Below are 72,089 nucleotides of genomic sequence, written 5' to 3' on the forward strand. Positions count from 1 at the left end.
TCATGGAAATAAATAGGAGCCATTACTTTTGGAGTCACCTATATAAGTTACACACTCTAAAAAGTAAATGTCTAGACGACTTGGAAGGTCAGGGGGATAGGGATGGACTATGATGCCCTCCATTCACCCATGCCAGTTAGATCCTATCCCTCCTGCAAACAGCTCAGAGCTCTTAACTCAGTGATGAATGACTTTTCAGCCATTGATGTAAAATATGTGGGATGAGCTCAGGGTAACTCCCATGAGAAGTACACCTATTGGAGGAATACATGCTCCTCTTCACTGCCTCCCTCAACACAGATGGGCAACTCCCTTGGGCAGGGAATCCCTACTGTAATATTCTTCTTCCAGCTGTGATCTCTGTACAGGGATTTGATGGCTGGGTGATCACATTCTCAGGCTGCATGGGTGATGACTGCTCACACAGAGACACGGAGAGGAGCAGGAAAGAGAGGAGAGCAGCCTCAGGAAAGAGGCTGATGCACAGAGCAGAATGCAGAAATACTGATAGCACAGCATGAATGAATTTTTATTGTTTTCTTTCAAATATCTTCTAGTGTTCTAGGTAGGGAACAAAACCTGTTTTTCCATAATCATTAAAGCCACATTATTCATTTAAGTATGGAAACTCTGTCACGAATGTTAATGCTAGTAGCACAGGCTCAATAGACTCATGCAACGTATGCAGACAGTTTCATATCATTTGCAAGAAATACTGTATTCCCCGAGTTCCAGCTTAACTGTCACAGTTGCTATTAGATGGTTGGATAAAATGCCAATGCTGACAGTGCTGGAAGGGTTTGTACCTGTTAAAATGTCACTCAGTACATGATTTTTCTGACAATCTTGGTGCTGCTGAAAAGAGCCAGGTTGATAAGCCTACTCTGTTTCAGCTTTCTTTTTCCTATTGTGTACTTTCAGCTCTTTTATGGATTTTATAATAAATACAATCTCAAACTTGTCCACCTAAAAGGCTTTCTTGCAATAAGGCAGTCCCAGCTCAAATAATCATTTCCAATTTCATTGCGCTGAAAGAGCAGAATGCGTGTGCTCACACATGTATGTGGATGACTAAAATCTCATCCATAACACTATGTGCTTCCTATTGCTGTGAAGGGAATAGTAAGAACCTTTGAATTCCCACCAGATCACTAAATAAATGCAGCCATGTGGTGTTTTTCTTCAGTATCTCCACCCTTGCCTGCAAATGTGGTTTGTCCTGAGTGCTGAAATACTTATTCCCCTCTACCAGTGTAGAAGAAATATAAATCTCTGGAAGTTTTGGAGCTGTTTTTTGTCAGGAAGTTGAATACCATCAAAAGAAAGTACCTGCCCAAACTATGCTTGGCTACAATTACCTCTGCCAACTCAGCTGCTTAGAATTTCATCCTTCTCCACCACCAACATTGAGAATTTTAGCTTGAGCTGTTGTTATTGAATGATATCTACTACATTTCATATTTATTTTTAATGTTTCTATATATGCAGGTTTGTGATTCTCTTCAACATCTCTGTATGCTCAGCTGCCATCTGCAGTTCAGGAGAACAGAGCTTTGATCTACGAGTGCTTATTTAAGAGTAACTTTACCCTTCTCTATTTCCATAAAAAAAAAAAAACAAAGGGGGTGGAGGGAGAGAAGTGATGGGACAAAGACAATAAAACAAACAAATAACAACAACCCCCCCCCAAAAACCTTAATAGTTTGCCTCAACCTTCTTCATTTTCACACAGTTTGAAAGGCCAAAGTAAGTAAAACTTGATAGTTACTGAAATCTTTGAAATGTTGCTTTGATGTCTATTCAGAGTTGTAGGGATGTGGAACATCTCCTGTCACCTACATGTAGACAGCTTTTATGTGGGGAAAAAAGAAAAGAAGTGATAAAAATAAATCCTCTGTTGGAACGTGCCTACAACAAGGTTTGTGATTATAGTTTAAACGTTCGTTTCTGCTTACACAAATAAAAGGGGAATAGCAACAAACTCTTTAAAGTGTGAAGACTGTGCATTATAGGGGTGTTTCTAAGGAACTATTGAAGCTGTCAGCTTTTTTCAAAACTTGGTGTTATTCTACAAATACTGAGGACAGTCTCCTAGGGGGAAAACTGCAGTAATCAATTATATGTTTCTTGAAAACAAAATAATGAATCAATTTCTTGGACTTTTTGGTCAGTTTGACAGTCAGTCAATGGTAATGATTCAGTTTCCTTGCAGCTATGTGGCCTGGCACATTTTAATTACAAATAATGTCACTGGATTTTCAAGTTGTTTTTTTTTTTTTTTCTAAATTTTAATCAGCATAAGAAACTAATTAGGCTCATACATTTTACTACTGATTTACCTGTAAGTCCTCATTCAGTATCACATGAACAAAGGTTGCTCTGAAAGTAACGCCTCCTATTTATTTCCATGGAAACTATGACAAAATGTAACGTAACATTGGTGGGAAGGTTTTCAGCATTTACTGCCATACCACCACCATGTCTCTGATGTCATGGGCCAGCATGAAAACAAGAGGTATTATTTTTGGAGCAGCCTTCATACATTCTTTTTTTATGCCTAAAGATCTTTATGAATAATTTGATCACCCCTTCAGCAACTGTGAGGAATGAAAGCCTTTTTATGTAGGCGTTAAATAACCAGGCTTCTTATTGTGTATGTCTAACTACTGCACTTCTCATTTGCAGATGAGACAATTTCAATTCATGTGGCTGAGTGCATAGATGAACTTTAGCAGCTTGCTTGTTACTGAATGCATAAAGGAAGCTTGGATTCCAGTTTTATTCCAAGAAGTGATTGGGTACTTTGTGTAAAGTAGACTTATGTCAAAAGGAGAGAATGAATGTACTACACTTCCAGCAAGAGAGCTAACTTCAGTCTGCGTTGTGCCCAACTTAAAGGCATTAAACATTTAAATAATGGCAGGATGAATGCAAAATGTCATTGATTTCTCACCACTTTGTGTGTGAGTAACTTTGAATATACCCCAATAGGGTAATGGCTCACTAAAATGCAGGCGTACAGTGAACATTAAGGTGCTCCACACAACTGAATGCTAGGCTGTTTTGCCTCCAGCAGAATGGGAACCACCAGGATATTTCATTGAAAAAATGTAGGAATTAAGAGAGTTAAACCAATGATATCTATATGAGAAGAACTATGGGGATTTTTGCAATGCTTACATGTAGAGTTAGAAAGGAGATGGTAACACCCATTTCTAATGCTATGGCACAGATTAGTTCCAGAGCTTATAGTGCTCATTTCCCAAGCCAAGGCAATGATCAGGTAGACAAAGTTATCTGTAGATAACAGATAACTTATCTGTAGCAGCAGATTTGATGAGTTGATTGTGATAGGACAAGGGGGAATGGTTTTAAAATAAGACAAGGGAGGTTTAGGTTGGATATAGGACATAGGATATAGATATAGGAGGAAGTTCTTCACACAGAGCGTGGTGACGCACTGGAACAGGTTGCCCAAGGAGGTTGTGGATGCCCCATCCCTGGAGGCATTCATGGCCAGGCTGGATGTGGCTCTGGGCAGCCTGGTCTGGTGGTTGGTGATCCTGCACATAGCAGGGAGGTTGAAACTAGATGATCATTGTGGTCCTTCTATGATTCTGTGATTCACTGAAACAAACAAAACAAATGAACATCTTTAGCATTCTACAAAAATTCTGCAATTTAGTATCCCTTGGGAAGAGACTTCTGAATCAATTTGAAAATGATTTTTAATAACATCAACTTGTAAGATTTTAGATATGACTTGTTTTCAAAGAGCTATCATGCTATCATTTGATTTTTTATTAGCTCATTGTTTTCTGGAATTCTGGGCATTTTTAATTAATGGAAAACATGTTCCTGGGCTTTTCCCATGTGTTCTCTCACACACACTGATGTGAGAGAGAACTTGTTTACTACTGCCCTATTATTTCAAGTGACAGAAACAGATCATGAACAGAAAGTTAAAGCTTTTTCGAATAACAGGGACATAAAGCTGGGACACATTATGAAACAACTGGGACATAATGTTTGTGTGACTTCTCCACAAATAATGTTACTGAGCTATCTGCAAGTCATATGTAGGACAACTCTATACCAGGAAAGATTCAGCAAGCCATTGATCAGGTTGGAAAGCACAGACTCAGGCACGGCACAATGCACTTATTAGCTTCTGCAGGAGTCAGCTGCAGACTGAAAGATTCGGTACTTCCATGAAATCTCAAAAAAACAGGTGAGATTGTTACACTCATGGGCACCACAGAGTAACACCAAGCATCATGTCTGCCTCTTAGCCTGCTGCAGCGGCATAAAACCTTTTAAGACTCAGCGAAGAGATGTGTGTCTTGCTGATGAGGGACATCTGCATCATGACCTTTATCCAACATGCTGTGTGGGTGGCTGTCCACCATGGGCAGGACTGCACCACTATGCATTTAGGGGTTAAATACTCAGGACAGGATGCTATAGCACATTTTTCATTTGATCTTAGCTATGCATGAAGACTACTGCGATTATAGCTATTTTCACTTCTCCTGACGTTTGTTTGAATATATCTTGCTTGCTCCTCTCCTAGAAGCTGTTAAAATATTTTCCTTTCTTGGTAGGCCTGTGCTCTGCTTTTATTTTCACTAAGAACAGATGTTCTGCTCATACTATTTTGGATACTTGTATTACTGCAGCATCCAATACTCTCATTGTCTTTTACTCTGCCATCCCCAAAAGTCAGCATGGTTCCTAAAGTACAAATCTATTACACTCTTGTGAAGAGCATAATAATCAACTAAACATGTCTTCTGTGCTCACTCTTTTCCAGACAGGCTTTTTAATGTTCAAGAGAAGAATAATGTTTATATTGAGCTTCTTCCCCTTTCTTTTGCTAAAAAGGAGCATGATCTACTTTAGCATTGTAAAGCTCAAAGTCTCACTGCACCTGAAAATATTAAATCTATCCAATAAATTATCCTTACAATAAATGAACACATTTTAGCCAGATCCTGGAGGACTACTCAAGTTTCTCCCATGAAACTTATTTCAAGTGAATTTTGCTCTTCCATGAGATCATCATCTTTTTCAGCTGCTCGTACAACAGTAAAACTACATGTGTATCCATACAAGCATTCCTTTCCTTATTCAAGGAAAGATCCTACTGCAGAAATGGGTACAGATTTTCAGCTGCATTACATAGTGCGTGTTGAGTGTTATTCATTCATGTACCTGCCTTACACATGGGAGGTGGGCCAGTTAGACAGTGGCTTCATGTTGCTGTATGCAGTCAATGATAAACAGCAACCTGAAACACAGAAGAGGTTGCGCAAATATTTCCATACCCATATGCTCATACCTTGCATATAATACTCCATTGTATTTACCCTTACAAAGATACCCACATAGCTGATGTTGTGCAGAGACCTGTCCTAACCTTAGTTAAGAGAAAAGAACCAGGAGTGACTCCAGATTTGGAGGAAAGAGATGACAAGCCTACAGCAGGATTGGCACCGGAGCTTTGCTGAAAATCATTGGGTTTCTTTTGTCATTCATTACTCAAAGTGGATATATAAATACATATATTTGTGTATGTGCTTGTGTGTAGCCAACCTTAAAAATAGACAGATAAAATTGCTTTTTGTTGACAATAGGAAATTATACAGGCAATACATTCCACTAAGTCAGATTTACTTTTGAATTCAAACCTCATTTAAAAGTAATAAGATTACTGTGAAAGAAGAGGCTTCAAAATAAGAGGCTTCAAAATAAAAGTACAACATATTTTTAACGAAGTATTTGACTACTCAGCACAGTTTTAACTTTTTGGAAGTGCACAAAATGGTTTCAGTCAATTTTAAGTGACACACTTGGGGAACAAGATCTGAAAAATTTCATCTTACTGTAGCTCTGAATGACCTACTTTTCAAGTGGAATAATAAAAAAAATAAATCTAGAAACAGCTGACGTGACTAAGAGCTTAACTGAGGACTGTGAGACTGGATAAGCCTATCAGGTAACGATATCTGCAATGAAAAAAAGGGAGTAGCTTTGTTGTGTACAGAGGTCTGAAATGTGTAAGCTGATGCATGTCTAACTGATCCCCTTGAAATGGCAAGCTGAAGGTTTGCAGGGATTGTGGAAAAAACTGATAATAATTGGCTTCAAATCAGGAAAGGACTGTGAAATATTTCTGAAAGTATGAAGAAAAATGGATGAGATCAAAAATTCAAAATCAATAAAATTCTAGATTCTGCTACTTGAATTGAGAATATAAACATGGACGTCAATGTTGCATTTTAAGCTATGATGTGCTCTGCAAATAGGTCAAATATCAAGCAGAAAACAGCCAATACAGGTTATATTTCAGTATGTTGGTCAGCTTCACAGCACTAATATTTGTATTTTCAAGAAGAAGCACAACAGAACAATACAAAATTGTAGAAATGTTCAATTATCCCAAAAAGGAAAGTCGTCATATCTTTCATAGAATCAAACTTCATCCTGCAAATACACAATCATACATATGGAACAGTGTAACTTCTCCATGAACTCTTTAGTATCAAGCTCAGTGAATAAACTTGATTGAGGATGTGCTTCTTCTGTAATGCTACAGCATGATTATCAGGATCTGGAGATGTATATATGAAGTTACAGAAAACCCAGGTCTTCCAAAAACATAAAAATCCTGATTTCCCATGCTGCAGAAAGTAATATACAGCACGCACTACGTCAGCAGGCTATCAAGCAGGATGCTGTGTTTTCTTTGGCAGAGAAAACAGAGAGGATCAGATAGATTGGCAAAGCCCTGAATGCCAAAGATTTAAGGAATTACAACCACCAACCAACCAAAAAAAAAAAAAAAAAAAAAAAGCAGACAAGGAAAGTGATATTTTTAGGGATTCTGCCAAGACTAAGATTTAGTAATGTAAATGGGTTTTGGAGGAAAAATCACATTTTGCATATGCATAAGACAGCTAGAGGCTTTGACATTTGCAGAGCTCCTGATTTACTTGCAAAGTCCTCGTGTGAGAAAGGAATGCACTAGCACTGATGATGGAAGGAATGATGGTGTCTGCAGGTAAGTGGATTACAAGTGTTAATTATTGTCCTGACAAGCAAATATAGGTCACTCTTCCTCAAAACAGACAGCATACCTTCTATACAGACTGATGAGTATTTATTCAGAACCTGCATAGCTCAAACTCACATAGTAAGTGAACTGAAGGTAACCATGAGGTACCCTGCATGAGCAACACACATAAGCACACTCATGGCCTTATTTTAGTGTGACAGGAAAATGTTATCTGTACATCCAACCCATTCCAGGTTCTGGGTGTTTCTTCAACAGAACATCAGTTCTACAAAGGCTGAAACATTCTGAAAGAATATATTGAAAATATCTCAAGTTATCTGCAGTCAATTATGATAACATATGAAGTATCCAAAAGCGAAAAACTACCAAACAAAAACAAGCAAACAGAAGAAGTCATACAAAAGAGGAAAAAGATAATGTCTTCCATCTAGACCTTAACAACCCTTACCTACAATGGTATTTCAATGAAACAGCACAAACAATCATACTGGATTCAAAATCTAGTGAGCTGAAATAGACACATCTATATACTTTACACATGTAAGAAAATGTCTCCATACAATAACAGTGACTGTATACAGGAGACAAAACTGATACCAGAACTAAATGCCTTTGCTGACAGATGGAAAGCGTAATGTATCGAGAGTGGGGCGGGGGGTGGGAATAAAAAAATGTTTGACCCAGCCTTGAAGCATATGGCAGAACACTCTCTTCCCATTGAAAACCTTGGATACAGCTTTGCTGTCTTCTATGGAGAAGAATGCATCCAGACTCTGCTATCAAACTATTGTATACTTGAAATTAGCTTGTAAATAACAATACAGCAAGCAAATGTCTCAATATGCTTTCCCCTCTTGTGAATGCTGTATAGTAATAACAAGATTCAGTAGGACTGACAGCAGCATAGCTGGGTTTTTATATAAATGTAAGCTGCTATATACCTATGTCAGCTTAGAATTTTCCCCAGTGACTTTTGCTCAGTGTACTTTTACCACTACTTCCTGAATGAGGCACTTCCTCCTCATCTCTGCTTGACTTTTTGAAAGATGTTTCACTGTAGTTACTGTATTACTCAGCTTTTTAGTTTGGAATTTTAATTATTTTTTAAGATTAATAATTTCCCAGAACCAGTGTGAGCAGTTAATGTAGAATATCCTCTATAATGTAATAACGCTTTTCCTTCAACATGATAATTCCTAGGATAAGAGAAGAAGGATTACAGACTATCAGCAGAAGTATTGCAGTGATTTTTAGAAAGAAACATTTTCAGAAATCTGTTTGTGTCAATTAATCAGCTAAGACCTATGTTTCTGATACAAAACATGAACTGAATAATCAGGTGTACAATGGAATGCCAATAGATATGCACAGCTACAGAACAACATGGAGACAGAATTTTTACAACTAATTAGCCATTTTTACATTGTTCCACAGTGAACAAATCCTCTCCTTCAGCAGAACTTAACAGAATAACATCCACTGTGCAGCAATGTCCTTGTCCTCACTCCTGGATGCAATGCTTACATGCTGTACACTTAGAGACCCTTGAACAATGTCCATGTTTCCAGTCCTACTGTTTTTAAAAAGACAAAAAGATTTATACTTTTAAAGGCAGGACAGCCAGTACGTTCACTTCATCAGTGATGCCTGAAGATACTGGACAACTCTGTGAGGTCTTGTCCATGTTCTGCATTGCCAATATACCACCACCACAAGAGCTGCATTTAGGAAGCTCTAAGTTGAGAGTTCTGGCAGATGCACTGTGGAGGGAAATTGTAGTAATAAACACAAATATATCAAATAAGATGCTTTGTAATAAGCTTTGTTGCTATTCTATGCACAGAGGAATAAAAATCATACATAGGAATCTAAGCATCCTATGATCTTCAAAATCTATGCTAATATATGATCTAATCTTACAAACCCCAAAGCGCAGAGGTAGGGTGGATTTCAGAATTCAGATTTGTGGAGAACATTGTGAGTTGTGGAGAACAGAAGGTGAACACCTAAGAGCTGGTCAGATGTTCTCTGCTTGTCTTCTAGGAGAGTCTTTAGCCTTATGTATCCCGTATGAACATCTACATTTCTCCTTTTATTGGTCAGTCAGTTCTGCAGTTCACACAGGACACAAGAAACTATATGTTCTTCCTGGGAGAATTCAAACCCACAGTTTCTGTTATACAAAACACCTATCTATAGCCTCATAGAAAACATTTAATTAGGACTTTGAAGCAAAAGCAGTTTGCACAAGAAGCAGAAACAGCCTTTAACTAGCTGCAGTTTGCAAAAAGGGAAGAAAAGTAAACTTTTATTTTTTAAAATTCAAGATTTGAGTACCTACTTTCAGCAGGTTCAGAGCAGTGAAACAAGACAAGTCTCAGAATGCATCTGCCAAAAGATGTTTGAGAAGCCTTTTAAAACACAGACCAGCTTTTATTATGGCCTACTTTAAGTAGTTATATGTTCAGTAGATTGCCAGTATAATCGCTTCTTACAAGATTTAGGAACAACACTAAAGATCAAAATTTAGGTACAGTAATGCTAAAAGCATCAATGAATGTTAATGGATGCCATTTTTTTTCCACATGGAGGAATTCAATGACACACCTTTGCTTCCATGTCACACCTCACTGTCAGATGCCCTGTGACAGATGGCAGCAGAGGGGCAGTCTGACAGCATGGCAATAACACGTAACTGAAATATTGGTGAGAAAGTTCAACTTCTACTGTCACAACACCAACATCTGCCTCTGATCATGGGCCAACATCATAAACTAGTAAGCATTACTTTCAGAGCAGCCATTATACGCCCACATTATTTGGCCTGGTATTTGATTAGAATTTTTTCCAGAAGGCTTGTTATCTTACAGACCTGAGGGAAATGGTTTAGCTTGTCTACACCAATCCTTTTAAAATCCCCACAATGCATTCCTAGCCCTGCATGTAACAAGGGCTTTTTCTTTCATTTCAGGACAGTGACACTGTGCTATAAGGGCTATATTTGTGCTGTGATGGTAGAGTTAATAAAAAATGATTTATTTCTCAATATGCAGCTTTCAAGTAGCACAGAGCCTTCTGGCATTAAAGGACAAAGGTGAACATGGATATATGAGTTGCTAATATTTTACCCCGTGCTTTTTTGCATGCTCTTTCAATACTTGGCATTTGTCATGCTGACAACTGTTTTCATTAGGATCTTTATCCATTGTCTGCTTCAGACATAGAAAGGAAAACTAGTGATGGTATGAAAGCTTAAAGAGATAGGAGAGGGAATCGCCATCAATAAAATACTATTTTTAATTTACACTTGGTTAGAATTAATAATTGCTGCCTCCCTGTTCCTATCAATAAAAGGAGGAAGTTGAACTTACTTAGTCCACAAGAAATCTGTAAAAAGTAGGTGAAGGCCATCCTATCAAGATTTATAAAGCAGTAACTTGTCTAAGAAGGGAGTTCCTATTGGTAAGTGAATAATTCTGCATTGTTTTCATGGCTGTCAGATTGTGATTCCACAATGAATCAGAAAACAAAAACAAACAAACAAACAAAAAAAACCCCAGTAAATAGTGAAAGTAGGAGTAGGAAAAAAAAAAAAATCATAAAGCAAGAAGGTTGAGACAATAGAATGTTTGAAGGCCATGTCCAAATATTTCTGGCAGAAAAACAACAGCCCCCACCCCCCTACAGATCTCACCAAGGAATTTACAAACAAACTGTCCATAACAAAACTAGGAAAAGAAGTGAAACAATAAATAGGAATAGGCACATTAACAGGACCACAACAGTGGTTTGTAGCAGCTTTTCATACGCCGAAGGAAAACAGTCTGTGAAGCCCTTTTCTCTCATCTCTGGTAGCTACGCTGATCAGTCTCTGCTTCCTCCTACCTACTGTCATTGCAGCACAGTGCCAGCTTAAGAGGGCAAGAAATTGCAACACCTTTCTGCTCAGTTACTCCAAGTCCCAGATCACTTAAGCTGGTTATGCCACCTTTTGACTGGGTTACTGGCATGAAGGAGGAGGTGTGAGGGCTAGAAAAAACAAATGGTGAGTGCAGAAAACAACACTTGAGCTATTGGCAACAAAACTCTTCCAGTGCTCTCAGCCTCTGGAACTGGTGTTAGTTAGCTAACTAGGGGTGGGTAACGTATGCTGTGAACACATATTGGAAATACAGCTCCAATTCTTTCAACAGGACAACTATGGCTTTAGTGACCACACAGGAATTAAGGGAAAAAGGTTGCATGAGTTCCATGGGTATTTTCTGAGCTTCTTTTCAAAATCAGGAGCATGTAAGTTAAGTGCTTGCTAATGAGATTTTCAGCTCTCTGCTGCTTTGCTGAACAGATTCCAGAAGGCCTTGCACATCTTTTGTATTAGCTATGTTTAGTTTACCGAGAATCATCACGTACAGGCAGTCCATGTTTACAGTATTGCATTGCATGAGAGAACAGTTGGGTGAGGTCAGGACTCTTCTGTTTGTCCTGGAGTCAGTGTCCATGACGGAGTAAAACTCCATGTAACTCCCAGCCCAGGGAGAGGGGAAGAGGCGGAGCACAGATCCCCCTTTGCTGGCTTCCACTGCACCCTAAGCAGTAATGAGGCCCCTTTCACATAATCAACTACAAGCTGGTGAGGCTGATTTTGCCCCACAGCCAGCAAGGAAGGCAAGCAGAACTAAGCCAACTGTTCCAGGAAACCATAGAAACTGTAAGAAAGGGAATAGAGAGGCACATCCCAACAAACAGTGCAGCATGTGAAGCTCTGTAAACACCATGCCTAAAGCCCCTTCTTGCAGCATTCAGTACTCCTAGTAGTTCCCGTATCACCTCACTGGAGATTGCAAAAGGCAGGACCTGTTTGTTTTTAAACAAACATAGATGAATATTGTTGGAAGGAGGTGGCTCTGGAGTAGCATGATCCACAGTGAGAGTCCAGTGCACCCTCTAACACAAACAGCAGAAAATAAGTTTGTTGTATTCAACTCTAATCCCCCACGTACCTTAGTTTCAATCCCAAAGCTCGAGTTCAGCTCCTGGCTGTTGGATGCTTTCAGCCAGCATCTGAAAACAACATTGTTTTAATTATGAATAACCTCAGCCTACCCAAGATCTAGTTTTTTTTTTAATTTTTATTTATTTATTTTTCAACTCTATCTTGGCCAGGCTATCACTAGAAGGTAAGCAAGGTCATTTCAAGTTCATTCATTACAAGAGACACACCTTAGGTGTGGTCTATCTCAGCACTTCTCCCTGCAGGAGCTCCCCTAACTCTTTGTTCAGGTTGGTATCACTTGGGATAATAAAGCCAAATTAGCCACCGTAACACGCTCTGCTGCTCTTTGGTAGCCTGCTCTGGTAATACAAGGGACATGCCCATGTTACTGCACTCTCAGACAGGAGACAACAAAAGCCATAACACTCATGCTAAACTGGGTTTGTAGAAGTATTAGAAATATTTTAAATATTAAAAGTACAAGCATGTAAATAATTTTCTCTATGTCTTCCTGCAGCACAAAGACCTCAAAAGAGGCATCGTATACAATAAATCACATCTGCTGTCACACGAGGGTTGAACTCATGTCCCAAAATTTCAGTTCCTTGTTTCTAAAACCAGAAGATGCTCACGCTCTCTGGAGTCCAAGCACTTTTCCTCTGGAGGTGCTGATCTTCAGAACTGCAGTTTATCTGCCTCTGAACATCAAATCCCAAAGGGGTCTTTCTGATTAGCCACTCAAATTAGTTCACTGAAATGTAACCCATCATTTTAAGACTTGTGACATCATTCATCTGGGAATAGGAAACATCTGGTAAAGGAAACAACAGAAAATGCCTTTCAAACTTTACAGTAATCATCAACTGAACGTTTTTCCCATCCAAGCTTACTCCACAGTTACATTTGCTCTTCCTTTCGCTCTAGTAGACAGAGGTTTAAACATGGGATGTTCCCGTATGTAAGGAATGAAGGGAGCTTCCAAACAATAATCAGTCTAAGTGCTTACAGAAGTCTTAGAACTGTTCCCTACATGCAAGCCAGGCCTCACCCATAGGTGGAAGAAGTATATAAAATTCTTCAGAGCAATTCTAGCCACACCACACTTCATTATTTATTCTTGTTACTTTTTTTTTTTTTTTTTTTTTTTAAAGGAGAGCATCTAGATTCTTGATGTTGAGGCATTTTATCAGACATCTGCTGTATAGTTACAGCAGCACTGTCCATTCAAGGATTCACTGTCTAGTTCCAAAGATTGTTACCGCTCACTATGGAATGAAAAAACATTGCCAAAAAATACAGTGAAAGGGAAATAATCAAAAAACAGATCAAAAAAACATCACCAGCAGTGATGCAATTAGGGAAGTATGCCCCATTCACCCACATCATGAAAAAGCTGAAGATTTAACACAAAAAAAATTCCATTTACAAAGTCATAGCAAAGTCTCTTTCTTCCAGTTTGAGTCGTCAGAAATTTTCCTTATAATTTTGGTCTCCACAGAAAAGTACTAAATAGAAACTTTAAAAGAATGTTGCAATTGTATTTAAAAACCTTCTGGATCAAACAGGGTGGTAGTCAGCCACACAACAGTGTGGCATTCTGACTCATAACTCCTCACTCTGATCTTCACTTCCTCGGTTTTCAATTGCTTGCTAGCCCGAAAAAAGAAACAAACAAAACCAACTCAAAAGAACCCCCACCCACCTCTCCCAAAAAAGACAGAAGAGACTTTCACAATATTGACTCAATTTTGTGCTAGGCTTAACTTGATATAATCTGCAGTGATACAGAATTTTTGCTTCTACCAGCTAAATCTCTAGAGCACTTCATTGAAACAAATAGTGTTAAAAGCAGCATCACAAAGGAAGTTTTAAAAATAGACTGTAAGAACAGAGAATCATTCAATGTATGCATTATCCATGTGGAGCCTGTTTGGCAACTGCTGCATGGAATTACTCAAAGTTTACCCGCAACCTTCCCCCCCCCCCCTCCCCCCTTTTTCTTCTGGCAGCAGTCATGGAAAACACTAAGCCAAGTTCCTAACCTAGGAAGTTGTTCTTTAATTCTGCCTTCTGTTATCCAGCTTTGACATCTAGTTTTGCCAAGTCATCCATCTACAAATAAATGCCATTTCAAAAAGATACTGTCTTCTCTGAGGTAGACTGAAATGTATTAAACACTAAATTGAGCTGCTGGCTATAATCACTATTAAATAAGAGGATATAATTATCTGTGCCAGTCACAGACTGTCACAGAGATGAGAGAATACTACAACAGGTAACTACTACAAATTACGAGAATTAAAAAAAGCAGTAACTATTAAAAAGTACTGTTTTTGTTGCTGTGTTCTGAGTAGTATCTGATTATATGTGTTCATACACGTGTCTACGTATAATGCAGTTCCTTTTACAGATTTAAATCCCACTGGAAATTTGGCTAAAAAGGAGTTGCCTCAGAATACTAGCATGCATGCAAACAGTTGTCAGTTCTAGGCTCAGAGCAACAAAAATTCTGAATTCTCATTCAGATTTGTTTTAAGCCCAAGCACAAATTAATTCTCAGAATGTTACTTAAAGGATGGAAAGATGCAAATACATAAAATGTATTTTCAGTGGGGCTTCCAAATATATAAATGCAAAATTGTGAGAAAGGCAATGTTTTCATTTAAAAGTCCTACAAAACAACAATAAGTGGAAATAATGCAGTTCAGTCCTATTGATATTCATTCACATTTATATTGCTGTACTGCTTATTTCCTCATCCAACAGCAATCTCTTTTTAGACTGTACACAGACCTACAAGCATTTCAAAGAACAATTTGAATAGCTCCTATTTTCACTCAACTAGAAAGCAGTTGCTTATGTTAAAATAAAAAAAGACCAAGATGCCTGAGTTCTGGAAATTCTCTCAAGTATTCTGAACTCTTGCTAAGATGACTCCTTATGAAGTAAAAACAATATCAAATGCTTTGCAAGATCCTTTGTAAAATGAAGAGAGCAGTAATACAATAAATACTAGGAAAAAAAGTAATGCCTTCAGAACTAATAACCAGCATGAATATCAAAATAGATCTATTCTTATTCTTCCAGAGTTTTAGACATTGCATGGTGAATGTCACCATCTGGAATAAGCAGAAATGATTTATTGAATGTGTAAAGCTAAAAGCAAGTTACACTTGAATTATATGTCAGTCCTTTAAGGACAAAGGAAAAAAGCAAAAGTTTTCTCCTCTAGACTTAAATACTGAGCATAATATAACTGGTTATGTTACATTATGGCACAAGAGACATTCATTTTGCAGAGCAAATCTGCACAATTTATAGAAGGGTTACCAACAGCTTCTTTCCAGAAGGGAAAAACAAATTAATTAAAATGCTTATGTTTGGAGAATTCACACAGTTAATTCAAGGTATGTTCTTTAAGTAGAGAGGCTTCATAAAGACAAAGGTATATACTTTAGTATTACACCTGCCTTTAACAGGAAGAGATACTTATCAGGACTCAGAAGGATACAGTAGCATCCAGCATTCCTATTAGCACTGTAAATTCTCATAAACAATGCAGGATGAGACAATTTTTTTTTTTTTTTTAATTTGAGTTACTTGAGGGTTGCAATCACAAGTATTCTTGGGTTTCATTCATAACATCATTAGATTTCATTGCTTTGTATTGAAGTGATCCAAAGTTAGAAATTTGGCCTTTTCAACACCATTATCTGAGAAATAGTTTTTTGTTATACTTGTAACAATGGCAGAGACTACAGGTCACTTGAACTGACACCCTGTAACAGTTACAAAAAAAGTTTATATCGACTTAAGAAAAATAAACAAAACCACCACCTTAAGACATATATATATATATATATAAAATACAAATATATCTGTCACTTTCAGCCCTGTGAAAACTTCTCTAACAGAATTTAGAGTGCTGAACTCCTTGCAAATATCAGTGGGCACTTAGAGGCATGCTTATGGCATCATTTATCACTTCTCACCTCTTTGGTACAAACCCATGACCTTCCTATAGTCCCTCAAATCTAACTTTTATCCTTTGCCCTAGAGAGCTAGCAGGCATTAGATGCACAAAGGAGACCACAGATGCTCACAAACATACCCAAAGCCACAGGCTTGGTCCTTGTGTTTGTACCTCCACTATCCTCAAAGAAAACAAAGAAACAGCATTTTACCTCTTTGGTACAAATAAAAAGTATCTTCTCTCCTTAAACATTGTATTTCAGTCCGCTAATTAACACATAGTTAACTTCAATTACCAACAGGATCAGCAGTTAATTCACAAACTACTTGAAATTAACAGCAATCCTGAAAACTTCAGCATTCAATGCTCTGTAAGCCTGAAAACAAAGATTGAGAGGAGGAAAAAAAAAGGAACAAGTATGCTCAGATTTCTGTGTTTCAGTTCAGACAACAGAATGAACTAAGCAATCAACAAAGGAAAAAGTAAACATTTCTGTTTTTAAAACAGGGACAACATTTTACAATGCTTACAGCTATTAAAAAAAAATCAGGACAGATTATTATTTACAGCCAAACCTTTACTTCTTATTTTGTATATTTTGAAAGATGACCATATAGAAATTTAATTTACAGCAAATTAACCAGTTTGGGGAGTAGATACTGATGGTGGGAAAGATTCTTGGACACAAGGCATTTTGTTGTTGAGTTTTAAAATTCTGTACCAAAATGCAAGTTTGTATTACCATACCACTCAAATACCTCTTCCCTCATTTATTCAACTTGTTCAAATCTCATGTATTCATTATATTTGTCATCACTCTTGGCAGCAGCCATTGAAGTACATGAAGCAGCACAGTTCAACTTGAATATTCACCAGCTGTCTATCTAAATCTATCAGCTACTCACAGATAAATGTAAGTCTGTTCAACTTAGACGGAGCTTTGCCTTTTTAGTTCAATGATGGACAGAAGACAACCAAGTACTTTTTTTTTTTTTTTAATAAAGATAAAATTACAAAAAAGGTAAAATCAGCTCAGGAAAGGCAAATTACTTTAATAGATCAGTTTAGACATTTAACATAACTCACATCCATTTTAAATACTATTACATAAAGCATGGTGAAGAAAGGAATTTCTGCCTCATAATTAGAAAACTCACAATACAACTTGCCAAAAACCAGAACAAAGCCGTTTGAAAATAAATACGGTCCATGCCAAATAGTACAAAAATGAAATCAGCAGTCTTTCTCAATATGAAAACTTCTTCCTTTAGGTATTCTCCAACTCTAGCATTATGTTCTGCAATTGATGTGAGGCTATCTTTCGTTCAAGGATTGCTGAGCTGTTCTGATTTTGCTCTGTACAAAAACAAAAATAAACTGTTAAGATGCATGATTTTTTTTTTTAGATTAACCATTTCAGAAATGCAGTGTTGACTTAGTACTGTTCTAAATCGTAAATGTTTAGTATTATGAGGGATATGTACAGAAATCAATACTTAAGAATACTTTTAAGTTACCAAATGCTCTTCAGTAAGGCGACATTAATTAATTAATTGCTTACCCTTTGGTGTCTGCCTTTTCACCACTGTTGTCCTTGGATTTATCCTCCTCCTTAACATCTAAAAATAAAAATTACTTGGTTTAAACATATGTATAGATGCAAGTGAACTTTAGAAGGAAAAAAAAAAAAAAATAAAATAAAAAAAATCGGGGACAGCTATACTTCATAGATACAATTGAAGCTAAGAGAAACAGCTTTAGGGAAAGAAAAAAGTAACCTTGCTTATTGACATATAGTATTAAATGCATCCATCCTGGGAAGTTACCTGGGCATGGTGCCAAGTGATTCAAATTAAGTCAGGCATAGTTTCTCTTGACTGGCTGAAACAGTCAACACCTGCATTTTCCCCAAAGCTTTAAGGGGTTCAGTCTCATACTCTAATGATACAGACTTTTACTGGAAAAGTCCAAAAGTTCTTTGAAGTATACTATTCCTAGAAACCTATCAAGCTTCAGTTTCAGAAGAAAACTAGCAGCCTCACTCTATCAAAGCAAAAAGGAACAAACTATTTGCGTAACATAGTTAAAGATAATTTTTTTTTTAACCCTAATAAACCCCTGGCTTTTAAAGCTTCAAGTCTGGGAAGAAACAACACTGATCCTATCCTTCAAGTTTGCATGGAAATACTATTTCAGGATGAATAGCTGCATCTTAAAAATCAATGGTGAAACTGATTAAACTTTAAAATAGATTTTTAAGATATGATAAAAAAAAAACCAACCACTGTTTCAATAGTAAAATAGCTGTTAACACAGAATGTATCCTTCTTCCAGCAGGACAGATGCCTGTTGTTCTAAAAGGTAGGATAAAATAACCATAGAATCCTACCTGCTTTTTTGTCCTCTGTCTCTTTTTTGTCTTCCTCTATCCTAGCTTTCTTTGCTCCTTTCTTGTGATCTGCAACATTTCGCCGTCCGCCTTCCCCTTCATCTTCAGAGTCCGAAAACTCTTCATCACAGGCAATGCGCTTATCAGATGCTCGAACTGAGATGGACAGTTATGAAATTAAACAAAAAGGTCAGAATACAGACTGACTACATAGACATAAGAACTACTAAATTAAGAACTAGTAAAAATATACTATGAATCAGAGAGACAATTTACTTTCAGAAACACTTATTTCATTACTGTTTTTATGAATAGCAAGTCAGAAGCTAAGTCCTTCATCTAATGCTTCTGGAGTATATTAAAATAAACTGCAACAACTCGCTCCATAAGACTCAAGTACTCTCGAGCACTTCTTGAAAACTCCTTTACAGTTTAATATTTGGGCACAGATGCCATTTTAATAACCACAGGACTGGTAGAACTATGGCAAATGTTTTTAACTTGGAAAATGACTTCTCCAATTGCCAATCATCCAGTATCACACTTCTAAGACTGAGGTTCCGAATAGTTGAAACTAGGATGACTCTACTTGGACTTTATAGTGTTTCTTACTTGAAATGCGTTTGTCTGGATCTTCTCCATCCTCATCTCCACTGTCTTCATGAACAGCATCTTCAGGAATGGCCTGCATCTGTACACCAGGTGCATGAGGTAACATGCGCAAGTTTTCAAATAAGCGTTGCCTGTAAGTAATATAAAGTTACTACTCTGCAGAAGTAGCATTTCCTTGGATTTTGTATTTAATTCTGCAAATTCTGCACCCAAAGTTAACCTGCTTATCTTTAAGAAAGTCTTCAGAAAGCTTTCCATCCCCAGCAGATCACTAGTATTCACAGCCTATTTTGCTATCACATTCTTTTAAATTTTAAGCATATATCGTTAGCTAACTTCAATCTTCAGTTCTCCACTAGGTCAGTAGGTGTCCTTCCCACTTGGTGACCCTGGTGACAGCATTACTCTATTTAATAGACAAGAGTATCAGGCTGGATAATAAACTAGTCTCTGAAAAAAGCGTGACAAAAAAGACACTTAAAGCATGACTACTTCCATGCTGTGTGCAGCAACGAGATCGGGATCAGAAGCGATCCGTTTGGATGAAATTGCTTACTATTTAAGAGAGAATAGACAGACATTCTTGTCCAAGCCAACTGATGCGACAGATCCCGCACTCCATAGGGCCACATGCAGGAACAAGGACAAATACCTGAGACTCAAAATTACTGATCCAAAGAAGTTTGAGTGGAGAGAAGTGTTGGCAGGTTACAAGCATCAGCATTTGTGACAACTGTCTCAGTATCCCTCTGAACAATTCAAAGTGTGAATGGCAACTGAGGTTGTATGAGATCCTTACAGTCTCTTTTTCTGTTTCTATCACATGACCTTCTTCTAAATCCAAATTAGGAACAAACCATTGTAAACAATGAGTACTTCAGGTTAATCAATTATCTCTTATTAGATGAGTATAGATTTGATTATTCTTAAGTATTATTCCATTTCTGAAGCACAACATTAGTTTGCAAACAAACCTTCATGATGTGGGTAGGCAAAAACTGAACTAAGAAGCAGCAAAGCCTAAGAACACTATCTCTATAGCTTGTCAACAGTACCTCACAACTCTTGTGGACTTGTCAAACTACAGTTTCAATTGCTTGCAGGCATGTTGCTATCTTTCCACAGTTTTTGATGTCTACCCACGTGATTTATTTTTATTTTTTAAGGCTGACAGCTACAAAGAATGACAATCAATTCGTGTTTAGACAAGGGAGTTGAGAATTTGGAAGGCTAATAATCAGTGCACACCACAGCTTCTTTCCTGACAGGATAAACTTCTTTCAAAATCAAAATAGCAAGGCAAATAAAACAGTTCTCTCTTTAATTGCTGGAAGAAGTGAAAAAAATCTAAATTGAGTCTTAAGCTTTCATATTTAAGTAGACAGGACTTCATAAGCATAGAAACCATTGTAGGCACAGACTTCTTAATTAAAAGTTCATCTTCTGATAAAGAGAAAATACGTCATTTCTATTCAGTACTTTTTCAGTGTGTAATAGGGAAACTTGTGTAAAAATTAAACCTCTGGAGAAACAACTCACACTCGTACTTGGCAAATAAGGTAAGCACTACTTACTTGATCTTTTCCATATATTCTGGTGTATTCTGATTAGTCATATTTGATGGACTAATATGGAGCTTGAAGTCTGGTCCAAAATACTCAAAGTAATCATTGTATGGTAATTCTATAAAACAGAACAGAAAAGACAATTGTGACCCAATGGTGATTTCAATCATTTTAAATACAAAATGTACACAAAATACAAAAAGTACAAATCTTTCAGTGTTTTTCTCTAAATTACTCAACACGTTAAGTTAAACATTTTTTCTCTGCACAAAACAATACAAAAAGAATAAAGTTCTACTTTAATCACATTAGAACACATGCTGACACAATGTGTAAGTAACAAACCTAATCATTAAAAATGCTAATTCTGGAGATGAGGCATGATTCACTGATGATTATTTATAGCTACTTCCAAGTTACCTTATGTGTGCCAGTCAGAATATTCCTCTAGTAAAACACATGATGGGTACAAAGGCTGCCCCAAAAGTAATGTTTCCTGTTTTATGATGTTGATCCATGACATCAGAGGCAGATGCTAATGGTAGCATAGTAGAGGTTGAACCTTCCCACCAACATTCTGTTATATTTTGTTGCCATGTGACAGATGACAGCAGAGGGGCAGTCTGACAGAATGGCATCTGACATGGAAGTGCAGATGAAACAAAGGTGTGGAAGTGAATTTCTATATGCAGAAAAAATAGCTGACACTCACTGATGCTTGCTGAGCATTTATGGAGACCAAACAACAGATGTGAGCAAAGTGAGGTAGGTGGTGGGTAGCGTGTTTCAGCAGCAGTGACACAGACAGTGGGTCACCTCTGCTGATGCTCACATTTAAGTGTGGTATTCAGGCTCTTACTCATCACTGGTAAAAATGCAAAGCTCATAGTGACTGTGTTGAAAAATAGTGTTTTGTAGCTAACAGTTTGCTGTATCAAATAGTATTATTGTTCTTTTTGTATCCACTGTAGTTTCCACAGCAGTAAGAGAGATTACTTTTGGAGTGACCTATGTATATCAAAATGTTATCAGTAAAACTGCAGTCCAACATGAAAGCCAATGGCTGATGCAACAAGACAGCTCAAGCACCAATGTCATAGAAAAGCTTTCAAAAAATACGTCCAGAAATATACTTGGCCAGAATTACAGGGAGTGCAGGATATATGGAGATATTCCTCAGGTAAATGACTCCACTATTCAAGTATTTAAAAGAAGCTAACTATTGCTCTTTTTGCTTTAGAAGTTTAAAGAGTTTGCATAGCCGAAATTGAGACAAATGGAAGAGATGATGTAAATACGGACACTTTTAGGTCAAAGATATAATGAAGAAATAGTTAAGTTTTACTGTGCAAAACGGGCACTTGTATACTCAACCTTTTCTCATGAACACTATATCTGCAATACTCACCTTACACAGGTCTGTGCTGTCATAATCAAAACACTGTCAAACATACAATAAAATATATACTAAAAAAGCAATCTGGTAATTTAAAGCTTTGATTAAAGCATAAGCAAGCCCTAAGCCTCTAAAGCTTGTTTTGTGTATAAGCTACTGAAAAGTTACCATCTAAGCCTCAACGATAGCTTTCTCTATCTCATTCTAAACTGACACACTGCACTTGGTAAATATTACCATTACTATCCTTTCACTTTGACATTCCCATGATTATTTCTTGACAAGGTGTTAATTTGTGGATTAATATTTACCATTAGGAATTTCACAATCTAAGGCAACAGCAGTTTCATATGTCCAGCATCGAGCAACGTTGCGAATAGTATATCCACCTCCTCCTAACATCAGCAATGGCAAGTTGAAAGTCTTTACAACTTCCACACATTTTGCATGACCTGTCACAAACAAAAATATTTGACAATATATACAAAATGCCTATTAAAGAGAAAAATGTGATTTGCATATATTCTTATACACTTAGAGCTCATTATAAGCAATACTTATTTGATAAGAATTGAATTGGTTCAAGTAAAACAGAACTGTCACCCTCTACAACTAAGCACAATTTCACAACAAGTCAAGATTTACAGGTAAGAAGCGTGTAAAACACACCAAATATTATCCATCCCAGTTTTCAGAGACTTTGCATGACGGTCTCTTATCACTGCAGTACTGAAATGCTCTTAGAACGAGTATTTTGTGTTTTGCATTGATATTTGCTATGAAAAGACAGAGACAAATCTAGGGATAATTTCTCAGTTAAACACAAAGTGGGAAGAAGGAAAAAAAAGTAAATCAGTACTTGGTCCTCTCTACTTCTAAATTTGAACCTGTATGAAAGGTTGCTAAGTCTTGCTTACAGAGTGAACTGGTGCCAAGACAGTACACAGTCCAGGTAGATACAGCAAGTAGATACTGAAAGGCATCTGTAGGAGGCAGCAGCTCTCTTGGTTTCCAAGATATGTAAGATGAAAAAAAATCTGATCTGTATGGGCAACTGAAGGAGCTTTGCCACCTGGTGCAAATCAAAAAAAGAACCCTGAAACACTGCAGACCCAACAGATACTATACTGTTGCCTACAAAACACTCATTGCCTCAGTAAGAAAACACAAAAATAAACCCCAGAAAAAAAAATAAATCAATGATTCAAATAGACTGGATTCAAGGTTTATAAACAGTTCAACATACATTTAACATTTTATAAATATTAGTATTAACCATTTAAGCTATGTTGTTTGCTAAATTAACCTCTCATATCAATTCTAAGAATCATCCTTTTGGGTAGAAATCTAATAGTAAAAACCGCTGAATTCTATGAAGCTTATTAAAAGCAAACGCTACCATGAAGCTCATCATAAAAAACAACAGCATAAACATAACAATGCAATCAGTATTCTAATTTCAGTAATACCTATTTTATGCCCAACAAGATGTTTGATGTTTAGGAGTCCTACTAAGAGACCCGCTAGTTTTGTTAGTTGCCCATCACAGTAAGTGTTGCTGTAGGACTACTGCGGTCATCCTATCAATCCAGGACATTGCTTTAAAGCTACAGAAAAGCCTGTACATAGAAGAAAGGGAATCAGTTGAGTGGCTAGGAGGAACATGGAAAACCGGAGTTCTTAACTTTTTTAGGTGGATAGAAAGAGACAACTTCTGGGTTTCCTTTGGTCATTTCTGTATAATAAAGAAAGAGGTGATTAATCATGGTAATGAACAAAATCTCTCCAACTCCAATCCTCATCTCGCAATTTTGTTGGAAAATCACACAACAGGTAGAAGTTTCTCTTGAGTAAAAAGTTACAGAGAACAAACAGAAACACTTTTCCACTTACCTTTAACAGTAAGATTAAAGCATCCCAACCTATCACCAGACAATGAATCTGCTCCACACTGTAATACTACAGCGCTGGGCTGGTACATCTCCATTACTTTTGATATAATCTATAATCAATATAAAACATCCAGTTGTTAATTCACATTACAAAAACAAAGTCACAAAATGAAAAAAAAACATAATACCAAAGAGTTCAGAAAAACACTCACTGGTTTGAATATCTGTCCATATGATTCATCATCTATACCATCCCTCATTGGAAAGTTGACAGCATAGTATTTGCCTTTCCCAGCACCAATGTCCTATAAGTAAAGATGGAAAACGTTCTTATACTGGTAATAATACAAAATAGTATCATGGAAAAAAAACTTTATACCGACTACAATGAGCTATTTTGAATCACCGTTGATGCCATGAGGGGAAAAAACAGGCAAAATACTGTATTTGATTCTGATTTTCCACTTTGAACTGTAATAATTGTATGCTAACACAACACTTGCAGGAAGTACATTTGATTTTTTTAATTGAAAAACGTAAGATTAAAAGATGACATAAAACCAATCAATTTAGCCCAGCAAAAACTGCTGAGCAAAAAGCAAAGAGAACTGAGAGCAAGGTAAGATGCACAATACATAAGATTTTTATTTGAGAGAGTGCTTAAAACTGTATTCTCTGGTCCAAACATAGGATAGTGCACTTGTTGAATAGAAAGGAGAAAGAAATTGAAGTCAGTTACAGGATGCCTTCAAGAAATACTTTCCAATCTAAGAAAAACAAAATAAAAACCGACTAAACAAAACTCAGGCAGATTATTCTCATTTTCATCAGTTGACAATTCAGGAACTACACAAGCCTATCTAAATGGCATTCCTGGACAACATATGTATTAGAAGTCTTGGTATACAAATAATAATAAATAAATGTTGAGTGAATCAACTCTGGATTCTTCTATTGATTATCAGCTTAATACCTAAAGATACTCACATGCCACACATTCCTATTTTCTCCCTTTAGCTCAGCACCAAACAAGACAGAAACTGATCCAGTTTGCAAACTGCAGCTCTCTGCCACTAATCAAGGTGCAGTGGGGAAGACAATAAGATACAACATAATCAGTTTGGCTATAAACTGTCATCAAATAACAATATGCACTAAGAGGCCCTACACCCTTGAAAAAGTCCAAGTCCCTAGCAGGATGACCCAGCAACACAAAATTTATCAACTGAAGGTGTTGAAATAGTCATGGATATTTTTCCTTTCCTGAAAAATGCATTTTTCACAGCATACGGAACTGCAACGTACCCTTTTCAGTAGCCACCTTTTATTGTTGTTCAATAGCCCAGCATAGCACATCCTCTTCCAGCAGATTATAAGAGTTCACAGCATTGCAAGCAACACTGAAAACCCCTGCTAAACACATCTCTGATTTGAAGCATGTCAGTAATCCAAAATTACATCTAGTTTTTCAGAAGCCAATTTTTCTGAAGTGATCCTTGCTTTTCAGATATAAAAGAAATCAAGTCCATCTTATTCTAAAACACAGACAGCTAAATATCTATGCATTTCCCCTTAATTAAAAAAAAAAAAAAAAAAGGTGAATATAGCTGAACTAGAATAGAGGAATGCAACCTGTCTGTAAATGAGATACATTGGTGGTTCTACAATCGGAGAATTCTGAATTCTTGCATGATTTGTCTCTACACCAAATAACTATAAATTGATCAACAAACTAGACCAAGCAGAAATTACTAAAACAAGCCTGAGCAGAGTCCACTGACCACAAGATTAAGATTTGGTTGACGTAAATAGCCAAAAGAAAATCAAGTTGAGCAGAAACAAGCGATAGAGTAATGGTTTCCGGAACAAATTAATTATTTAGCTCAGTTAACTTTGCAAACTCTAGAGATAAGAAAAAGTTGCTGCATTTTTCTCCTTGGCAGGAAGGTGACATATGCAGTTAGCTGTAATGAAGCCTGCTTAAGTCTGCTGGTATGCAGACCATGATCATTTCAAAAATACTATCTAGCAACATAGGACAAGTTATAATGCCTAAGGTACTATTCATCACTGACATTGTGCTGAAAAAATCCCAATAACATACAATATTATTTACTTCAAACATGTATCTTTGAATTCCTTGTCCTGGGTGTGGTGAGGTGAAGAATCCACAAACTCCTCTGTCAACAGGAAGTGCTGCTTCTAAGACAAAGATATCTAATCCTCCAAAAAAGAAAAGAAAACCTAGCCAATTTCAGCAACAAAAGCTATCTTATAAACATCCCGATCTGCACTATTTTCTTGTTTAATGCACCACCGCCACCTTGTGGCCAGTCGAGTTAAATCACATGCAAAAAAAAAAAACGACACCAAATCCGATTTCCTAAATCAACTCAGAAAGCAGTTTAACAAAATTTAAGAACTGTAACAACAGTCACCTCCAAAAAACAATTGAAATAAACACACTTAGCACCCCACTGACTTAATGCTCAGCTTTGATTTACAGCTTTGTCCACTGGGTATCATCACATCACACTGCAATACACATTCTAGAAGCATTACTGTAAACACAAGTACCTGTGTCACTTGAATCAGTGTAAAAACAAGAAAGTTAATACCTTCTGAACACAACATTTTCATAGATCCACTTTTTAGTAGTTTTTATTAGTTTTCTAATATAACAACTGCACTTAGAAACTAATGTAACAAAGCTGTTAACAAGGAATTGATTTATCCTTGGAGTGCTGTCATAAAGAGAGGCTGAACGCGAGTAACAAGTGAAGAATATATTAATCTTAATATCTGAAATCATATTTCAAGTTGCAAAGTGGAAAAACTTCTGCTCTGATGAGATAGAGTCTAACAAAAGGAATGACTTAACTTACTTAAAAAAAAAAAAAAATAATAATAATCTTAGGATCCAGGCAAATTACTTGTCACTCTCAGCTTTGCTAGAGATTCACCACCTTAAATAATAACACTTCACACTCTGTTGTTCCCTTCTTCAAGTTAGATGTAATGCTAGTAAATCATCTGTGGAGCACGCTGAAGTTTTTCAGCAGTGAGCAGCATTAAAATTCAAAACGTACCTTGTTAACGTATGAAATAATAAAAAATGAACCAACTGTATTACTAAGCAAACCTAGCACAGTACAGTTGCATGTGAAACACTGTGACTACTTAAACTACTGCATAAACTTATTTTGTTTGAATTAAGATGTGAAGCCCTGTGATGTCCAAAGAGCTACTTTCTTCTGTACGTGCAGAACTGAAATGCAGAGACTGTAATTACAGGTGTAGCACACCGCTCAGACAATTTATCCAGAAGCCAAAGAGATGGTTTAACATGTCTAGAAGTAAGCAATTTGCTTCCCAATATCCTGTATTTCTTCCTAAGGTTCCTCAACGCAACTATTACTCCAGACTAACGTGATAAATTTTCAGAAAATACACATTTTTGTGGAGTATGATTGAGATAACAGTACTGAAGTAGCGTCCACAAGGAAGTGCATAAGAGGGAATTTATTGCAATGAAATTTCATGCTCAGTCTTACCCTAAGGTCCCCTGTGCCTGGAAAATATTCACCATACTTATGGAATGATACTGTCATGACACGATCTGTGGTATAAAATGCTTCTTCAACACCATCACCATGATGGATATCAATATCAATATACAACACTCTTTGGTGATACCTAGAAAGAAAAATAGAGAAATCACAATTTTCTGTTATGTTTATAAGATATCAATACCTACCGCAGAAAAATATAAATAAATCCCAGATGATGATAAAGTTTATAATTCTGAAGTTACCGTAACTCTCAGAATTATCAGTACAGTTTGGATAATGGTGAAAATAAGCTCATCTTTAAGTGATTTTTATAATGCAACGCATTCAATATTTAACTGAGCTGTCCTAAGTCAGTAGTAATTTCACCTTTTAATCCTATTCACACCATCTTCTGCTGTCCAGATCCTTAGAATTTACCCCTTTTGTGGTACACTTTTGTCTTTCTCAGTAATTGCCAAAACATTCTGCAATAAAACACCTCGTGTTTGCTTCTCAAGAATTTTTGAAGAATCAGTGTCAGGAGCAGCCATAATCCATATTCCATAAGCCCACAAAAAACAATATTTTAATATTTTCCATCAACTTTCCTTTTTCACCTCTACAAAGACTAAAAATATAAGCATGTTCTTGTTTCCAACTGTACTGCACCTACCATTAACATACAACCACAACATGGCTTAATAGTTATTTAATAGTGCAAGCTTCAGATCATTTTATTTGAGAGGGATAAAGAAAGTTGCTTCATGGCAAGAGCACTGAAAACAACAGTAAACATCCCTTAAATCCTGTGCCATTCAGCAAAGAATAAAGTCTATCAACATCAGAAGACATTTACACTAACCTTTTCACAGTGCTATAGATTACAGAGCAGCCACAGTTTCATGTGTTCTAAGATTTTTCTCTTAACAAGATACCAAACAGAATAGTTCCTATGGTGACATAGCCCATATCTATTTGGAAGGTTACTTCCTTCACACACACAAGTTAAGATTTAAAAAACAATAGTCAAAGCTGGACCACAGAAAAATCATACTGCTTTTGTTAGACTGCAGAGACACAATCATAAAATCATAGAATAGTTTTGGCTGGAAGAGACCACCTAGTTACAACCTCCGTGGGCAGGGACACCTTCCAACAGATCAGGCTGTCTAAAGCCCCATCCAACCCTGCCTTGAACACTTCCATCTATTCACAGCCACTCTGAGCAACCTCTTCTAGTGCCTTGCCACCTGCTCAGTAAACAATTCCTTTCTAACATCTAATCTAAATCTACCATTTTAGCACAAGCCTGTAACTCTTTGTCCTATCACTACACTCACTGATAAAGAATTCTCTTCCAGCCCCCTTTTAGGTACTGGACAGCCCCTAAAAGGTTTCCCCTGAGGATACTCTTCTGCAAAATGAAGAACCCGAACTCGCTCAGCGTCTCCTTGTATCCTCAATATATGCATATTAAAATGAATGTTTTAATATGAAATATCTGTGCCATTAGCAACTTCTTCCATTTTTAAAATCACTTCATGATTACTGCTGCTTCCCTCTACCACCCGCCACCAGCAGATTCAGTTGCTCCACCTCCAAGCAGTCAAATGCCAAAAATATTTTTTGTAAAAAATGAGCCTTATGCTATTAGAAGGGATACAATCCCATTAAATATTATAACTGATATTAATGATTTGAAGTTTTATTGATGCACTGTTGCTTGAAGGTAATTTTGCAATTACTTCTGCATTACTCCCCTCTTCATTTTTTATTCTACAACCAAAGCAGCACAGCTGTTACTTCATTGTTTTCTTAACAGCCAGGTTAACTCATGTAACAACCCAAGAAATCTCAGTGTACGATTTTCCTTAAAATTCCTGTTTGCTAGCAACGGCTTGAAAGACAGAATATAGAAGGGCAAACTGAAAGATCAAAAAGGCCTATGACTGAGAACAAAACACCTAAGGCTTAAGTGCCCAATAGGGTCAGGCCAGGGATCATCTTGACCGCCATTCTGTCTCCATGAGTAGCAACAGGAGAAATTTTTCGAAATCTGTTACCTGCCATCTACAATTACAGCAGATGATATTTTAAAGGGTGCATCTCTTGCCCAAGTTAATGTCTAATTTGTTTTTTTTTTTTTTTTTTTTTAATCTATTGTCATTCTCTGCTTCATTCAAGCTCATGTATTAGTGAGATCCAGAAGTTCACTATCTTTGTGCGGAAAAAGTACTTCAAGAAGGTGTTTCAAACCTATCTCCTAATAATTATTTTTTCCATGTTGTCTGTATTTTAGCTCAGGCTTCTTGCTGAAGCCAAATTGGACAGAGTTGGGAGCTCTCGTCATCAAGAAATTGTACAAGTTCAGCAACGAAAACTGACAAAAAATTACAATTACTATCCATATCTTCAAACATTAAAAAATTAAAAACTTTGACACCTTAAACAATTTTAATCTTTTTCCATCATAAAACTTACTTCAGTAATTCAAGGATGGCAAGCACAATATCATTGACGTAACAAAAACCAGATGCCTCTGACTTCTTGGCATGGTGAAGTCCTCCAGCCCAATTAACAGCCATGTCTGTCTGCTGTCTGTTCAGTTTTACCGCCCCAGCTGTAAAAAGACAGGCACAAAACTGAAAGGAAACGCAGTCAGAAACTTCTGAAGGTCTTTACATTTGTTATAGGAAACAGTATCTCATTTTTAAGTCATTAAATCTCACACTTGATCCTAGATCTCATCTGTTACTAATACTGACACACAAATTGTCAAATATGAGGTAGATCAAGAAACTGTTAATCTCAGTGCTCCTACGCAAAACGAACTTGTATTTGCTTTAGGTTCTATATTATCAAAGGTTTATGTACCCAGTGTAAACATAATAAAGCTACAAAATACCTGGCAAACAACTATACTTACCAACAGAACCTCCAGTTGATAGCTGACAAAACTCAAACAGGCCATCAAATACAGGACAATCTTCTCCAACATTAACTGTGCAAGAAACACATTACTTTTCAAAAACACAATTCCAATAGCATTAGTATAGGCAAGGGTAGCACATAAAAATGCAGAATTCATTTAGCATTTCAACTACTTTTTCCCTCCTCCCCTTTTCTGTCAGGCTTAATTTTGAACTCTGAAACAAATATAAAGTTTGCCCCAACTCCTAATCAAACTCAACTGTTGGTACTGTTTTTACCATTTAAAATGACTCCAAACTGGTTCTTCCCTGTTGTTTTTTTTTGTTTTGTTTCTATAGAAAGCTTTGTCTCATTAATAAGCTAGACTTGTCTGTTTTAGAACAAGCGTTGATTAACATCGTTTTAATAAATGCGCAACTTCTTGGAAAAAAACATCGAGAATAAGGCACTGTAAAGAGCAACAAACACATATTATATATTGGTAGAGCTGTGTGAAACTGTATTTTTAACAGTAACTTGAAGTTACTCCTAAAATCTGAAAAACTACTTAATAGAAAATGTGAAAAGTGAATAACGTGCAATTTTTACCTTCTCCCTCCAACAGGAGAGTCAGCTCCATTTCTTACCCTCAACATATTTAGTAGTTTACTTCTATTCTTCTTTAAGGCAATCTTTTATTCTTCAGAAAGATTTTGCATTAGAAGGTATTTCTAAGACAGTTTTGCAAACACTCACAACTGAAGTTTAACCCGGTGCATTTGGTCTACAGAAAATATTATTTTGCATCCAGCACACATTCTGCATGCAAGTCCTTTAGTAAGCTTCAAGAACATTTCTTTGAACACAGCTGCTTTTAATTAGAAAGACTCAAAATTAACGTAGGTAGTATTCATAACATCACACTGCTGAATATTTAGGTTTAAATAACACAACCAATCAAGCACACATATAAATGCAGAATTTAGCTAATATGGACACTTACATCTTTGCATCTGCTTGCTGTACTCAGACATATTGTCAGGCCTTATTGATCTGAGAAATTTGATGTATTCATCACTATGGTACTTGGTCATTTCCTCAGCAGTAGCTTTGTGGGGTCGCTGATAACAAGAGTAAGTTATGGAAATAATTAGAACACTGCTGCAAAACCAGTTAACAATTAACTAAAGCACACAGCTAAAAAGAAATCTAACCTACTCCAAAGGGAGAATAGTGAAACTACTACTAGTGCTGCTTTGCATGAAGTTTGCATGAAGGATTACTCTGCTAGTTTAATCCCACTAAATTCATCATGCACTTGCACTGATCTCACCCCCACATAATCATAAAAATACCATCAAAGCCTCTACTGGTGTTGCTTCTTACCCCTTCCAGAAAGGGACAACAATCTGCAATCCTTACTAGTTATAAAACAGTACTTCAATTTTAAGTAAGAGAGCACTGAATACACTAAGTATTTTCTATTTCTACTCCCACTTTCCCATTCATCTGTGTAAGAATACTTGAAGCCAACTTACAATACTTCAGTGGACAATCTATTGCTTATACTCACATTTCAGTCAACATTCCATTGCTTATACTCACGTAAATTTCCATTTTTCTGTACAAGCCATAATTTAGGAGCAAGTTGTGTGTCATTCGGATCCTATGAGGTTTCATTGGATGCCCTTGTCCATAGTAATAGTTTCCAATATCACCTGTCAATATTACAGAAACAAATTGACATTACAAAACAAGTTTTTGTTGCTACTTAGGAGAATCACTCCCAAAAGACAAGTAAATATGATGATTCCAAAAAGAGATATGAACAAACTACTCTTTCAAATGGACCACAAGGAAAACAAACAGCCCATAAAAGCTTAAGCAGATGGCAAAAAAAGACCAGAACTAAGACCTTTACTACAAGCCAACAGCAGTGGGGGAGCAAAAATGCCTAGAGTGATTTCAAGTCATGAATTAACAAAACAATGGGATGGAACTGGAAAACAGAATAACAGGAAACAAAATTGGAATTACGAAGGGAGCACAAACCACCACAGTCAGTGACATTATACCACAACAGAGGCTGTAGTAAACCTACCATTTTCTAAGAGCTGATTTTAAGTAGATACTTCCTTGCCCTGCCCTTCATAGCTAATCCTAAAAGTTACACTCCAGAAGTTAGCTTCAAACCCGCTTCTGTAATCACATACAAAACATTTCCAAGCCACCTGCTGCTAGGGATCCAATCCACAGTAGATTAACAGTCTTGTAACCCAGGTGAACCCTACTCTTGTCAAATTGGATAGTGACTTGATACATGGTTACTATAGATCACTTCTTTGCAGGAAGAAAGAACGGCTACTGTCACCAGCCAGTAAGTTTTCCTCTTGCCTGGACAGCAAGAGAACATACCTCTCTCTGCCCCAAATGCAGACATTCCCAAGAAACAAACCATTCTGAATAGAACTTATGTTCCACATGTTTTGGGAGACACGGACAAGCCTAATAGGTATATTCAGTTGTCAAGGGCTTTCACATTGTCAGTTATTTGCAATAGCTCCTCTTCTGAGGAAATTCCTTGGTAGCATTACTGATTTTACCTTCTTCTTGAAAACTTTCACTTTTCTTTCACGTTTGTCAATAATTTTTCAATAAATGTTTCCAGCCTACTGGAAAAGAAATAACATTGTTTTCAAAACATAATTTTACATATTTTAGTAGAGAAGGGTAAGAAGTAGCACTGCTACAAAGCAGCTGCAGTTTTACTTCTTTAACATGAGCTCTAGGTCACCAGGAAGGTAAAACATCAGCCTCTAATAGCATCACTAAGTACCAAGAAGAGCAAGCACTATAGTAAGATTAGAAATATTAAAGGATTCTAAAAATCCGACTTTTAGCTTTTGGAGTAATAGGGTAAATAAGGACACTTCACAAAACAGATATGGCCTAATGTATTGTAACAGAAAGGTATCTATGTAGGTTCTCCTAAAGTAACACCTCCTATTTCCACCTAAAATAGAACAGATACAAAGAGCACAATAACACTACTTGATAGAGCAAGTTCTCAGCTACAAAACACTTTTTCAAACACAGTCACCACCATTAGCCAAATTGTACAGATGAGCTGATTCAGATGCTCTTCATTTCATGGTGTGACAGCTGTGCACGACTGAATGCAGCTTGTCTTTCTTTCATGTCAATGGTGCCACTGTTGAAACACATCACCCGCCATATTGCTGTGCTCACAGCTACTGTTTGGTGCCCATAAATGCTCAGCAAACATCAATGAATGTCAATGGGTGCCATTTTTTCCTCATGAAGGAATTCAATGACACACCTCTGCTTCCGTGTCACACTGTACTGCCATGTCGGACACCATTCTGTCAGACTGCCACTCTGCTGCCATCTGCCCGGTGGCAACAACACCTCACTGAGTACTGGCGGAAATGTTTAACCTCTTCTACCAACATCCATCTCTGTTATTGTGATAATATATATGATATGAATGTGATATGAATATGATATGATGAATATACGATTAACATAATAAAATACAAGCTATTATTTCTGGAGCAGCCATAATGGAAAGAACTGTTCAGCATCTTTCTCCTCATCAACTCATATCAATGGGAAAAACACTATTGTTTAAGAACTTCAAAAGATTTTACTCATTCCTAACTTCGGTAAGTAAATGGTAACTAGCACATCAGTCAGTAAGATATAGACTCCAGCTGATACTGCAACCCTACACTGTTTTCACAGGCAGGCCAAGAACAAAAGGTATTAAAAAAAGAGGACAGCATCCCTATAGCTCCCACCAAAACATCTCCTAACATCATACAAAACATGTTCTACATTTGCTTTTAGCAAGGAGCTTCAAGAACTCTTTGAATCTAACTACTACAAGAAGGACCACCTTTTACTAACCCCACCTTCTTTCTACCAAGTTACTCTTACAGGTTCAAAAAACTTCAAGCTAACAAGAGCTTAAGACTTTTGAAGTTCTGAAGACAATAATTCCATAATAGTACCTTTAAATAACATGGTGCTTTTGAGAAAATTTCACCCCAAATGCGTTTGTGATGCAATGAGTTCTTACTTTTTTTTTTTTTTAAGGTATATTTCAATTTTAATTACACAACACACAGTCATTATCACCAACATTTCACTCAAAATGTTAATGTATAAGGAAGCAGACTAGAAATTATTTGTATAATGGAAAAGACTTGTTATTTTATCTTACATAAAAGAAAGGACAGCATTAACATGCTCCCTGAGTATATTTGGGGTGTATCTTTTGATAAAAGCATCATTTAAACATTCAAAATCACATATCACCTGAATACCACCCATCACAACAGCATGCTTAAAAATTAATAAAAGTCAATAAATAAATATATTTAAAAAGTTAAAAGCTATATTTAATGTTTTCAATACAAGCTAGAACTTTAAAAGATTCAGCAAGCTGGCAAATTTTATGAAAGCTTAAGCGAGAGAAGATCTGCTAGTGAACAGCTAGTGGAAGCATATTGATGCTTTTGTATTAAAGGTCAGCTGTAATGACTAACAATAGATCTCAATATCATACACTTCAGTGACAAGCAATACTACTGGCATCTTTCAAGTCTTGCATCATCAACACAAAAAGGGTTTTGGCATTACCCTCATGAAAAAATATTGAAACACGTGGACAAAAAGCCCATTAAGTTTCAAGGCATTTCTATGATGTATATGTTGGCAGGGATAGGGAAGGAAGAAGTATGCAAGAGGTTCCATTTTTGGCACCAGCATCTTGATTTTTAGCCTGTTGTCACCATTTTGGAAACATCATCCAATGTAAGGCTGCTGAGAAATGTCTCCTTCTCCTTCACCCCATGAAGGAGCACCTCCTCCACATATCCTGAACTTTTCTCTCTCTTCCTTGGTTTGTTTTTTGTTTTTTTGTTTGTTTGTTTTTTGAACACTACAGCCTTACTGGAGTACTCAGACAGAGAGAAAAGCAAAGGTGAGAGCGTATATATATGCATACATGAGAAGTGGATACAGTAGAGCCGAGTACAAAGACGACCACTGAAGACTACACAAGAGTGTTTGATGCCAAAGTTGTCAATACCAGAACAAAAGGCATACAAAAGTGTTCTAAGTGTTATAAGCATAATCTCTAATCACTCACCAGTGAGGGTGCACATGTAAAGTGCAAAAGAAAACATAACTGAAGCATGAAGTAGAGGGAAAAAATGTGAAGCAGCATATGCAGAAAGTAGGGAAATCTATTATTTTGTTCACAGAAAAGCTTCAAAGACCATTCTATACCAATAACATTATCAGCTAAATGGCTGGTAACGAGAGGCAACAACCTAATGTCAGTTAAGAACTCAACATTTTTGGAAGAAAGACAAACCAAATGTCAGTATAATGTAAGCACCAGCTTATGGGCCTGAACAGTTTATCACATGATACACACAGCAATACCATCAAACAACCAGAAAACCTACCTGAAAATTAACTTGTTACACATACTGCCATGCCCTGGGTTCAAATATGCTAATACACTAACAGCCTGTCAATTCATCAAATGAAGACAAATCCCCGTGATTCCTTTGTTGAATGTGACACACCTCTCTATCAGAGGCTTCAGAAAGGCCTGCAGATGTTCAGTATTCTATCACAGACAGATACAAGAGGCTACATGCTTGAAAGGAACTTCAGTTACATTTGAGAGATTCGCAGCAGGCTGTGAAAAGCAGCTAAGGCCAGAGAAGTATGCTAAGAACATCTTCTCCAAGAGTTTTAGAGAAACTAGACAAGTAAATCAACTGATTACAAAAGGTCTAAGCAGAATGAAGGAGGATGCAATATATAACATTTGGACATTGTTTTATCCTCTAATGACATATAAAACTTTTTATGCACACAGATCATACCTCTGCTCATTTTAAGCATAGCTAGCATGAAATCACAAGATATTTTGTAAGCACTGTAAGTACACAAACACAACCACTACAATAGAAACCACATGAAAAAAAAAATAATCTTACTTGTGGTACTTACATTTGGATTGGCTTCTGCAACACGAATAGACAAAATCATGCAAAGACAAATCTAGAAAACAATCACTGGTGCTTGATAAGTCCAACAAAGATATTTAAATAGACTTTAAACTCCTACATCTGTAGACTTCAGGGTTTGTTTGTTTTTTTTTTTAATCCTCTTGTCCTTAAAAACAAGCAGGTTTTTAAAATTAAGCAGGGAAGGTTGTGCCTTTGAACCTTCAGCATAGGTTGGGCACCACTGCAGTTCTAGAAGCCACAGTTCAAAGCATCGCTTCTGTGAAACACTCTTCAGTTAAAGTCTGCAGATACACAAGTTCATCTGGAAGTACTAACATACTTAAACAGCATCTGAGTATACTAATGTGATGCACTATTAATACAAGTTTAGTCTCACCTCTATGGGTGGAACCACCCACATTCTTATGCAGATCCCTGGAACTTCTCATGAAGGTAAAGCCTTTTGGAAATACACATTAAATTGCGCAAGAAATGCAATCTAAACAATCCTGTTACTGCACTGGCATAGAACAAATACAATCACCAGCTATAACCATGTTAGCTGCTGCATGATTCCTTACAACTGTGTTCTGCTGTACAGGATACAGAGCTGGAGAGACCATCTGGGTCCTGTCCTCGTTGCTGTGTTCAATGCATATCTGTTTTGAAATAGGTCACTGAGACACCCAGGCCACAAACTGCAAAGTGGACGTAGCTAACGCTCTCTAACAATAAACTGCAGAAAAATGAAATCAAGCTCCTATCTACCACAAGTTTATTGGTTGTGGGTACTGATAATTATTGATACATGTTAATAGCAACACACTAATCAAGACTTGGTAAGTGACAGGCTAATTTGAAAAAGAGACTTGAGATGATAACCATACTGATCACCACAAAGAATATGTAGAAGTCTACTGCACCTCAAAGAACACGCACATACACTTCTAAAGCTTTTCAACACTTTTTGGCACATACTCTCAAGGACACTGAGTGAAAGCCTTTGCGTAAGGATAAATATGGCAAAAAAATGTCGTTTTTTTTTTCAGTTATGATACCCTTAGAAACACTCTGCACTTTTTGGTTTGGGGTTATTTAAGGCTTCAAGCACTCCCCCCAGCTTAATTCAAGATTTTGCTGGTATAAGATGTTACAAAATAGTAAAAATTATCAGATGAACCACAAATTAGCACTGGAAGCATTTACCACAGGTATTAATTCTAAAAGCTCTTCTAACAACTCCGCTTTCAAAAGAAGTGTAAAATAACTGTTTGACAATAAAAATTAAAAAGGATAGACAAAACATTCCAACGTCTTATTTCTATTACAGGGAAAGCAGGTCATAACAGATACTGTTAGTTGCATATAGTTGTAGGCTACTGATTTAAGCAAGATATTAGCTCCAGCTGTTTGCAAGTCATCATTATCCTGCTTTCACAAAACTTCTCCCTTCCCCACTTTCTCCCACCTCTTCCCTCAGTACAGATTTCGGGTTGTTTATAGAGCTGACAGTAACTAGTACCAAGTCCAGGAATCATAGCAAAATTGAAGATACTTATGCCTAGCAAATGACAACCACCTGGCTCTTAAAAAACAAAAAAACACCACACAATGAAAAAAAATCCAAACCTAAAGATGCAAACATTTGCAAGCAGAATGCTTCTAACCTATTGCTTCTGCATTCCCCTCAACACGGCAGAAATTGATTCCTCTTGCCCAGAAAAAGTAAGATCCCAGTCTCACCAAAACTATCCCTAACAGGGGCCTCCCTTCCCCTTTAGGCTGAACAAAGAACCAGAGCCAGCAACAAAGAGAAGGGGGCGGCAACCACACTCTGCTTCCATCGGTGTAGTGCAAGCCCAAGGCAGGCCCCATTTCTGCCATTTCCCAAGAATGGCAGCTTTGCTACAGCAACAGCCACTTTGGATATCTTCGTGGGTTTTGTGATTGCTCTTCGTTCCCAAAATGGTGAGACCTCCAAAGCGTTGGGGTAAAACAGCCTCGGTCTCACAAGAGCCTGATACACCGATTTCAAGAAACGGTTAAAAGGGGAGACAATTCTAGAAATGGAATCTTTTAAGTACTCTGACCACTGAGTTTGTACAAAAAGAAAAAAAAAAAAAAAAAAGTAAAAGCAAAGTAAAACAAATGCAAACTCAACAGAACATAAGGAAAAGTTCCCTCTGCAGCAGCAAGAGCAAACCACGAACAAGCTGCTGCAGATATCGGAACCTAAATGCAAGGCGTGCGTACTTTCCGAAGCTGCCAGGCGGCTCCATCACGCACACGAGCGTGCAAAGTCGGCAGGCTAGCGAGCAACTCGTCTTTCAGCACTCGGTGCTGGGCACCCCGGCACGCCGCGCCCCGCCGCTGCTGGCTGGCCTGGGAGACCCGCGCTTCCCCGCTGTAACCCAGACGAGGCCCGGGCCGCACGAACATCCAGGTGCCGAACCCACACTCACGGTCTCGGCTTTTTTTTTTTTTTTTTTTTTTTTTTAAACTTTTTTTTTTTTTTTTTTTTTTTTTTTTTTTTTGTAGGGGAGGAGTCAGACTCGGCAGCGCCTTCACGTTTAGCGGATGAAGGGGAGTGTCCCAACTTTTCTCCTTTTTCATTTTTCTCTCGGAGAGGGGGGCGGGGGAGGGTAACAATAAACCCAGCGCTCAGCGCGGGGATCTCTCGGGCCCTGCAGCTCCCGCCCCGTCCCCCTCCGCTGCTCTCCTTCTTCTGTCCCGCCGGCCCCGTGGCAGGGCCCAGCAGGGCCGCAGGTGGATGGCGACCGGGACCCCACGCCTACGCGGGGCAGGGGGCGGCCGCAATGGCGAAGAGGCCGCGCCGTGCGGCGGTAACGGCGCTCTCCCCTCACGCGCGCCCCGAACCCCGCTCACCGTCGTAGTAGTAGCAGACTTTCTTCTTGCCGCCACCCTGACTGTACGCCATAGGGCCGTCGCGCCGGGGACGAGTCGGGGCAGGGGGAGGAGGGAACGGGAGGCCGAGGCGAGAGCGAGCCGGCACCGAGGGAGGAGGGAGGGGGCAGGAGGAGGGAGGGGGCGGGCGCGAGAGAGCGGGAACTCGCGAAGCCGGGCCTCGGGGAGAGCCGGGGGAGCGGGCCGCGCCCAACCCGCCATAAGCGGGGGAGGTGGCGGGAGGAGGTAGCGGACAACGCGCCTGCGGCTAAACATAGTCTCTTGTTCGCTTAGTCCCGTTCTGTATCGCTTCGTCTCACACTCACTCCGGATAGGAGACACCGGAGAGGCCTAGCGAGCGGACTGTCAGACGAAACACGCTCCACACACACCCCCGCACAGTGGTACGGCCCACCGGCGGGAGGGAGCGGGGCTCGCCGCTCGCCCCGCCCCTCAGCGCAGCCCTCTAGCGCATGCGTGGCGCACTGCCCTTGCACCGCATGGCGGCTGAGGCGGTGGGTACGACTGGTACCGCTGCGCCCTCCCGTCCGGGAACTGCCCTCTCCTTAACGCTTTCTGCTGCCCCTCACTGGGGAAAGGCCCTGCATGCAAGGCTGGGGTTAGCGGGGGCTGTGCCCTGCACTTCTGGGCGCAGGATACCTGGTAGCAGAAGTATCAGCCTGCTGCCGGTGATCTCGGGAATGTGCCCTGCTCTGCCACTGCTGCTGCTCAGGATCCCTGCTCCAGAAGGAGTTCAGAGCAGTGTGAATAGTCGTTACTTCTTCCAAAATTAAAGCTTGCCACACCAGATCGAGGGAGTTGTGGTTTTATATCGCAGAATTATGGAATGTCCGAAGTTGGAAGGGGGTCATCTAGCACAGGGACCTGTCATGTCTACTCATGTGGGGCCTGACTTCTGAATCGAGTTTCAGTTCCAGATGTAGCAACAGTGTTCTGTGCCTTAATTCATGTACAAACGCAGGAGGAACACAGAACGTTAAGATGATCACATTCATATTTACTCAGGAAGTACAGCTTTTTCTGATTTTGCAGTGACTCCAGGGCTTACAGCTGTTTGAACCTGAGAATACATCCAGATTAAAAATAATAATAATAAAAAAATAATAAAATCAATGTTTAGGGAGTTTCATAGATTTTAAAAGTACTTATAGATGTTCCTTGGTTTATTAGAATCCAAGAATACTGAAATGCCCAAATTCTTACCACAGGTATTTTTATATTAGACAATACAAATTCCTATGTATTACTGTCAGTCATTACAATCAGTTTGTGTTCGGACACTAATTAGGAGTGGACCTAAACTTAGGTTATTTCCTCTTCTACAGAAGACCAATGCTAGTGTAAATAAGTCTTTGTAGTTAATAACTGTTTTTATATAGTTACAAAGGACCAACTGCAAAGTACAATTGTGTTAAATGCATGTATATGTGCCACATACAGAAGATAAAGCTAAAACATGCTGAAGTAACAGGTTCTGGATTTTTCCCCTGCTGCAGGCTGTAGCGAGAGCAAGGATTTTGTCTGGTAGCCAGATACTGTAGCAAAGATAAAAAACACCATACTCTACTTAGCATTTTCTTTCTTGGAAGTAGCATACAAAATGGATTCCGTCAGATTGTTGTACAGCAGATACAGGCTTCTTGCTGCGCTGTATTATTAGCATAAAGTTTTGGCTGTTGAAATGAAATACATTTGAAGTTAACTCAGCACTCTGATAAACATTTGTATTCAGACAATGTAATAGCATGAGTCTGCTGGCTTAACACAAGCAATGCTTTTATTTGGACCAAGCAGAAATTGAGAACAAGTAATGATATACTGTCAGTGTTCTTAGAGACTTAATGTAAAGGGAAGAGTTCATAATTACATTAGTTATTCAATTAGTTTTGGATGAGTGCTCAGCCTCATATAGAAATAACTTATTTTGGTTTAAATTAAACATGGAACATTAGGTAAATCAAGAGAAACCACTTTGCTTTTAGGGTAGAACTGATTATACATGTTTTTTCTAACCTAAATTTATGTACGTATAGTTCTCATTCAGAAAAGCTTTCAGAATAGTATGTCATACTTGAATCAAGCAAGTGTATATGAGCATACAAAGTTAAATTCTAGACCATGAGATAATTCATTCATTACATTTGTAATAATTCAGTATTACAATAAGTTCAGAAAAGCTTAAATATGCAGTTTCAGTGATGTGTATACTATGCATTCCTAGCTGAGTGTCACTTCTAGAAATGAATGTTCACTGCATAGATTGAAACCTACTTGTTAATACAGCAGCATGGCAGTCATGTTCCATAAAGGCTAATGACACAAGGGACACTGCATTCATGAATGCGAGTTATGAAGATCCCAATCTTTGAGATGGAAGAGTATGTATCAGTATCAGTGAAGTATCAGAAGTATCAGAAGAAGAAGATGAAGACATGTCAGAAACATGTCAGGATGCAAAAGTGCAAATACAGGGTAGCACTGTTCTCCAGAAATGCCAACATCCTAAACTTCTATAATATATACCTTATTTCCTTATTTTTCTCTCTGTATCAGCAATTTAACAGGCCACAGCTTGTGAGATATTTTTATCCCTTCATGAGTCTCTTGTGCTACTGACACCTTAGTTAATCCTTGATACCTCAAGCAAAAAAAAAAAAAAAAAAAAAAAAAAAAAAAAAAAAAAAGTGAATCATGGCCATCTATACAAACATCCTGCCAGTGCTATTTTTTTTAATGTGTGCCATGTAGAGTTATTAAAATAAGAATGTTGCAGTCACCTACAACATAAGACTCTAGCTACATAAGGAAAATGTACCAATTTAAATTATTATTTTTTTTTTAACCAATTTAAATGGCAGGAATGCATTGTTTGAACATTGTTTCAGTTAAACAGTAGCAAGCTGGCTTCAATTTAAAATTATTCTAATCCTCAGATACTTATCTGATATAAGGCAGTGTCAACATAGTCATTTGTATCAATTAGAAAACAAATCAAGGTAGATTTACCTAGGTTTAACCTAGGTTTGATGGGGGAAGGGGATATAGGTTATATCCCCTGATATACAGTATACTGCTATTTTGCATCCTGACATGTTCCTCAAGGGGGGGACCTCATACCAGCAGACTACTTTCCATTACTGTGAAACAAGTTTTGGGTACTTACTGAACAGAAAAACTTACCTGTGCTTGTTCATACCAATTTATGTAAATCAGTATATATGTGCTGAGGAACAGAGAAGAGTCAGGGAAGTCTGTCACTTTAGGAAGCCGCAGGGAAAGATGTCGGATTTGTCCCAGAGGCTTGTGGAAATGCTCCTCCAAGAAGGTAATGTGGCTGAAAGCCTAACTGAAATGCCTCTATACCAACGCATACATCATACATTCCTTACTACAAAATAAGCAGGAGGAATTGGAAACTGTGTTGCGATTGAAAAACTATGATCTTACTTCTGTAATGGAAACCCGACTCACATAACTGGAATACCACAACTGGAATACAATGATTGAGGGCTATGGGCTTTTTGGAATGGATTGGTGAGGTAGAAGAGGTGGGGGAGTCACCCTTTATGTCAAGAAGTAGATAGACTACAACATGCTTCCCCTAAGAAACAGTCAGAAACAGGTCGAGGGCCTGTGGATTAAAGTTAGGGATGGGACTAATAAAGGGAATCTGATTGTCAGTTTCTACTACAGGCCACCTGATCGAGGGGAGCCTGTTGACAAGACCTTCTTGCTTCAGCTGCAAGAGGTGTCGCACTTTCAGTGTCACATTCTGATGAAAGATTTCAACCACTCACGTATTTGCCAGGAAAACAACATGGTGAGCTGCAAGCAGTCCAGGAGACACCTAGAGTCCATTGATGACAACTTTCTGATTCAGATATTGGGCAGACCACCAGTGGTGAAGTGTTGCTGAATCTGGTGCTCACCAGTGTGGAGGTTTTCATTAATGACGTTAAGACTGAAGTCAGCCTGGGCTTCAGTGACCATGCCCTTGTTGAGTCTGTGATCTTGAGGAATTTGGGTCTGGCAAGGAGTCAAGTCAGGACTCTGAAATTCAGGAGAGGAACTTCAGGCTGCTTAAGGAATTGTTGGATGAGATACCCTGGGAAACTATCATTAGGGACAAAGGAACAGAACAGAGCTGGCTACCCTTTAGAGGATGCCTTTCTGAGAGCACAAGAGTTCTCTGTCCCCCAGAATAAGAAATCAAGCTGACAAGGCAGGAAACTGGCATGACTGAGCAAGGACCTGCTGATAATGCTGAATGAAAAAAGAAAAAAGTGTAAGCAGTGGAAGCATAGATGGGTGGCCTGGAAAAAGTATGGAGATGCTATTTGGATGTGCAGGGATGGGATCGAGAAGGCCAAGGCACAGATGGAATTGAAGTTGATAAGATATGTGAAAAACAGCAAGAAGGGATTCACTGGGAAGACACAGGTGCAGTAGAGTGTACTCCCTCTAATAAATGAAAAGGAAGAACTGGCTTTCTCAGACATGGAGAAGGCTGAGATACTTTGACTTCTTTGCCTTGGTCTTAATGTCCAGTCAGACTTTTCACGCCTCTCATATCCCTGAACCTCGAAGTGGGGGTGAGGGGGCCAAAATTCCCAAATCGTTGAGCAAGGTCAAGACCTCTCATGAGGCTGAATGTTTACAAGTCTAGGGAACTAGATGACATGCATCCCAGGGTTCTGACAGAAATGGCTGATGTGGTTGCCAAGCCACTCTCCACACTTGAAAAACCATGGCTGTCAGGTGAAGTTCCTAGTGACTGGAAAAAGCGAAGTATCACTCCCATATTCAAGAAAGGGAGAAAGGAAGAACTACCAGCTGATGAACTTCATGTCTGTGCCTGGGAAAATCATGGATTAGATCCTCCTGGAAGAGATGTTAAGGCACATGTGAGATGTGGATGTAATCCAAGATAGCCATGAAGATCATGGCTTCATCAAAGGCAGATCGTACCTGACTAGCCTGGTGGCATTCTATGATGGAATGACAGCATCGATGGACAGAGGAAGAGCAACTGATGTCATCTACTGGACTTGTAGAGGCCTTTGACATGGTCCCACACCACATCTTGATCTCTAAATTGGGGAGGACTGAATTTGAAGGCTGGACTATTCAGTGGATAAATAACTGATTGGATGATTGTAACCAGAGAGTTGTTGTCAATGGCTCCGTGTCCTGGTACAAGGCAGACATGAGGGGCATCCCCTGGGGATCTGTCTGGGGACCAGTTCTCATTAACATCTTTATCAACATAGACAGTAGAATTGAGTGTGCCCCAGCAAATTTGCTGGATGACACAAAGCTGTGGTGCAGTTGATGCAATAGAATGAAGGGACGCCATCTAGAGGAGTCTGGACATGCTCAAAAAGTGGGAAATGAGAATCTAATGAAGCTTAGCAAGGCCAAGTACAAGGTGTTGTACTTGGGCTGGGGGCAATCCAAGATGTGTGTACAGACTGGGAGAATATCATATTGATTAACCCTACAGAGAGGGGCTTGGGAGCTCCGATGTGCAAAAAGCTGGATGCAAGCCTCCAGTGTGCTTTTGCATCCTGGAAGGCCAACAGTATCCCAGTTGGTGAGGGGTGACCAGCAAGGCAAGAGTGGTGAATGTTCCCCTCTACTCTGCCCTTGTAAGACCCCATCTGGATTATTGCATCCAGGTCTGGAGACCGCAGTACAGGAAGGATGCAAAGCCCGTTGGAGCAGGTCCACAAAGATCAAAGGGCTGGCACACCTCTCCAGTGAAGAAAAGTTGAGGAAGTTGGGTTTGTTTAGCTTGGAGAAGGGGAGGCTCTGGGAACACCTCACTGCAAACTTCCAATACTTGAAGAGAGCTTACAAACAGGAGGGGGACCAAAATTTTTCGTGGTCAAGCAGTGACAGGACAAGAGGGAATGGCTTTAAACTAAAAGAGATGAGATTTAGGTTAGATGTTAGTAAGAAATTCTTACTTAGAGGGCTCTGAGGCACTGGGAACAGGCTGCCTAGAGAGGCTGTGGATGCCTCATCTCTGGAGACATTCAAAGCCAGATTGGACAGTGCCTTGGGCAGCATGATCTGGTGGGTCACAACCCTGCCCATGACAGGGGGGTTGGAACATGATGATCTTTAAGTTCTTCTCCAACCTAAGCCAGTCTATGATTCTATATAAGATAAAGAAGGTAAACTTCTGGTTTAACTGAGGTCTACCAGCTTGAATTTCCAGTTTGATTGCACCTTGGTGATGAATAAATTGGAAATGAAGAAGAAGAGACAAAATAAATGGAAGCAGCCTGTGGATGGTTTACTTCTAGGACTAGTCACTCACTTAGCCATACCAGTGCAAGGTTAAAAAACAGTAGGAGTGACCTGAAAATGGATGTGACTGAGGAAGTTTGCAGTTGTCAGCATATAGATGAGATCCTTGGCTATTCTTTCTGGCTTCATTTCCACTCTGCAGGAATGATCAGACAGCTGTGGATCAGCAACCTCATTGTTGCGAAGTCATGAATGTTCTTTCTCTGCTCATCTGTTCTTAGAGTGAATATATCACAGGTGCAATGTACCACAGCATTTCTTTGTAGCACAGCAATGCTGAGTGTCAAAGAGCAGAAGAAAGATGAGAAAAAGCATTTTTGCAAAATGTGTCCTGGAGGCAGATTTTACTGTTACTTCTCATAAATCCAATTGAAAAGGCTGTCATTTACAATTTTTTAAGCAGCTATGATTTTATCCTTGAAGACCAGTGGAAAAAAAAAAATAGCTCTCCCGAAAATCCGAATACCCATTCTATTCCACTAAGGCAGCATAACGTTACATTCTAGAAACCATATTATTTTCACATTTCAGTGTCCCTGATTGATAGCTGCCTGCAACAGTGTATCATATTGTACCCAGATGAAAACACATTGTATTGTATAAGCTGTGTATATTGTGTCAGTTTACTGGCAACACTGTATGTTTTTGGAAAAGGCAGCAAGTTCTCTGCCATCGTTTTCTTGGAGACACTGATGTTTATGTACTGGCTATACACCTACTTCTCTGCCAAGATTCCTGTTTCATCACCACACCCCACTTGATAAGCAGATTTCTTCAGGAATATCACATTCGTGCAGGTGGTGACTAGGAGATCAAAGTATTTGAAGGGCAGGCTGAAACATGTTTCTTGGCATTGGAATGGCCGAGGAGAAAATTAAAACAGTATGGCCCTATTACATTTTTATTTCCCATTAAAATGCTTATTCCATTTTACTGCTGTTTATACATACATACATACATACATATATATATTAGCCCACAATATATTAGATTTGAGGATTAAATAATAGGCATCTTAGAAGACTGTCTGAACAGAATACAGAACTTTGTTTCCAAATTTGACCATGTACACCAGAAGCAGCATGCAGAATGAGACAAGAAGAGAATCTCATTCCTGCATCATTCCAATCCCCTTAGCAGGTCAGTGGGTACCTTGATACACCATCAGAGTGCCATTCTGGGCAAAATCAAACAGGCAATGGAGAATGGAAAGTGTTGCAGTTCTTTACCAGTGTGATGGGCTGGTGATCACCAAGGGGAAGAGCAACAAGGTTAATTGAGACAGATCTACTCAGATCTACTGACTAATTATATGGCATTAAAGTAAGACATTGCGTCCTTTAGTCTGATGACTAAGAAAAAGATAAATTTGAAATGTAATGGCATAAGTCAGCATAATAGAAGTGTTGCCCACTAGAAGGACCAGAAGGAATGACGAGGAAGTAGTCTGCCTTAGCAAGACTGTAAGCAAGAAAGAGGTTGTGACTAGCTGTGATTTACAAATACCCTGACGCTAAATCTAGCCTGCTTCTTTCATATCTCCAAACAGAAATAGAGCCTCTCACCCTTTTCCCAACACTATGAATTCCAAATCTGATTGACAGTCTCTTCTGTATTTTAGGTTTTCCATAATACCTCCTTACTGAAGAGCTGACGTGAGAAATAATAAAGTCAGAAATGTTCATTGCTCTGATGAGAGACGCAGAGTTTCAGTTAACTTAAATAGCCAATCCTATTTTGAGAGAACGGAGTACTTATTTCCAATACTGTATTTATGTCAAGACTTTTAACAATTCTATTCTTCAATTCTTCAGCCTCGCAGGAGAGCTAAGTTTTGAAAGGAAAATGGCAGATAGCAAAGGCTTAGTTCTAACATGGAAAGCAAATAACAAAACTAAATCTCACATCTTTCTTCAACTCTGACACTTAAAGTCTGTCATAGACAGCATGAAAACTTGAGGTTACTCTGTCATAGATCTGATGGCCTAATTCTCATATGCTTTACTTTTTATGGATTTCTGAATTAAAAAAGGAATCTGATACTGTCTATGTAGTGTCCCCTGATTCAGATTTTCAGGTGTAGCAATTAAACATTCTGAGGTGTCGATGTGTATTTTTCACAATATTGTGAGCTACATTTTAGAGCCACAGGATAAGCAGTTGAAGCTTCATTGTCCTACTATCTACTCCAGGAGTGGGAAAGAAGTACCAAGAGATTTGTGTAGCAAAGAGCTGTGAAATAAATGTTTTAAAATCTAAAAAAAAAAAAAAAACAAAGACAAAAACTATAAAAAGAGGAGGTAGTGAATTGACCCATTAGGAGAATCCATACAACATGATTGTTGCATTTTGGACCTCTGGCAGATATCCTACTCTTAATATTCAAATCATTTCCATGGACTGATGAAGTCTTAGGCCAAAACCTGACACATTTAAAGAGAATAAAAATAAACCAAGTCTTGGTGCTTCTTTAGTAGGCAAATATTGACTTCTTCTGTACCTGAAGACAAACTCAGTCTCGTTTGAAGTCATTACTATGAGCTTTGATGTAACTTTACTAGAGGGATGTATTGCACACCAAGCGTGTATAAAGAGGTGAAATTCTGTCTGTGGCAGGATTTTTTTTTTTTTTTTTTTCTGTTATTGCTTGCTTATTTTTAATTATTGTGCTGTTTTTAGCTATGGCTAAGTCTGTTTTAGTGTTTCTTACACATTCTGGAGCAGAGGAAGAACATGCTGTACTTCTGTCCCCAATGACTCTTGAAGCAGTGCAGAGAAGTAGCTGCGACATTTTCTGAAAAAAAGAAAATACGGTCAACAGCTCCCTGCCACTGACCAAGTTTAACAGCTCAGTCTGACCTTCAAACCCAACCAAGCTTACAGATGAAAAAGCAGAGAGAATGAAACCACTTGTAGAGACTGTTACAGTTTCTTAGAGTAGCAAGACAGGATAAACACCTAGTACTGAAATTATCCTCTCCATTGACCTTCTATTTAGGGAGACCTGGAAAATTATCTTTTCTGTTGGAATTTGGGAAAAGATGAGAAAGGAATGAGAGGCCTCAGAAATCTGAATAAAGAGAGTAGCTTGCTCTCATCTAAACCACTTAAGCTCACTTCAATGACCACGTCATCCTGCCAGGTGTCAGTCGTAATCTCAAGTCAACTGCCCTGACATAACAAGACTATAGTCAAGACTTTACTGTCAAAAACACATTCAACATCTTTGACATTTCTCTTAGTCTAAACAGCAGGCTGAAGATTTCCAGCACGTGGCTCAATACCAAGTGAGTTATGCATTTTTTAAAAACAACACCTTGTGCTTGCAATGGAGCCAGGTGTGAGGATGCAGTGACTGCATTACAGTGCCTTGTGAGATGTGTAGTGGTGGATTTGAGCCTTTTCTAGAGAAAAACCACATTTTCAGAGCATAGCTAGGGGGTTTTGGAAGAGCTATAAGAATTATGTGGCAATCAACTTTCTCTTCCAGATAATAAAGAACTATTCTGTAATGTTCTGAATTAGTTTTTCAAAAGTTAGATATTTAGTTTTTAAACCACAGTAAGGGAACATTTTTGGAATTATATTCATCATTAGGTTAAAAACCCCGTTGTCTGAGACTGCAGTCTAGTATATCTTCTTGATTTACATAATGTCCTTGGAGTAGGAAGGAATAACTCTGACAGAAGCTATTGCAAAAGGGTCTCTAAAGTACACTTCTGGCAGTAGTCTTGCTGTTAACAGACGGTTAGGGCAGAAACAAAGGACTGCTCTCTGTTTCTGTCTCATATATATCCTGAGGCTGGACAATTTTTGGATTTGTAGTTCTTCTGAGAAAGAGAAAAAGAAGGAAGAGAAAAGGAGGGCAAGTAGAAGGTAGCTAAAATCAAGAGAAAAATAAAAAAATAAAAACCACTACCCACAACAATAACAACAATAATCCAATAAAATAAACACACACATAAAGATCTTTTTTCCACCTTTAACATTAGTTACTAAATATTTGCCTCTGTATGTCTCCTTGAGAGAAAGCTGAAGAATTTGTCCTCACATGAGACGTAGCTGGGTTAATAATTGATATATTTGTTATTTATAACATAAATGCGAACAGTTTCATGAGCAGTTTCTTATTCAGAAGTTATATCAGGGAAAACAAGAAAACAACAAGCCAAAATGTTGTGTCAGATGATCAAATGACCTAGTAAGTGAATGATGCATTCATGGTCTTGTGGATATGGCCCCAGACCCCAGATTAATTCTGGGGTTCTTAAGCTCAACCCTGCTGTCTGAGTTTCATGTGTCCTTGGCTCAACATCAGCTTGCATATATGCAATATTGTGGGCAAGTATTTTAAGCTCTTTTGTGTCCAGAGCTTGGGAAAAATTTGATGGTGTATTGCAGTAATTCCTTTTCTGATCATGGTAAGCAATGATAGGAAGGTGTTTATATTTCAAGTATTATCAATGGATAGCTAAGTTTGTTCTCAGAGAGAAAGATGCAGAAACCATCCCTTAGAACATTTTTACTTAAGGTTCTGAAAGTGCAAGCCACTACATCTGTTACATCTTCCCATCTTTGAGTGCATCTTCTCAACCACATTAGCTGGAGATTTCATTCTGAGAGAAGTAGTAACAAACACAGATATTTCCCATTAGTCCCAAAGCTTTTAAGTTCAGGAAAACAAGGAAATAACACTTAAAAATGCCAATATATCTTACAGCTTCCTAGCTAAATTTAAACCACTCATGACTCAAGTATTAATATTCACACATGTAATATAAGAAACTCATTTTAATTTATGTTGGGCAAATGGCTAAAGATGTATGTGCTAACAACAGTGTGACTGACAGACCTAAAAGCAAAGGAAACAGCTGTACTCCATGAGAAATGTAAAGGACAACATGCATTACATGGTATGTATGGGCAGTTTCACAAAGGGAATAGAAAAGGAAACAGTAAATGACTAAGTGTGAAGAAACATTTGTTCATATTACGGTTTTCAGTTACTGAATGTTTAGAGGACATGCTATGTGTGCTTTTAAATTTATTTTCTAGAAGAATTTCTATCACTATATATATATTTGTGTACCATGTTAAATTACTTTGTTCTTCTCATCATCACATGCTTAGAACACAAAGAACCAGGGCTTAAAATCTGTGAATCTTAATTGAAAATGATAGTTAATTGCTGTTACTCATGTTGATTTATCAAGGCAATGATTTTCAATTGTTTCACAAATTCTCCTTTTTATCCTTTGTAGCATTGATACCATAGTAAAAGCCAGTGGAATAAAATTTTGTGTTGCATTCAATGGAATAAAATCAGGACAGTGTTCACAGAAAACTATTTAAGTGCTACATATCAGGGACTGTTATAAAAGTGCCCAGGAAGCTCTGTTAGGAATCGGTAGGATAGGCATATGATAAAAGGGACCCTTGGGAAGGGAACACTTATTTTATTGTGACTCATTGAGAATTAGCTCCCTGGTTAGTAAAAGCAAGACTGAAATAGCAAGCAATTAAATCTAAAAAAAGGGAGATTGGACTATGGATCCAAGAACAGCCAGAGCATAGGTCTCCTCCTTACTCTCACTCTGAGATATTTAGGAAGTCCTGAGCTCATTTCTGCAGAGCTGCAACAAAAGACCTGAACAATGTTACTTTTATCTCCTACAGACCCTTTCTGTGCCTGTAATTTAGGCAGGCTTCTGGTAGATGGGAAGATGTGGAGGAGCATTTGAGGAAGAAAATGGAAGCCTCTGATTCCTAAGAGTGCATTTCACAGGCAGCTTGAGCTGATGTAACACGTCACTGCTACAGCCCAAAGACACCCCAGTTATCGAGCTGTTGCAGTACTCCTCCATAAGGTGATTCAAATCACTTAGAGGAAGAGACAGTGTGTGAACTTGTGTTGGATTTGTGAATTGACTCCACTCATGGGGGAACCTGTGTGCACTAGCATTGACACAGAAGATGAGGTCACACTACATGCCTGAAAAGGGGGAAAGGGGCAGAGACAGCGACAGGTGTTGAAAGGATCCTGTGTGTCCCTTCCAACTCAGGATATTCTAGGTATTGTGAGAAGAGACTAAAGGAGAACAGAATGGAGAGAAGAGGGAGAGAAGAGTCTGGGAGACCTGTTAACAAGCAGCTGTTGTGTGCTAACTTCTAAGTGGATCACCATGTGTGAGAAGACTAACATGATCATGAGGAGGCTGTGGGCACATAAGGAACTGAGGGGGGAGGCAGCCAAGGCTGCTGACTCGGACTGGCTAAAGCAGAGTCCCATGTCCTGTAGCATTGTGCTCAGCAACAGACCTGGGGGAAAGAAAGAGAAAATGGGGGAGACTGGTGGGATGGCAGTTGTCTTCCCTAGAAACTGCAATGCTTGATGAGCCCTGCTTTCCTGCAAGTGGCTGAACATCTGCCTGCCAATGGGAAGCAGCAAATGAATTCCTTGTTTTGCTTTGCTTGCATGCACACTTTTGCTTTCTTCATCTCAACCTATGAGGTCTAACACTTTTTACCTTGCTTTCTAACCCTCATCTCACCTGGGGAGAGTTAGCAGGATTGACTGTGTAGTGCTGACCAGCCTGCTGGGGTTTACACCATAGCAGTTGTGTGGGATCATTGTCTGCAAAGTCTGTTTCTACAGCAATAAGCCAAACACTTCTGGGGATTATTCCCAGGCACTACAGCTGAAATGTCTGTGCTGTACAGCTGCCAGTGGTTGCTGGTTTTGACCCAGACTGATGAGCAATCTTTCAAACAGAGGCCTTGGGGATGGAGCACAAGTTCGTGTGGTTATGAACCATTTCCAGTAGGCATTTTGTAAGAGGCCATGCTGTATTGAAGGGTAAGGTAATTATGTGTTATCAGAATTGGCTGTACTGTTCCAGTTGACTCTAATGCCATAGAGCTGTCCCAGCCATTTTTAACTTAGTATCAGAGTCAGAGGTAAAGAACAGGTTGTATTTTGGGTTTTCTTTGCATACTGTTTTGTATCATCGTTTAATTTGGACAGAACTAAGCTTAAACACTCAGGCATAAAATCTTTCCTTGCTGGATTTGTTTCTGAAGAGTCTCACCATAGTTTATTTTGCTGCCTCATGTATTTCAGGGGACATTTTTTATTGACAATGCAGACAATGAAAAGTTTCATGCCGTAGGGAACAAAATGCTATGTTTGGTTGTTTTTTTTTTTTTGAAAGCCATTCAAACAGAAAATGATAAAGCTCTATTTATTTCCTTTTCCATTACAAGAAAGAAACATTATTTCCTTATTTTCTAATCCTCTTTACTGTCTCTAATGTCAATTCCAACTTTAAAGCCAGTGTATTTCTTAAGACTTCTCTAATGATTTTTCTCCCAGATGATGCAACCACTTATTTATACTATACATTTTTTTTTATTAATTGACTTGCTAAGCTATCTTCCAAAATCTTCCTTTCTTTTCTTCTCACTTTTTTTTGGAGTTCAGAAAAGAAAATTTGGTCTGATTGTAGTCTGTTATAGATTTGGGAAATAATCCAGAGTCTAAGGCAGCACTAAAGCAAACTGTCAGAATCAATAATTTTGAAGTTTTAGCTCTTAGTTAGACAAATTTGACAATAATGCTGAAAGAATGTTGGAAAATGTCACAGACAAGTTAGGAAACTGTGATATAGTGTTTGGTGAATAAATAACACTCAGAATGACACTGCAAAAGGAATCCTGGGGAAAATGATACCTTCAAAATATTGTCACATTACTAAACCCCAATTTCTGCTCCCATTTACACCAATTTGTGTCTGCAACAATTTCACTGATCTAATACCAAGATTGGATTCTTTTTTGTCCCATATGATCTTCTACAAAAGTTCCATCTCAGTGGAGTTATTTTAGTAAGAAATAGAGTGAGCTCAGGTTTTTAATAAAGGGATGCCAGAAGCTGCGTGGTCATTGTGGCTGTTTTGTTTGAGCAGTGGGTGCATGGCACAGGCTGCTGGCACATCTCTTCTTGCTGCTCTTGGAGTATGATCCTTGGTTTTGGAGGTCAATGTTTCTTCCCCTTGAAAACCACAGGAAACAGAGAAAATGGGCTGAGGTTTTTGGAAACTCCCTGTCTGGATTTCAGATATAGTTGAAATAGATACTTAATCCTGACAAATTGGATGTAGACCTGAGATTGCCACTTTGTATATTACCTACATCATTACTATTTTTGGCCCGTGTTTACACCTTTCAGCTTCATGAACTGGTGTAAAGCTACTGAGAACTGGGTCCAATGGTATCCCATTGACTAAGTATTCACTGAGACAAATACAGCGTGCAGACAGCCCCATGGCTGTTATCCTATGAAGTGGGCCAAATAAATACTATTCAAATATGAGAGTGTTCAAAGACCATTCTATTATGCAACAGTATTTAAAAAATTACAAAATATAATAACACATTTTAATGCAGTTCCTATGAAGGAGATGGCATAAGTAAAGCACTCAGATTGAACAGGTGAGTTATTTTTATATTTTTTGGTAGTATTAGGAAGCCCAACAGAATTTATATTTCCTTTATTCTCTGAAGAAAAAATGAACATTTGATTTACACTGTTGAGACAGCAATGTTAGCCTAACATTTTTCCCCATATAGGATAACCCTGAATTTATATTACTGAGTAACAAAAAACCCCAGATAGCAGACAAAAAAATAAACAAACAAACAAAAAACACAACAGCCATAAAGGCAAAACTTCCTTCCTTGCTCTTGGAGAGGGCAGTATGTGTTATTTTCTTGCCTTTGTCTCCTCATTGTTCACAATCTTTGAGTTTGTCACCTGTCGTCTTTCATGGGGCACAAGCTTGGCAGAGTCCAAATGCCACACACTGCTGTTTTCTCCAGCAGGAGAACTCCTGGGTCTATGAATGGCTGTCTAAAAAAATTGCATTTTATGATCTTTTGGTTCAGCTGGCACTGCTGTGGAGGCCAGCTACAATTGTTTGAACAGTTTGCAATGAAGAGGGCAGGAGGAATAAATGTTTGCTCTTTCCCTTGGGATTGTTAGGAATGCATCTGCCAATGTTAAATGTCTCAGAGTTTATTTCAAAGAATGAAATGATCTGCCTGACAGTATGCATTTTATCCTCAGAATTTAAAGCACATAGTCCCTTAGGTTGTCCAGATAATGCATTTATTTTTGCTTGCTGTTTAGTCTTTACTCTCCAAGGATTGCTCACAGTCCAAATGAACTCCTGAGACAGGTATAATATACTGTGTACTTCTCCCTGCCTGATGTGTCATTTGGACAGCTTATGCATAGATATGCCTTCCAGGACTACTGGGAATCTGCTTGAGATGGCTCAATGCAGCTATACAGGGCTAAGTGAGCCTGTAGCACTGTTTCTGGTTACTTCAGCATTCATATAGCCATTTGATTACCTCAAGCAATACCCGGGCAGGTTTATGTCTTGGCATTCTAATACTGCAATGAAACAAATCCTTAACTCATCTTTAGATAGAACAAGCTTTTTGATTTTAGTGAAATAACAGTAAAGTAATAAACTGTTTCAACACTTACCTTCTACATTGAAGCTGCTTGAGTAGCTTAAAATTGCATTTTCTCTGCCTGTCAATTTTTTTGTCTAATAGATTTGAAACAACTAAGCACACTTATATTACTAAGCATATATACATATATGCATTTACCAAATGAATTTTTACTGAATATTTGAGTGTAAAACATTACAATTTCATCTCTTTGCAAATTTGTCCTGTGACAGGCACAATTAATGAGGATGTCAGATGTTAGAATTAGATAAAATAACATTCTATATAAAAAATAAAACACAGTTACCAGTGGCAATCTCATTGGCTGCTCTAGCAGACAGACGGGGTGCTGGATGTGTGGCAAGTAATTCACTCTCAACATGGGAGATTACTTCTCTTTTTTAGGACAGTGTGGGAAGGATGCTTAAGTTGTATGTTCTTTGTGTAAAATTGCAGAGCCACAGCCTCTAACATGGTTTATTCTAAAAAAAAAAAAAAAAAGAAAAAAAAAAAGAAAATTACTTCTAGAGTGAGACAGAAATAACAAGAACAAAGCAAGCTACAGCTGCTGTCAACTGCTTTCATGCCTCCAGTGGGAACTAAATTCACTAAAAAGGGCCGTAAGAAATAGTGGGGGGTCCAGTTCCTTTTCACTTAAGTCTGAATAGCTGGCTTCACCTTTCAGATGGGTTCAGGCTAAATTAACCTGTTGAGGGCAACAGCCATTTACTCTTCAAGCTGCTGGGAAAAACTTTATATCACTTTTGTTAAGAAATAGTGAAAACTACAGAGGAAATTCCTGGTCAAAGTAGCACTCTGAGAGCTAAAGGATGGAGTGGAAAATAGGTTAAAAATGATAGAGGGAGGTTTTGTCCACTGAAGCTCTTTTGTCCCCAGAATGTCCCTGGCCTGAATTCAGAAGATGAAGGAAATGAGAAATATCCTGAGTGTAGGCCTCTTCGTTTACCTGGATGCTAGAACAGGAGATGAAATATACTGAATGGAGATAATGTATTAACCCCATTTGTGCTGGTTTGACTAATTTTCATGTCCAGCAGCCAGACTGGGAGTTCAGCCATGAAAAGGGCTGGGCTATAGCACTAGGCTGTAGGTCCACAGATCTAGCAGGAGCCCCTGAACTGGCTGGTAGCCAGCACTAGATCAGGGGACTTAGTGTGTCAGGTGCTGGGCATGACTTGAAGTGATGTTGCTGCACTAGGACCACGTGAAGTGCAAGCACTGCAGCTACAGTGGGGATTTCATGATGAACAGCATAGCAATGAGCCCTGTGAGAAGTCATGGTGTCACAGTAGCCATTATAGGATTATAGAATATTCGGAGTTAGAAGGGCCACACCTGCTTCCATGCAGGACCACCTCAAATCAAAACACTATGTCTGAGAGCATTGCCCAAACACTCCTTGAACTCCCTCAGCTTGGGGCTGTAAGCACTACCCTGGGGAGCCTGTTCCATGCCTGACCATTCTCTGGTGAAGAAGCTTTTCCTAAACTCTGTCCCGACCCTCCATGGGGTCAGGGCACAGCTCCATGCTTGGGCCAGTTGCTGTCACCAGAGGGCAAAGATCAGTCCTGCCCCTCTACTCCCTCTGAGGAGCTGTAGGCTGCCATCAGGTCTCTCAGTAGCCTCCCAGTCCAGCGTCTCTTGCATTTGCTGAGACCGTACCAGGATAGCTCAGACCAGCACAGACTGCAGTGAGAAAGTGTGCTGGTTCTCAATAGACCAATGACCACTGGAGTGCTGCGATTGCTGCAATCACACCTCCTCAGTTCCCACTTCCTGCACCATGGACATAAAAATTCAGACTACCCCAGGCCTCTGAGTACCTGCTTGTGAAGTACACACTCAGACAAAAGCTCTTGGCTATTACTGTTATGTTCTCCTCTCTTACAATCCTCATCCATTTCTGGTCTGACACACAAACCAGAGTATGAGAACTCTTCCTGTAATATCTTGTTCACTTTTTGTTTCTTTCCTTTCTGACGCTGCCCAGAATTCCAGACTCTTTAAGTAGATGGACAGGAGTACAGTGGCTCACTCAGGCTGCAAAGGCAATGAAAAAAATGATATTTATTACTAAAAATCACTAGCATTTTGCATTGCTGTTACACTCAAAACTACCTATAGTTTTCTATACTTATTGGCTGTATTTAATCTCTCTTTTGCTGTGGCTCAGAAACACAAACACTTGCTGGAGAGATCATCATTTACTCAAGAAAATAATAAAATATTTTATCACATTTTGTTTTGAAATAATTATGCTGAAGAAATGGTGCTTTGGTCTGGAGATGATGGAATAAGGCATGAATTATTTTGTGTACTAGTTGATGCAGGAAAATATTTATCTTTGAAGTTTCCAGAATGAATGAGGGATCATTTTCTGGTTTTACAATAGGGTGATATCAATCGAGGGGGAGGGGGGGGTGTGTGTGGAATAACTGACAAGCAATTACTTATCAGGTCTTTGACTAAAAAGCAAAAAAGAGTTCTTGGGTAAATGAGAAGAGGTAACAGAGAATTTTTTGCCCATAAAAGCTTATATGCAGTAAAAAATTACAGGCAAGATAAAGCAGATCAGACTGGCATACACAAGATTTTCCTGTTGTGGGAATAGCAATCCTGGTCACACTGAACAGGGCCAAAGGCTTTTTAAAGTACTGTGTACTTACTTCAACCATGGGTTCTTGGGGTGGAATTATACAAAAGGACATTTACAGAAAAGCTTTGCTAATGTTTCATATTCCTGTACCTGCATACATTCCTCAGTCTATAAACTTTGGAATTAATCATTTCACAGTAATCAGTCACTCTCAACTGAGAATAAATCACTGATTATGTATTTACTAGTACTGTTATAGTTCATCTTGTTATATATAGTTCTTGTTATCTTGCTATCTTGTTATCTTGTCATCTTGTTATCTATAGTTCTAGATAATCCAGACACGCAGGTACAGCAATGCTTCCACCTCAACAAAAGGAAGGACCTCTTCACTGCATTTAGTATTCACAGGAGCAAAATCTTCCTTTTTTGGAAAATTCACCTGAAGTGTAGAAAAAGACCGATGGCTGCTCTCACTGCATGGCAATATCATAATTAGGGGGCAATCTCTGAAGCTAGGAGGAGACTGTTTAATTTTTTTTTTTTTTTTTTAATTCCATACCAGATAGAAAAAAAAAAAAAGTTTTAGAGAAATGCTGATACATTAGGGAGAGGAGAAGGAAGTAAGAGAGATTTCAATCAGAAAAATATTTTTCACAGTGGGAGTGGTTAAGTTCATGAATATGTTTCCTCCAGAGTTGACATAATCTCCATCCTTGAAGGTCTCCAAAGCTCAGTTAGACAAAAGCCCTGGAGCATGTCCAAAATAAGGGCAATGGAGCTGAGGAAGTTTGGGAGCACAAGCCTTACCGAGAGTGGCTGAGGGAACTGAGACTGGTAGATCGGGATAAGAGGGGGCTCAGGGGAGACATTGTAGCTCTCTACAGCTCCCTGAAAGAAGTTTGGAACAATGCGTTATTGGCCTCTTCTCCCAGGTAACTGCAATAGGACTAGTGAGAATGGCTTTAAGTTGTTCCAGGGGAGGTTCAGTTTGGATATTAGGAAAATTTGTTCTCTGAGGGATGATAAGACATTGGAACAGACTGCTCAGGGGGTGCTGAAGTCGCCATTCCTGCAGGTATACAAGAAACCTATGTGGCTCTGAGGGACATGGTTTAGTGGGAATGGTGGTGATCGGCTGATGGTTGGACAGATGAACTAAAAGGTCAATTCCAAACTTAACAATTCTAAATAAAATAAAATGTTAAAATCTCTGTAAGTATATTTCACCATACGTTTATTAAGAAAATACTGAAAGAAAATGCTTTCAGTACACTTTCAGGACTCTTGTAGCACAAGTCCCTTGGGAGTTGCTCCTTAAGGTTAAAGGAGTCCAAGAAGCCTGGATGCTCCTCAAGATGGAAATCTTAAAGGCACAAGAACAGGCTGTCCCTGAATGCCATAAGGTAAGTTGTAGGGGAGGAAGGCCGGTGTGGATGAGCCGAGAACTATTGTTGAGACTCTGGAAGAAAAAGAGTCTATGTCCTCTGGAAGAAGGGACAGGCTGCTTGGGGAGATTACAAGGAAGTTGTTAAGGTATGCAGGGAGAAAGTTAGAAGGGCAAAAGCCCAACTTGAACTCAGATTGACCACTGTAGTAAAAGAAAATAAGAAATCTTTTTATAAATATATCAATGGTAAGAGATGAACCAGGGAGAATTTCTATCCTTTACTTGATGCAGCAGGGAATGTGAACACTGACAATAAGGAGAAGGCTGAGGTCCTCAACACCACCTTTACATCTGCCCTTAATAGGCAGATCAGGGCCTATTATCCTCAGGGCACTTTACGCCCTGATCTGGGTCTGGAATGCTACGCAGAATACCTGGTGATTCAGGTGGAGATGGTAAGAGAGCTCCTCCTCCATCTGGACTGTCACAGGTCCATGGGACTGGACAGGTTTCATCTTAGAGTGCTGAGAGAGCTGGCAGGGGTGATTACCAAGTCACTCTTGGCCATCTACCAGTGCTCCTGGTTATCTGGAGAGGTCCTAGAGGATTGAAAGCTTGCTGATGTGACTTTCATCTGCAAGAAGGAGCGTAAGGAGGATCTGTGGATCTGTTGGTCTGTCAGCCTGACCTCGGTACCAGGGAAAGTTATGGAGCAAATCATCTTGGGTGAGATCACATGGCATGTGCATGGTGTCCAGGGGATCAGGCCCAGTCAGCACAGGTTCGTGAAAGGCAGGTCGTGCTTGATCAGCCTCATCTACTTCTACAATTGGGTGAGCAGCCTGGTAGATGAGGGAAAGGTTGTTGATGTAGTCTTCCTAGACTTCAGCAAAGCCTTTGACACAGTTTCTTCTGGGGAAACTGGCTGCCGATGGCCTGGACAGGTATACTCTTCTTTGGGTAAGGAACTGGCTAGAGGGCTGTGCCCAATAGGTAGTGGTGAATGGAGTGAAGTCCAGCTGGCGACCCGTTTCAAGTGGTGTCCCACAGAGGTCAGTACCGGGCCCCTCTTGTTTAATATCTTTACTGATCACCTAGATGAAGGGATTGAGTGCACCTTCAGCAAGTTTGCAGATGTCACCACGTTGGGAGGTAGTGTCAATCTGCTTGGGGTAGGGAGGCCCTTCAGAGGGATCTAGATAAGCTGGATTGCTGGGCTGAGGTGAATGAGATGAGGTTCAACAAGGCCAAGTGCTGGGTCCTGTACTTTGGCCACAACAACCCCATGCAGTGCAACAGGCTTGATGCTGAATGGCTGGATGATTGTGAAGAGGAGAGGGACCTGGAGGTGTTGGTCGATGCTTGGCTGAACATGAGCCGACAGTGTACCCAAGTGTCCAAGGGGGCCAACGGCATCCTGGCCTGCATTAGGAATAGTGTGGCCAGCAGGAGCAGGGAGGTGATCATCCCCCTCTACTCAGCTCTGGTGAGGCTGCACCTCAAGTGCTGTGTTCAGTTTTGGGCTCCTCACTACAAAAAAAACATTGAGGCCCTGGAGCGTGTCCAGAGAAGGGCAACGAAACTGGTGAGGGGTCTGGAGCACAAGTCTTATGAGGAGCGGCTGAGGGAGCTGGGATTGTTCAGTCTGGAGGAGGCTCAGGGGAGACCTCATTGCACTGTACAACTTCCTGAAGGGAGGTTGTGATGAGGAGGGGTTTGGCCTCTTCTCCCAGGCCACAAACAGGACCTGAGGAAATGGCCACAAGTTGTACCAGACGAGGTTTAGATTAGACATAAGGAAAAGCTTTTTCTCTCAGAGTGGTCAGGCACTGGAATGGCTGCCCAGGGAGGTGGTGGAGTTGCCGTCCCTGGCAGTGTTCAAGAGGTGTCTGGATGAGGAGCTACCAGATGTGGTTTAGTAGTTTGTGGTAGCAACAGTAATGAGAAGACGGTTGGACTAGATGATCTTGAAGGTCGTTTCCAACCTTGCGATTCTATGATTCTATGATTTTATGATTCTTATGAAACTTCTGTGTGAGTCAAGCTGAGAGCTATTCAGCAGGCCCTAAAGTGGTCTTCCTAAGAGGTATTCTTTGTTAAGGTGGGATTTGAAGCCTGCCATTTTCAAGAGTTCTTTCATTCTCAGGTTCCTCTTATGTTGCGGTAGATACTAAAGTTGTCTAAGCTGTGAGAGCCTCCTGGAACTTCTTCTATGCAATCACAACAATTTAGAGCAGTCCCATCTGTCTATGACATAATGATTTGCACATTATTTCTTATCAAAGTAGAAAGTCATCAGTCTGGGAATTTACAATCCCCTTTGGCCATCCACTATGCCAGACCCACAACAACAGCTTTCATTATTGTGTTCTAGTCTAAATGGATTATCCTTTTTATTGCTGGCTGCAGTTGCGGTTCTCAGAAATAAACCAAAAATTATTCATTATACTAAAAAATTCTCCAGTCTTCATTAATGTTGCTCTCTTTAGTGTTATTTATTGAATGATTAAATTGCCATTAGCAGATGGTAACTGAAGTATATAAAATGCAAATGTCTGCAATATCAAGCAAGCATATTTTACTGACAAAATACAAGTGCACATAATGATTGCTCTTTTTTGTGCACAGAGCGGAGGATAATGGAGATGTGTACCATGTCTCACTTAGATTAATTAATCTATTTATTCAACAAATCATGTTGATGCCAGTATTGTAGTTAACAATATGGAAATATAGGTAATGTTGGAACATATGTTCTGGAGTTAAAGTGAACTTTGTTGCTATATAGTGGAACTTTTTCCTTGTGCTTCTTAATTTTAATAATACACCATTGGAAGCTTAAGGCATATTAGAGAGCAAGGCTGTAAATTGTTTCTCAGTTTTATTCTGAAGTCTAGATAATCTTTTATAGAGGAGATAAAAAGCACTCAGATGTGGATTCTAAATACTTGATTAATACAGAGAATGTTCTTTTTCCTGTCATCAGGGTCTTCCACATTCGTTGTGCTTGCTCCCCAAACTACCATTGATTGCTGAGGGAATTAAACAAATCATATATATTTGAAGAGGTAGAATTTGCAGACTATAACATAAAGGCAATGGAAGTAACACAGAACATCCCCACTGATTTGTTTCCTGGTTCAAGAGGATTAATTCTTCCTTTATGAATCTAATTCAGCAGGAGACATCTAAAGAGTCTTGAAAAATTAGGATAACTACACCATGGGGCCGCCCCATGCACACATTCTTTCTTAATGTACCTGAGACTCAAGAAGGCATCTCTGATTACAAGAGACAAATGAGAAGTTCTCACTTCGTTTGGGTGTAGCAGCAGCAAAAACAACCACACTTCTGCATTTTTCCTTTCTTCTCTGGCCAGCCTGAAATATTAAAGACTTTGCAAACATCAAAGCCAGTTTACTAGTGCACAGGGCACAGAATTTCTCCTCCTCACATGGGCAGAAATTTGTGATGCAGAGTGGGTGTTACAAGTTTGCATTTTCTTAGTTGTACATTGTTTGTGACAAATCAAACAGAAGAGGCAGTAATTAGGAGAATGGATATATGCAAATATAATAACATAACTGAACTATTTGCAAGGGCTCTTCATGGCTTATCTATGTGAATAATGTTATAGCTGATTGAAAGATTTTAGTTAGTTAAAAATAAGACAGAAAGAAGAAATAGAGCACATATTCTGTATAAAACATATCTACATAATGTTGCTGTATATAGGATATTTTTACTGTCTTAAGGGAGGATGCAGATCCCTTTAGTTCAGGGAACTCATTTACATTAAAAAACATCCTACTGTAATTGCACTGTTTGCAAAGTATGAAGAATGGCTTCATGTGGCTTGAAGTAGAAACTTGTCTGACTGCTGAGCATTCCCTCCAGCTATGCTTACTTGTGTAGGTTGAAACAGTGGGACAACCAGAGGCTTGAGGAAAGCAGAGCAACTCTCGTAAGGGTGTGGGTGGGCAAAAAAGGTCTATCAAGCTTTGGAGAAATATATCTTCTGCTGTCCCATCAAAGGTTATTTGAATTTCAGCTGGAAGCCTAAGGGTCCATCCATACCACTGCAAGGAAGAACTGCTGAAGAACTGGAAAGAATCATGCTGGGTAGTGGTAGAAAAGAAGTAACTGAAAGAAAAGCTGAAAAACAGACTGAGACCTTCATTTCAGTGAACAGTCATATTAAGCATCAATTATTGAAGGAGTTGGGAAATATAACTAATTACTTTGAATTCTAAATAGCTTATTGTAGCAAGATAGAGCAATAGCTTTGTCTGTAGCAGCTGAACAATAATTTTCTAAATTTGACGTAATTAAGTCAATTAGAGCCATTCTGCCCATTTAACTGCAGCTTATTTCATTTTCAAACACTGGCTACTCAAGACTTTTTAAACTATAAAAAAGCAACTTCTCTGTCTCTGCAGAGCTCTACACTTGCATCATACTTACAGTCTTCCCAGTTGCTTTAAATTATAGAATATATAGAAATAGCTATAGAACAGCCAAGCAATTTAGAAAAATTAGCTATCAGATCTAGGGGAATCCAGCTCTTGAGTGACTGAACATTCACTCTGGCTGTTGAGAAAACAGAAGGGACAAAAACCTACAGCAGAGATTCAGTATTTAGCAGTCAGTGTAGGAGGCCAACACTTATCTCTCTCAGTGATTTGACTGTATGTCCAGTGTCTGCTTTAGGCTACAGCAAAATAGTGAGGGTATGTACAATAAGAAGTCTAATTATTGTGCAATAAAAACAGAGGGGAGCTGAAGAGTTAAAAGGGTTTGTAGTGGGGCTGATAGCATGTGGTGTTTTGCTTTCTATCTGCTGAAGAACATTAAAAAAAGTTATAGATACTGTGTCGAATTCAGTTTCATGACCTCATTCATGTTCTGAAAGAAATGTTGTTAAATACATTTTGGAACATCTGATCATTCCATACTGAGCTGTACCACAGGGGGCTAAGGGTAGGACCAGGTCTCTGAAGAACCTGAAAGACTGTACTTTGAAAAAGTGTCATTGCATGTAGATAAAGCTCTAATGCCACCAAAACTATTATAGAGGCTATTCTTGTTCAAATCTTAAGAGGTATTACATCTTCCCTCCTGTAAAGTCTTGATACAGGTATGTGGCTGGTCAGTGGTTTGTGACTTAAGACGCATCAAAATGAGGGCATTCTTGAGACACTAGAGGCACTGAGAAGGAAGCTAAGTCCTATTCCTGATGATTTTCTCCCCCATACTAATCTGTTTAGCGCTAAAGACACCAGTAGCTGTTACTGGATATTCATTCTTCCCTTCCTATGCTCTTCCTGTTTGGTTCCCATCACACTGTTGTTTTTGATATTGATGCTGCAATCATGAATTCGGCCAGGTGACTAACATTTATCATATATGATTCATATACTTCCACTATCATGAAAAGGTATGTGATGTGATTTGTTTGATTTATAATGTTGTGTGTTGTTTTGATAGGATTTGAATTATTTTTCTATCTACACCACAAAATATCAGAGAAGTCAAGACAGAAGAAAGGGATTGCAACTTAAGTCTGTAAGATTTATGACTTGTGACTTGAGATGCGTTCATTTCAAAGTTTTGGCTAAAGATAGTGGATATTTCCACTATAGCCTATGGCTCTCCCATAGTATGGTACCAGCTTTCTGTTGCTTTCAATTTTTCCTAGTGGAAATGTTCTTCTTCATCATTTTTTCCGTATACTGACTCAGTGGACAGAGAACAGGGAGGCTACTGGAGTGATGTTTTGCTACAGTTCAGTGCAGTGACCCACCTAGCAGGTGTCATTTAGGATTTGCTGAAGTGTGAGGAACCCAAATATAGGCCTTTTGTACTGGAGCAGAGTGTGGGTATGAGCTTTTTTATGGTACAAGAATTTTACAATGTCTGTACTAAAAGTAATGCCTCCAATTTTATAAATTGATCTACAATATCATAGGTGATGTTGGTGCTATGGTAGTAGTAGTCGAACCTTCCCACCAACATTCCATTACATTTTGTTGCCCTGTGACAGATGGCAGTAGGGGGGCAGTCGACAAAATGTTGTCTGACATGGAAGAGTGTATGAATTGAAATCCTCCATGGGGAATAATTGGCACCATCAACATTCATCAATGCTTGCTGAATATTTTTGGAGACCAAACAGTGGACATGGACACAGTGAGGTTCTGGGTGGTGCATTTCAGCAATGACAACAGTGGGTCACCTCCACTAGTGCAGAATTCTACAAATGTCACAGGCAGGCTTTTCTTCATTATTGACAAAAAATACATAGCTAATGGTAGTGACTATGTTGAAAAAGAGTGTTTTGTAAATGAGAATAGTGTTATTGTGCTCTTTGTGTCTCTGGTGGTTTCCATGAAAATAATTAGTAGGCATTACTTTCAGAGCAACATTTGTAGTTTGAGTAAAATCATACTTAAATCCCTATAGTCACTTGAATCAGTGTTCTAATCTTTTCTTGTTTAGTTTTCTTTATATAAGAATTGCCCTGCTTCTACATTAAATTGCTTAGCAAACTAAATATTAGTGATAAGTTAATGAATGCCCTGAAGAAAATCCCTCAGAATATGTAGATAAGAATATAAAGATTGTTTTAGTCAAAATGAGAAATCTGTCTGTTATTGCAAAACTAGTTCCCCACTGTATTCCTTGAGGGGGAGCTCCAGTTAATGAAAAGAAGATAGAGTGAAAAACATGGAAGAAAAAAATGACAAAGTAAAGGAATGTTTTCTAAAGTTGCTAATAAACCAACTGATGAAACAAATCTCTTACCCATTTGTAACAAGCTTAATTTTCAAGCTGATACACTTCTTTTCCAGCTGTCCTCCTCCAGTCAGTATGTAACATCAATTTCAATATCATCTTCAGGGGAGTCGTGCAATCAGCTTCTGTTCTCTCAGCTTGGCTCTGTGTACACTGACTTTCTGAGACTCCCCAGTTCAGAGCGAATATATTACTTTTCTGTTATTTTCCAGCTTCCCTCCTGGGAATAAAAGTTTGCATGAATTTATATTTAAAAAAAAAAATTATTTGATGACACAGAAAAATAAGTCAGTTGAATCTTTCTTATTTTAAGGAATATTATTCTTCTCAGACTTCAAGAAAAAGATGCAAAATTGCCACAGAGTACTAATCCAATTCTTTGTGAGGTAGTTCTGTATTTTATGCTGAAGATTCAGATGTTCTCATAACTAGGTAGACTCCTTGACTTTCTCTTTTACCAAGAGACATTTTTCTTTTGTTTCTGTGCTTATTGGTGTACTTGAAGGTTAATTTTAATGATAAGTAATTGCATTCTAGGAGTTAACTGCTACTGAATTCTCTGAAACCAAGATTTGTATTAAAAAATAAACAAAATTATTGCTTTAGGTTTTGTTTATGTCTCAGTGAAAAGCTGAGGCTCAGGAACTGGAATAAAGTGGCTATGAACAATTCTGTCATTGAATAAATATAGTCTTATTGTAGCTTAGACAAATTTTTAATCGCAAGCTATCTCCACAAATAAACAATTTTTTACATCCACTCTCAGTCTCTGAAATAGCTTCTTCAAGAAGCTCTGCCATTCATTTTATGTTGAACTACTCTTAATTACAAAAAACTGCAGGTGTTCCCTTTGGGCATGGCCAACACACTCTGGCGACTAGAGTGTGGGAGAAGGGTGGCATCTCTCCACTTTGCTATTATGGAAAGTAAAGTGGTGAATTTCCACTTAGCAAATGTCAAGGGATAATCTGTTTGGCTTAGTTTTGAAATAAAAGGCCAATAAGGAGTGTCTTTACTAGTGTATGTGACATATGTCATAGAAAAACTAGAACAAGTGTCAGTTCTTTGTTTCATACCCTGGTATCACAGGTCAGATATATATCAATAAATAAAATGTCTGGAGAGTGCTTGACACTAAAGGTCACTGCCTTGCCATGGAGAATGTTAGCAATATGGACAATGGCGAAGCAACACTTTAGATCAAGACTTGATCCACTTTAGATTACTGACAGAGATGTAGTGATTCAAAGGTTGATTTCCTTTTAATAAATTCCTGATTCATCTGGTGTTGTATCAACGTATCTGTTTAAATTAGGTATTTTAGTTTCCCAGTCTTATTTTTTTCAGGTATTTGAAGAATGAAGTATAAATTTGTAGTGTATTTCCTTAAAGTGCATTTAAAATGTATTTAAAGTGCATTTAAATTGTACTTACTATGCTATGTTTTTCACCTTTTTCTATATGACTTTTTCTTACGCTTTTTACTTTATACAGCGAAAGGATATTACCAATAAAGGAAGTATCTTGCTGCACTTACTTTTGTGAGTGTTTCCTGGCATCAACAGGCAACAACTCAGAAATGATAAATTGCTTGTCTAGCTTGCTCAAAAACTGTAAACTTAAGTATGTGCACAATCCCACTCTTCAAGTCTTTATTATCAATACCCTAAAACTCATGTTCCTCACATATGAAGTTTTCTGAGAGTTTTCATTTTCTAGTTAGGCCCTAAAAAATGGCAAATTAATCTTCTCCAGCTTCAAAATCTGGTGTCTTTTGTGCTGGTCACTGAAAAAAATAACATGAGCTCCTTTGAAAGTATTCAATTTTAATGAAAGAACTCGACAGGCATACCACTGCTGCGGTTATGCACGGAATACATTTTTAGACCTAGGAAATTTCGTTTCACAACTATAGGAAACAGAAAAGATGCTTGACAATTCTCTACAAATAAAAGCACAAAAAGTTTCTGTGATAACATTACAGCTCCTGCATTGTAAAGCTAGATCACTCATCCAAGCCTTCTATGGTGGAGAGTGGAGCACAGAAATAGTATTTTATATTGCCTAGATTGTCACATAGGACAGCATTAAGAAATCTGTGGAATTTTATTCCAAGGGCACTCATGCAGCACTGCCAGGATTTCAGCTTCATATCTGTGATTCTGTGTAATTCCACCTTGATAATTCCACCTTTTAGCACCATCAGTCCAGGAGGGCTAGGCATATGCAGGATCTGGCCCTAACTCTTTGGTATTTCTCTTCGATGAAAAATGTCCCTGTGTACAGTTCTAATTGTACAGTTAGTGAAAATATGTAGACTGTGAATTCTGACTTTCTGGATGTATGCAAAACCCAATAATAGCAGAAATCAATAAGCAATGAAACTACCAGCTGGATATCTAGCATCACTGACAAATAAACATAAATCAAATGGAAATAAAAGCAGAAAACATAGCTGAAGTGTTCCTTTGCAACTATAAAGTTCATTAGACATAGTGTGCAAATTAGATTTAAGTGTTCAAATATGAAAAACATAAAGGTTGGAGCATTCTTTTGCTTTTACTCGCAGTGTAAATAAAGATTCCTGCTATGGATTAATACTATCCTCCTTGAAATAAACACTGGTCATATCCCAAAAGACTTCTAAAAATATTTGAGCTATTTTTCCCTGTAATGACTGCTGCCAGTCTTCAGAATTAGCTATTAGCACACTGTTAAAATATGAGCAGAAACATCTGTTAGCATAATGGTGCACAGAATAGACTGGAACCATATAGTTTGGTTTACATAATAATTCTGGATATGTTGTAGTTCAGGTAGGGGATGTCAGTATATTCAGACACAACAGATAGAATTTAAAAAACCCAAAGCACCTGTTTTTTAGAACATACATGTAACTTGCTTGATAGTTATATAGTCATATGTTAATTCTTCACAGGCTCATTTTGCAGAGACAGTTATAGATCAAGCTAGAACACTTTCAGTATAGATTTCTGTAGATATTGTTTGTTTTAATGAAGATCTGTTTGTTACAAAACCAGTTTTGATAAGTTCTGCTATTGGTCTCTATCAACATTTGACTTTGATATCATTTTTATAGAGACATTCTTAACTATATGCCTATGTTTTCCACAGATTGACCTAAAGAATGTTTTCCAGACATTTCCCTTGTTTCTCTTATTAAGAAAGGCACTGTAAGGACAGATCCCACAACAGTTAAAATGTTTTTGCTAAAAATAGGGCAATATTTGCATTCTGTATATTTTCCAGTGAATAATTATATTCTGTTCTCCAGATTTCCAATAATTCTTTTTATTGTTATTATTTATTTTTATTTTACTCTACATACATATATATATATATATATACACCCCACCCACCACTGGTTTGATTCACAGTATCTGCTTTAAATAGTACAATGATGAAAAAATAATCTTTGTTTTGGAATCACCACAGGTGTTGGCATCCTAAAGATTTTTCAGGTTCTTAGTTGCAAACATGAAATATTTATATTCTTGTTCATGTTCCTCAATTAGTGATGTGATGGTAGAGTTGCTATGCTCTAGTATAGTAAGTGCTTTTGCATTTGGAATTACACACAGAAAAGGAACCTGGTAGGCAAGAGTCTCTGAAAAACAAGTGGATTCTCTCTAGCCCCCTGTACTCTTTAAATCTGATTCTTTGAAAACATTGAACTGTGACTATATTACTAAATTCTTAATGTAGAATCACCTGCCGTGGTGCCATTCCACTAATGTGGTTTATGGGTACTACCTTGAGGAACCAGATGTTTGATAGACAAATGACTAAAAAGTTGTTGGTAAAACCTCCTGATAAGAGGGAAAACTGAGATTAATATATGTCAGCAGGGGGATTTAAATCTTTAGCCAAAATAGGAAACGTTTTGCCATCTCCTTTCTTAAGTAGGAGTTGTCCTGGTCAGTAAATCCCACTAACTAAATCAGTGCTATTGACTAAAGCTAATTGTAAGATGGGACCTATAAGTGCAGAAAGCAGAAGGTATTTGAGTTTTTAACTCAGTGATGGACAGTTATTGCCCTCTTATCCCTTTTGCAAAGTAGCAGAAGTACTCCTGTGTATTTTTTATTGCATTGACTTTCTGGCCTAATGTAACATTTTGGCCTTTCAACCATATGCCTTTCTGACCTTATGAACTTTGCAGTTTACAATATTTCACCATCTGGCTCCAATCCATTCACATAAACATGAATTTTCCGTTATCATTTTATCCACCAGCTTCTTTAAAAAAATGTACCTATGAATCTACAGATTCACACAGAAGCATCTGCACCATACAGATACCTCACTGAAGAGGAATAATTAATTGTAAGTCCATTCAGTGTGGTCTCACCACCTCTGTGAGTAGATCAAAATCTGTATAGAAGCAATGGTTTGACTTTTAATGACTGTGTGTCCAAGTTGTCTTGCACATAACTGTGCAATAATGGAGCAAGGGTGCAGAGCAAGTGCCTTCTCTCATGTAGCACCTACTACTTTATCAGGCTGAAGCTAACCTTCTGGAACTTGAAGACATTCAAAGATCCAGCAAACCTAAATGTCAACGGCAAAAAATATCACAAACTTTTTCTTTTTTTGAAGAACATTTTTTTCCTGTCACAGAAACACAGATTTTTGCAACCTCTCTTTTCTCTGATACATGTCTAATTCATTTGCTCCTTACTGCTGTGGATTCTCAGGCACGGATGTTACTGGATTTACCTGATATAACCTTTGCACAGTGCAGAAACATGATTCCTACTTTGTTGAGAAGAAACTGACACACAAGTGATCTGCCAAAGGTCACATGGGGAGAGGGAAACAGAGCCAGAAATTCAGTCCATACCTTAAGCATCCTCATACAGTCTTAACAGTCGGTTGAGACTTTATATCAGATCATATATATTTCTTATAGCCTAGATGGAATGCTTAAGGTTAGAAACATAAATCTATATTTGTTTGTATTTTTCATAGATGTCTTGCTTTTCATATGCTTCTTCAGTGCCAGCTTACTGCTTTTTCTGACATTTTGTGGTTATTCGATCTAAATTGTAACATACATTCTGTGAGTGGGAAAGGTATTTGTAAAAATTGTCTTTCTATATTTTCATTTGCAGTTTAGAAACTGGCACCAGTACTAATCCTGTGGAACAGTTTCTTTTCTAGATTTAAACGGGCAAATGAATGCAGATATTCTCAGAAATATCATTGTTGTGAAAAGCTCATGCTGCATTAATTCCAGCCAAAATTGTTTTTTTTTTTCTCTCAACTCAAAGCCCTTTACAAACACTGTGAAACTTCTTTGTGCTCTATCCAAAATTTTAATTATGCTGTCTCTATCCTTTTGATCTACTCAAGACTAATGGGACACAATTACTTCTTGCTACTTTTCTAAGTGAAACATGATCACACCTCTCTTCAAGAAGGCTGCCTACACTTAAATCAAGACATTTTCTTTTTTTTTTTTAAGTGTTCCCATCTGATTTCTAAAAAATGGTACCTAATCCTTTTCTAAAAAAATGTTAGACTAACTATTCTATAATCTCTGAAAAACCTGTAGAATTTTGTCTCAATTATAACATTAAACTGGTCCATTTTCAGTATTGCCAAATTTCTGTTGAGCTTCTCCTCTATTCACTGGTCTTTTTTAAAAAATATTCCCATTAACATCTTTGCCAGTTTACAACTACCGTTATCTTATGAAACATTGGCTATGACAGTTTATGTTCTTCCAGGCTCACTTTACTGGAAAAAGAGTGTTTGAGAATTTACTGTCTTAATATCTATGGACAGGGACCCTGTCAGGCAAATCAGCTTTAAAGCAAAAGGTTGAAATGCATGTGAAGACTAGATTTGTCTCTCCTCTTGTCCTACTTTGTCCTGCTCCAATGGACAACTATAGAGAAATTCACATTACACTTGGCTATTTGGTAGTATTCACAGCAGCTTTCAGTCAATGGGGTTATTAAACAAGTCTCTGTCACGTGCTTTAGGGGATACATTCTGAGATTTCCTAATGAAAAAGGTGAATGTGCTGCACTTCTAGAGTATATGTATTTCTTTAGCCTGGAAATATTAAACCAGTGCAAGCTATT

The 72,089-nt window shown here is 38.4% G+C and overlaps 1 protein-coding gene across 1 annotated transcript; it reads right to left on the reverse strand.

Moving 5' to 3' along the window:
• Positions 1–17,076: 17,076 nt before the first annotated feature.
• HDAC2 (histone deacetylase 2) lies at positions 17,077–39,471 on the reverse strand. Its single transcript, XM_048936103.1, has 14 exons — positions 39,299–39,471; positions 31,965–32,077; positions 31,363–31,480; positions 30,376–30,450; positions 29,931–30,069; positions 27,453–27,594; positions 24,111–24,203; positions 23,900–24,008; positions 22,318–22,458; positions 20,620–20,728; positions 19,046–19,176; positions 18,434–18,589; positions 17,606–17,663; positions 17,077–17,400 (listed from the first exon to the last, which is right to left on the reverse strand). The coding sequence occupies exons 1-14, from the start codon at positions 39,348–39,350 to the stop codon at positions 17,370–17,372; spliced, it is 1,467 nt and encodes a 488-aa protein (XP_048792060.1). The 5' UTR covers positions 39,351–39,471; the 3' UTR covers positions 17,077–17,369.
• Between the last annotated feature and the right edge of the window lie 32,618 nt (positions 39,472–72,089).

The sequence above is a fragment of the Lagopus muta genome, chromosome 2 (genome assembly GCF_023343835.1).
Source record: "Lagopus muta isolate bLagMut1 chromosome 2, bLagMut1 primary, whole genome shotgun sequence".
NCBI classification, from domain to species: Eukaryota; Metazoa; Chordata; class Aves; order Galliformes; family Phasianidae; genus Lagopus; species Lagopus muta.

What these genes read in the sequence shown, in the direction of transcription:
- HDAC2 (XM_048936103.1), bottom strand. Translation starts at nt 39,350, where the DNA reads ATGGCGTACAGTCAGGGTGGCGGCAAGAAGAAAGTCTGCTACTACTAC. An exon ending in ATGGACAGATATTCAAACCA is followed by an intron (nt 24,009 to 24,110) that starts GTGAGTGTTTTT and finishes TATTGATTATAG; the next exon opens with ATTATATCAAAAGTAATGGA. An exon ending in GAATATATGGAAAAGATCAA is followed by an intron (nt 19,177 to 20,619) that starts GTAAGTAGTGCT and finishes TATTACTTACAG; the next exon opens with GCAACGCTTATTTGAAAACT.